Consider the following 72089-nt stretch of genomic DNA (forward strand, 5'->3'; position numbering starts at 1 on the left):
TATTAAAAACATTTTTTTTCGTTTTTAAAAATTGTACACCTTCAAACTATGGTTATTCTGTAGAAACATAACTTTCATGTTTCCAAGAACAAAAGGTAAAATAATTGCCTATGCATATTAAAATGAGTGGCACCCCCAGCGATTATAAAATGTTTTAAAAATTCTTCAAAGCAGAATTTGATTTAGGAGTTAAGTTTCTTCCCCCAGAAACTAATGTCTATTAATAGTACACTGACAAGGAAAATAAAATTCAGAATGATGCCGCGATCGACTAAACATGGGTTCAAAATCAGCCAATCTACAGCAATTGATGGGTTGCCGACCGGTGGTCGAAGAAATAATTATGACTTATTCAATTAAATGTATGTTAATAAAAACAGCAGAGTAAAATTTGCATTATTTTCTGGTGGTCATTATTTAGATGGTTATCTTTTCTGTTTCCTTTCGCCGCGATAAAAAATATCTTCTAATTCTTTATAGTTTTTTTTTCTGTTATTATTTAGTAGCGAATCACATCGTATTAAAAAAAAAAACACTGTTTTAGGTCATTCCGTGTTTCTTTTTTTTTTGAGAAGTAGCTACAAATTATTTGTATTTTTATACAAAAGAAACATGTGTACTTAGTTTGTACAAATTACGTTGGAAATTATACTTTGTATAAAGGGCATTAAAACAAAACCCGGTCACTAGTGTAAAGTAACGGTAACAATTTTTCTAACCCGAAAATAGTCGCCAAAACTATTGGCACATTTATACCGTAGCGACACTATGCGGTCGATTGCATCTTTGAAGAAGATAGTAGGCTGATGTTGGATCCAGGCCTGGACCCAGTCACACGCTTCGTCATCCGTTGTGAATAGAGGTCCATGAATAGCTTGTTTTAGAGTTCCAAAAACATGAAAATCACACGGTGAAAGTTCTGAACTGTACGGTGGATGTTTCAGCGTTTTCCAACAAAACTGCTGCAATGTCGCTTTCACTGCCATTCAAAGAGCATCTTTTTTGATCTATTCCAGAGCAGTTGAAAGACTCGGACTGTACTAATCGTACACAGCCTTCAGCCCTCAATACATTTCATGGTCTCCTAATCCATCCGCAGCTAAAAATATAATCAGTCCTCGTTGTTCCTACTTACTTCGCCTGCATGTTCCATAGTGGACAATAACTTGTGCGAACTCCTTCTTTTCAGCGAAAAGCAACACTGTCATTGTGCAGCATCAAACGATGCACATGCGTCAATCTCTTGAACAATATCTGGTGCCAGCATACATACAGTTACGTGGCGCCCCCTATATCTAATGTGAATTTAGACACACTGATAGGGCTTCATTTGAATGAACCTTATATAAAAAAGCCCAAAACAAGGTTCAAGGAAAAGTGACTTTGCACTTTCGGCATCTTATTCGAAATTTTTTATATTTTTTTTCCTTCCAATTTATAAGTAACAAAAAACTAATTTTTGGCAAAACACTTTCTTGGTTGAATTATGAGATATGTGACTTGTAAAATGAATGAGCGGTTCCTTTCAATAGTTCAAAAAATGCATCACCGGCAGTTAACTGGTGAAATAGCAGTATATTGTTTTGGAAATAAGTCATTCCTCTAAAAATCACAGGAAAAACACATTTATAATTCAACGTCACCCGTGAATGTCTCGGGATACGCAGTGAGAGGGTTAAAAGTAATTTTATTACCAATTAATACATGACCTCATGTCATTTTTTTTAAACTATAATATACATAGATTAACGATTTGAAGTAAATATGAATGTAGGAGTGTAATAGTGCGCATCAAACTGCAAAAGAAGTGCCAAAGAACATTGCATCAAAATTCATAATAAGTCTGAAATTAGCAAAAATATTGAGCTTTGTTTATAATCGAAAGAAAAAGAAAGGTTGAATGACTGATAACTGCATTTGTTTATTAATATAGTAGTAGACAAACCATATCGCAGCCGATGTGCGATCAGTGATAGAAATGGCCGAAAAAAAGGTATTTCGTCCCTAGACTTTGAAACAAAGGACATGCAGCCCAGAATTTAGTATTATCACTTCAACCTCACGAGTAAGATTAATTTTATTCAATGATTATTTGTGCTATTCTTTAAGATAAATTCAAATGTTTTGTCCAGGGGATATTTTTAATGCTGGCATCCACTCGGAAATGTGCTTTATTTTATTTGTCTATTTATTGTTACCTTTACTGTTTAATGTGCTATAAACACTTCCGTAGTTTTCCCTAATTAGGCATTTTATGTGTTTATAATACAATTAGAAGCATGAATTAAAAAAAAATAAGTCAAGTATTACGCAAAACGAAGAAATTTTCATTTTTTAAATTAAATTGCGAGTACTATTAATATCTTTATATGAATATTCGATCAGATGTCAGCTTTAGAAAATATTCATAGGCTAGAAAATTAATTTTACCTTGAAGAATAACAGAAGTAATTAAGGAATAAAATTTAATTCTTGAGTTTGAAGCGAAAATAATACAAGTAAATAAAGATAAAACAACTTGCAAACCTACTGATTTCATGATGTCATGACAACATCTTGATATTATCCTGTCTTATCAATGTGTATGCAGGATTACAAAAACAAGATCATCTTGCCTAGACCTTGATTTTATGCTGTCATGACAACATCTTGATATTATCCTGTCATATTAATACGTATGCAGGATTACAAAAGTAAGATCATCTTGCCTAAACCTTGATTTCATGCTGTCATGAACACATCCTGATATTATCGTGTCATATCAATACGTATACAGGATTACAAAAACAAGATCATCTTAGCTGTCATGACAACATCTTAAAATTATCCTGTCATAGCAATACGTATGCAGGATTACAAAAGTAGCCTATCTTGGTATTTTCCTGATATTATGCTGCATACACCTTGTCAGTCAAAATTGTGGCAGTCTGCTGACAGCATTAATGGAGTAACGTAACAATGAGGCAGAAGGATTTTTCTTATATGTCAACCTTTATGCAATATGGAGGCAAGATATTTTGCTTACTGGGATAAGCGTGTTCGAGTGTACAGTGTTGATCAAAATTATAAATACATACAGAAAATTAAACGTTATCTCTTCAGAAAGCATTACATTATCCCGTTTTTTACCCATAACAACGAACTTTCCGCACTCTCAACCCTTGGTCTCTTAGGAATTTTTTAAAGAGTAGGCCGTGACATTAGTTTCACATCATAAAACGTTTTTCTCTTTTTGTAAAACATTTTGAACAGTTCGAGAGCTGCATCGTAACATGAAATCCCGTCTAATATCTCATGATATTTGTTTTTTAGAGCATGTTCGTCTTATTATCATGTGTGTTTCACAAGTACAGAAACAGAAGATTTCCTAACAGTTCGTCTTTGTGGTCCTTATTTGCCAAGATTTTTGAGAAAACTCTAAATGAGCAATCTCGGTCTTATTAGATTTGTTGCTATGTGACGTACAATAAGTCATTAAGTCTTTCAATCAACCTCTTTCCTTTTCTCAAATTCTTTAAGTTTAGTACCTAGCGACATGATTAAAAGAGAATGTGATGTCCCCAATCACTTACTAAGCATTTATATCGTTACGTAGTGCAGTGCGCAGAACAAAAATCAAGCAAATTTTTCCATTTAGACAAATTCCAAGTACATAGATGCCTACATTCAAATTTAACTCTATGGATACGAAATTAATATATATTTCCAATAAAATAATTAAAATATATATATATATATATATATTTTACCATTAGCTTCCATTCATAAAATTTGCCTAACTTTCTGACTAAATGCACTCAAAATTTTGCTTTTTTTTCTTCTGTTTTTATATATTTCGCTATCACTGTATGTGTGCAGTCAGATGCAAATGCTTAGGACAGCTTCGTAGTTTTATCTGTGGCATCACGTGAGTCACATTTTTTCCATTTGAACGAAGTTTTCGCTTTTGAGGAAGAGCCTCAGTAACTTCACCTCAGGAAAAGGTATCGATGCGTAGGTCAGAAACATGTTCATTTCCCGAAGTTAGGGATCATCCTATCTAATTTGGGACACTTACCATTTAGACTTCTCTTTTACTGATCCAGCAATAGAAAATAACTTGGGACACCTATTATTGTTTCAAAGAAGTTGTTTTTCCAAATGAATAAATACAAATATCATTAGATAGAAATAACTTTGTCTTACTCACAGGATTTAGAATATACACTACCCGCTGAAGATATTGATTGTTTCCCCAGCAACCTTAATTCTTTTGACTGCAATGTTTCCACTTTTGCATTTACATTTGGAAGTAGAAACGTATTTCGTGAGCCCAAATTACTTTAATGAAGCTAATTCTTAGCTCTCTGTGTTGATCATTTCCCATCTTTTCATGCTCATTTTCATTTCTTCAATATTCGTGAAATTCACAGCAAATAAATTAGACTCATCTATACTTTGAGGCTCATTTTCAAGAGTACAACTAAAGTTTAATAATTTGGCAAAACTTGTTTATCGATATATTCCAAGTTTATACCAATAAAAAATTTTCTGTCCTGTAACGGTATGACACATTTATTGCTATCTAAATGGTGTGCATTTATTTTTTTTAAATCTATATTCTCAATATACAATTTGTGTAATTTATTTCCTCAAAAATGCCTTAGTACCATGCCGTTACCGTGTTCTGGTTTCAGATTGGCCTCACAATCTGGAAAATTTATGAATAAGAAAGTTGTTTTTCGTAATTTGACTGTTTTTTGTTAGACAGAATTCGTTAAGTCGCTCAATACCACTAACACAGTACCCCAACAGTGTTCTGGTTTGGGATTAGCTTCACAATCTCTTAAATTTATGAATAAATAAGATATTATTCATAAATTTGACTGCTTTTGTTAGACTGAATTTGTTAAGTGGATCAATGCCACTTAAGAATTTGTTATGGGCAGAAAAAAAAGGAACAAAATCACTAGTGCATAGCCGAGAAGAAGTATGACAATTTAAACTACATGAAGCTTAGTTAAAGCTACATGAAGCTAGCATGAATGCTGCTTAGTTAGCGTTGTTTACCAAAGTTATTTCCATACTTAAAACCCGCATATTTTGTCGAAATTTTCAATATAATTAAATTTCCCCATAAAACTGATGCGACAAAGTTTAGCTCCCATAGCCTCAAAAAGTAACTCTTCATTTATTCTGTAACTTCATTCTTTTCTTACTAGTGGAATATTGACATGTGTACCAGCTTTCAAAACTATATTCGGCAAAATGACGTTGGTTAGTGTACTGTCCAAAATTTGTGCACTTGTCTATAGAGAAAGAAGTGTAAAAAAGGTCTTAGGTGTAAAAACGGCACCTCTCCCTCTTGGCTAGGGGGAGGTACTGAAGACGGCAGGCGAGGACTGTATATTGTGCCATTCTCTGATTTAAGATAGCAGAGAATATTTGGAAACATTCCTTCACGTAGTATGGATGTAACGTTAATATTTATTCAAAATGCTGTTTTTCAGGAACTTTTAAGACATATGTGAAATAGTTTTCTTTTTATCCCTATGAAGAACAATTTCATAGTGATATCTTAAAAGCGACTTTTTAAGCTACTTTTGAAGCACGTCTTTAGTCACGCATGATTTTATGTCACATGTGACAGTGGCCATCTTTCTTAGGTGTAGTTGGTGTAAAAAAGGGCATCCATGTAAATGATGCCTATATAAGTATACCACCTCTTTTTTTAAACACCAAAAAAGTATTTCTCAAGCAATGCAACTTGCATGTTTCGTGATGGAATGTTCTCTGAAGATACACTCGAAGAGAGGTGTGGTTGAAATGTGTTCGGTGCACTTACATTGTGCCTGGAGCAGTTATGTGTGCGATTTCTGTGAATATTTTTTTCTCGTGTAATAAATCAATTCTCTACCATTTTGCATACTTTTGTCTAGTTTTTAAATAGTTTTTGGTGATCTTTATGAAGAGGACCCATTTTTTAAAAAAAATGTAAATTGTCGTTTTGCCTTCTAACGTTTAAGACATTTGTTATAGTTATAACTGTGGGACAAAAATCTAGAATTTTTTGGAATTGAAATCTTTAATTTAAAACACAAATGGTGGTGCCATATTTACAACTCTTCCTCTACCTGTTAGTGACATATTCGATAATTTTAAAATTCCAAAAATAATTGCAATTACTCCTTTAACTTCGCTTGTAAAATTTTATTTTATTTTATTTATTTTTTTTTTGTCCATATGCTTCATATTGAAAAATGAAAATAAACTATGCACGCAAACATGTTTACTTATTTTTTATAACTAAATGTGAGCAGAAAAAATTGCTCTGTCTAGATTTTAAGTGCATGAGATATTTCAAAACATCACAATCCATTATGTCATTGGTAAAACATAGTTTTTTCTATTCGAGCACTTAACAGTCCTATAAATGTCGTTTGGAGTGGCATACTCCTCTTTATGTTTAATAATGTCCATTGCAAATTTGTGAATGATGCTGCTGATATTTATGCGTGTTAGAAAAGACTGCATTAACTCAAATATTACATCTAGCGCAATAAAGTATGGCAATAAATTTTATATGTTAATCCTATGGTTGAGTTCCAATTTATGTGTTTTTGAAAGGAAAACACTCTTCGGTAATTTATGAAAATATATATCCTGAAAGCTTCGGTAAATTCTTAAAGAATTATATGACAGAGATTAGCTATGGTAAAAGAATTTTTTTTTTCACTAGAAAGCTAATGTAAGGTAAATGTGTTTATAATTATTTTAAAATTTGAAGTAAACGTTTAAGGTATTTTATTAGTTACATTAAGTGCGGAAGGAAATAGCAGTGTTTTGACATAACTTACCTTGCTGCTTTTTTAATTATTTTTTAGTAAAGGTAGCAAAATTTTTATTTTTAAAGCTATTTTTGTGGCTCATTTTTACTCATATTATAACAGATAAGGCAATTTGTAATTATCCTTAAAATGATTCAGTGGCCTGGTGGCGATGGCAGATCCCTTCCGCTTGTGCAACACTGTGATGGCCGAACGATTGAACGATTTATTTCATTAAAATATGAATGAGGTAAGTCGATTTATTTTTCCAATAAAGGTAATTGTCCTCAGGGTAAAATAAGAGTTATCTTCCGTTCTCTCTTCCTTTCTAAGAATAAACAAATTCGTTCAAAGTCAGACGGCATGTGTCCGGAGCCATACTATAACGTATTTTTTGGAAATTGCTTTTTATTTTTTAAATTTTTTATTCATTCATTTATTTATTTATTTCATTCTTTAATATTAGGAAAATTTGCTTCACACTGAGTAAAGCAATTCAGTGCTTTTTAAAAGTTTAAATACACTCTAGTTCGAACCAATAATATCATGTAAAAGTACTGAAGTAATGTAGAAAAATGATGCGGCTAAAAAACGATTAAAGTTATTCAACATAATCAAAGTATTAAGGAAAAAACATTTCCCGTACATTAGTGTAGATCGGGGCAAGTTTTCACGGATTTTTTTCAATGAATTATCTAATTTTTATGTTTTAACTTAGGAAATTTTAGACATGGCTGTTCTACGAAGCAGTTACTGGAGTCAAAATTGGTATATTCAGTTGTCGTTCAGTTTGTGTTTTTAGCCGTTAAAAAAATTATTTTTGAGTTCAAGTCAGTTGCGTAAATGTGCCCCGGACACGGGTCACGTTTACGCATATTTATTTTGACACCAAACGCGGTTATGTTAGTGTTTCGAACATAACGTCTTACCATCGTTAAAATAAATTTATTACAGACTGAATAGTGCATAAAGTAAAAGCTGAATAGGCATGAGGACAGCACTACATGATTGTAACCTATAAAATCCGAATCTGTAACTCAATTAAACATAAATGGTGATTTTCAAAACTAAAGAGCTTGAAACAAAAGGTTTGAAAGCGAAAAAAACATCAGGGCACGTTTGAAAGTAAGACACCGTCAGAACGTGCATCAAGGTGTTCTGATGTCAACGCGTAAACTTGGCCCGTCGCCATGTTTGGATTTATTTTTAACGTGAAAAAAAAAAAATATATTTCAGTTTATACATATACAATTCTCAAAAAAGGATAACATTCTACAAATGTTTATGTATTTGTTCTTTCTTAACTAAGATTATTCACTATTCACAACACTGATTTATTCACAATAAGCTTCAAAACGATCAACACAAAGTGGATAAGTTTAATAATAAAAGTGAACGGTCGCCTATTTTTTTCTTCCGCATTGCAATCACTTCTCATTCACAACAAGCCAATTCCGCTGCCAAAACACATCCTTAACAATTTAAAACTAACTTCACCCTATGGCTAAAAGTTTACACGTGATTCTACGAGGCGATAACAAGCCAAAAAAATAACCAACTATTCCTCAGACTACAAGCAGAAGAGAAATCTCATCGATCGTCAATAAAGCGCATGCGCTTTAAAAATCACACAAAGTCGTCACTCTATGTTCCTCCTTTATCTAATAGAGCGCCATCTGGACCAAGGAAAGTTTTTTCTTATTTTTTTCCCCTCTAAATAGTAAGAATAAACTGACCCCCAAGAAGAGCGTGTGGACGGAGGAAAAGGCCTGTCTCCGTGACGCTTTGCTTTCCCCCAGCTCTAGATCGACCCGCCAATCAACTGTTGCATCTGGCTGAGGTCCAAACTAAATCACTTTGCTCTTGATCTTCTTTTCATCTTGTTGCGTTTTAGCTTTCAAACACTGTTGCATTCACGATTAAGTGAGATGGGTTTGCTCCACATTGGCTGTTCATCCGATGTGAAAGATATGTTTTGCTGCATATGCTGTTGTTATGAATGAAGAATTATTATTAAAAAAAATACTTAGCCATGGGAAACAAATTATGGGAAATTTAGGATTTTCAGATTTCTGTCCCAAACATTTAATCAGTTTTAAAAAATATGCACAATAACGAATATATTTGTTACGATTCTGAAGTATGAACATATTTTTAAATCTTGCTATATTGGGGAGATATAAATGCTGAAATATTAGAACATATTAATATCGTAATGTGTCACTGCTTGAGAGAACTACAAGTAACTAGCAACGTTCAAAGTCTAATTTGAATATTAAAACAAATGCTTCATTATGTGTTTCTGTTATTTTTAATGTATTTCTTAATTGCACAATAGTTTCAATATTTTAAAGGAGCTTAAAAATTATGTAAGCAATTAGTTACATTATTTTTTTTTAAAACCAAAAATTACATACAGTCGAACCCGCTTAATGGAATAGCCATTTTGCCACGAAAAAGTATTCTAATAAGCTTGATATTCCTTTAACCGGGATCAAAATAACACTTTAATTGGTTTGGTACATTGAAAATGTATTATATTAAGCGGGATATTCCTTTCACCGATGTTCTAATAAGCGGGATCGACTGTATTTTGCTGCCTTCAAAAAGGTTAAAAATCAATGTCTTGTCAAAGTAAACTCAATCGCAAAAATATACTCTCATAAGAGGCAATCATTTTGACAACCTTCATACTTTTAACGGATAATTAACCACCAAGTGATTTGAAAGATGTGAAAGGCACATAATCAAGTGGGAGTGATATTTAATTGATGATTTAAAAGGTACGGACTCATACTTGCACTTTTTTTAGAAATGATGGTAAAAGCTGCTAATATAACAAAAAGTGGTAGATGAAAGATTATAATTGCTTGAAGACTTTTAAAAAGTATTTCCGAAACTGCTCGACTGGTAGGTTGTACACGATCTTCATTTCTGAGTATTTTTTTAATTTGGATAAATGACGATGAAACCAGCCATCTATACCAAAGTATACGCTTTATTAAAGAAAAAACAATTGAGGTCTGTCCCGCTTGGTAAAGCAAAATCAGAACCAGGCAGTAGCTTATCTGACAAACCTGTGCACAAGCATGTTTAAGTGCTGTTTCGGAGTTGCTTTAGTTGTGCGTCGTAGCTGGCTATAAAACGAACCACTAAAACCATATGTAACAAAAGCCCGTATTCAAAAATATGTTTCCAGCTTTTAACCACCAATTACCTCTAGAAATTTCAGTAAGGGCACTAGCAGCATTTTCGGGTAATCATAAGACACTATGCGGCCTTTTGGAGAAGTCATGTTGATTTTACATTTATACAAGACATGCGCCTACACTATAAATATATGTTTACCTATCTTTCTTGCAAGATAAAATTATCTCTTTTATCCCCATATCATGACAATGGAAATAGATGCATCTAATACGGATGTTTTCCCGCCTCAGATGATAACACCGCGATCTTGGTTCTACTACGTTAATGATAACATTTGAACAAATCTTCCTTTTCTACCCTACTTTGCTTGTGACTTAGTTTTTCAGATGCTCTAGTTTCATTTGTTTCTTCTCGTAGTTGCCTTCTGCAATTTACAATATGTGACAAAATAGATATTGTTATCGGAATATTGTTCTGTTTGCCAACTATCTGAAAGTGTACCTCAGTGGAAAATACGAAACATCTCGCTACTACTGTCAGGGGTTATTTTAAATTCAAATGCGCAGTTCAGGTTTTTTTCTAACATCACTCATTGTTCTACTTAACAATTTTAGTAAGGATTTTATATAGTTTGATATTCTTACAGTATATGTTAACGACCTTATCTCTAGATAATGGTATGGGAACCATCTCCTATTGCAGTATTTCTGAATAAGTTGAAAATACAACCTGATGAAGTTTGAAGCGATAAACAGAGATTTGTACTGCTTGCAAGATCTGAATGAATGTTGGGTATTGAATAGTTAGGTTAGTAATGACTGTAGACAAATGTGTATTTTTTTTTCATTTATTATGTTTTGAGTAATTAAGCTAAAAATTATTTCAACACTATAATTACAGCGGTCATGTTTCAGCGGTTTGACCCCTGAGAAGAATTCTGCATACTTCTGTACACAATATTATATACTTGTAAAAATTAGGTTAAAATAAACATATTTATAAAAGATGCAGTTTATTTAAGAGCATATAACAAATTATTCAAAAAGCTTAACATATCCTTTAACCAACGTTGTTTCAATTGCATTTCAAAAACCAGCGGTTAATGCTCCTTTTTATGTTCAAAAACATTATAAAAGCTTCATGTTCTTCAATGATATGTTTTAAGAGACATTTTTGAGTTTTTACTTTGTTTCAACGTCAATAAATGTACTTGCATTTCTTTTTTTCTCCAAAGGATCAAAATGAACCTACCCACCTCTTTAGGTATAACCTTTTAGTTTGGATTTAAAAAAATACAATTATCTCGAAAACTTTATATTCCCACACAACACAATGATTTAGGAAAAGTTAAGGAAGGTCTAAGCTTTTTTATGAAAATACAGAGGAGCAGTTAGCAAAATAAGTTAGGTTGGGGTCAAGACGACCCCTCCCGTAATTCTAGTGTTGAAGTAAGTACTACTTATTTAATGCCATATGTATTTCACAGATGCTTTTCTTTTACAATTCCTGTTTAAATTTCACTTTTTCTTTATCTTTTTTGTGAACCGAAAGAAAAAGTATTAAATTCAACTGTTAAAAAAAGAAGAAAAAAGTGACCATTTCTTTGGTTCCCTTAATGTGTAACAGCACCTTAAGCTTCCAAATTGTTGTACTTTTAATTTTACCAAAAGTCAATGAATTAGAACAGTAAAAAATGCTAAGAAATGCTTATTGAAATGACATTCTTAAAACAAATGAAACGATTTTGCTACAGTTAAAGAATGATGATTAATGATGCTTTTGTTGTGAAAATTCTTTTATAAAGAGTGTTTCGTTTTAACCAGCAAGACATCTATTTCCGCAACCATTACTCTTAGATGCATACAACCAATTGCAAAAATGTTCTAAATCAGATATAGTGTTAAGATATAGAAAGGTTAAAGCAAAAATAAAAAAGAGTCAGAAAATAAAAAAAATAACTTTTAATACAGGTCCTATGTCCCGTAACTAATATTAAGGAAAATATTCTTCATTGAAGAATAATTCCAACTCAAAAAGTTTGAAGTTAGAACGACTAATATTCACCGAGACCTGAAACGCAGCGTTTTGTGACTTACACCACTTTACACTCGCCGTCAATAACCCATTTTGAGGGGAAATATAGCGGTTAACAAGTGTTTAAAATTATATGTGTGTATTGAGTGTGGTTTTTCGAATTGTTTGAGGTTTTGCAGTGTGTTTTTGCGTATCATAGCATAACATTTCCATTTTTTTTTGAATAGCAATGAAAAGTATAAATACTTTGTTTCTTTTTTACTTTGACAACCTGTTATTCGTCTGAAAGGACGATAAGTTTCAATCGCATCTTCTAAATGCTCCCTTAAAAACTCTAAACTGGAATATCTCCTTGAATTTTGGTCGCACAAAAGTGAAGTTTTTTGTGTCAGTGATAGTTTTCTATGGAGATTATTTCTATAAAAATAAGTTAAAGGTCGTAGGCCCCATATAAAAAGTTAAATTTTGTATTTTTTTTAAATATTTTGTTTTGTTTGTTTTGCTTCAAACTTTCACAATCTGAACTACGCATCTGATTTTGAACATTTTTGCAATTGGAAGTATGCATATAAGACTAACGGTTGCGAAAATAGAGGTTTTTCAGGTTAAAACGGAACACCCTGTATAGTAAGGGAAACCTTTAGATGTATTTCGCATCCCCTATTTAATTTTCAAATAGCTCCAAAGTATTGCTAAATCTTTATTTGTTTGCTATTTTTTCTGCACACACTACCCCCCTCCCCCTCAAAAAAAAAAACATTTTTATTTAAAAAATGTAGTCTTACATGGATTTTTAGTTATTTTGCACGTATGGTACACTTACCATATTAACGTTAACTCTCCTAAAAGTACTTTGGGTAATACAAGAATAATTTATAAGTACTTGTTGGATACAACAGTAGCGAGCCCATGTTTCCTATTGTGCTGTCTTGGAATAGTATAATTCATAGGCCTGTGCTAAGGGCATTCAACGTTCACCAGTCTTAGTGCTCGACGCATTTTTCTTACGTCCTTGACTTTGAGGAAATAGTGATATAGTTTGTTTTTTACGGAAAATGGTGCACTTAACACTGTTGCGATTTTTAATATGCAAAGTATATGTTCATATTACAACCTAAGTGAGCCGGCTCTAGAAAGAATTGCTTATATTCTCAAAGTTTACATGTAGAAATATGTCTATATGCTAATATATTTCGACAATATGTTAGTCAATTTACTTATTAAATTGTTTTAAATCATAGTTTTTTAATAGATTCTTTTTAAAGGAGCAAACATTCAAGAACATATTTATAGTCTCCTGAATTTTATTTCTAGAGAAATAATTTAAATTTTTTTTAATTTTCACATTTTGATTTTGATGTTCAGTGTATAAAAGAATGTAAAGCATTTGCTATTGTACATAATACAAAATATGGGAACGAAATCTTTATCAGTCGACTCAGAAAAATATTCCCCATAAAAAAATTGCGCAAAAGCGAAGAGCTTTAATGTTTTGGTTTAAAAAACGCAATCAAAGATGGCCTTTCAATCTGATGGAAATATGACGCATTTACAACGACAAAATTCCGATATTTTTAACGTAAATAAAATTTTTGATAAAGCAATTTTTATTAATTCATTTATATTTTTAAAACGTAAAAAAATATTGTTTTTAAAAACCAATTTTAATTTATTGTTTTCATTTGAAAAAACGAAATGCACAAAAAATATTCTTCTCAGAATTTTATACGTTAAATGAGAACCAGTTTGGAAAAAAAATATGCACTGGAATTTTCCAATAAAAAAATTATTGAAGAAGTTAAATGAAATAGAAAGCCCCCTTTGAAAAGCTCAGTTATATTTTAGACAATCGTAATTAGTATGACGTCAGCGTCTGCACTTGATTCCTATAGACAGTGCTCAATTTCACAAAGCCTATTGAAGTGGAAAACAGTTTGTACGGCTTCAAAATTTTGCGAGAAAGAGAATCCATACGCCATACACATAGCCTAATAAAGGCGCTATTAAGTATTCATCTAATAGGCTGGAGAAATCGTTGAATTAGAGAAAACCGTATCACTTATCAGACAATTAAGGTAATTGCTCAAATATTCATGTGACCAGATTAATGTGCTTGAAGTTTGTGAAATGAGAAGTTTTCTCGCAATTAAAGGATTATTTGCGTTTCAAGAAAAAAGGATGGAAAAAAAACCCTTTACGAAAATACTTTGCATCAGTTTAAAAGCTAGCATCTCTTATTATTTTTTTTAAGTACAGTTGTCTGTTAATATGCTTATGTATTTTGTACTTCCGTTGGAAGGTAAAGCGCAAAAACTGCAAATATTTTATTTTTCCTTTTTTACATATTTGTTATCTATTGTACTTCAGCTTTATTGCACAAGCTTGCTTATTTGGCTTTCGCTGAAAAAAAACGCACGAAAATAACGTCAAATTACAACATCTCTTATTCGTTAGCATGTAATAATAAACGCGTTTTTTCAAAGATCTCGAAACCTCATTTCTGCCTTACCTTCCAATACAGACTATAAAATACAAATAAGGACAAATTTGGAGAGCATGAAATAAAAAAAAAATGAAACTAGAGCTCATGAGGCTGGCAGCGTCGTAATGTTGTTAATAGGATCTGCTTAGCCTTCAAAGTGATGCCTGCTTAAGTTTGCCTGAATTATAGGGATTCACCGTCCACTGATTGCCATCGGTCACCAGTGACCGGAAACTGCAAGCAGTTTCATTAATCGCAATCAATGCATTATTAATGCTTCCAATATAATTATTATACTAAAAAAGTATGCTTATCGTTAATAAAAAAAAATCAACTAGTTCCACTTGCAACCAGTGCTACAACCTTGCTTACCACTCTTGTTCATCAGTTCACCACATACTAACTACATCGACGGAGACCAGAAGGTGCGGGTTCTATGTATTATGAAGTATGCTAAGAATATCGATATATTCTGAGCATTAAATATTTTAGGCCTTGAAGATTTGGCCAGAATGAAAAGATGATATCGCAAAGCTTGGTAACTGTATGAAAATTTCAAGCGTTAAACGTTTACTTTCACTTTAAATGATTTTGCTGAATAAACACAATCATGTTATGCAGCAGATTTAGAAAATAATGTTACTCCATAATTATTAAAATCGACTGCAAACTAAAGCATTTGATCTTTTTCAGCCTCTCTGCTTGAAATTTTAAATGTTGACTATTAAATTTAGTCTTCAAAACTTTGGAGCAAAAGTTTTATTTGAAGTCTGCCTCAATGTTTGCACTTTACTTAATATAGTTAAACAATAAGAACTTCGTCATGTACACTAATAAAAATATAATGTGTAATTAATTGATGTGTACTGTGTTTACTTTCGAGAGTTTCGAGGGAGGGAGAGGGGAAGGCTGCTGCGTCCTGCATGTACTCACGCAAGAACTTTCCACATAAATGTGCTTTCTTTTTGAATTAAAATTTTGTTACTCGCCCTCCAATCACAATTATATTTCACATTTTAGCTGGATAGCACCGCGGACCTCCTGGCATGGAGTCGCGCACCCCCATGGGTCCGCGGACCAAAGTTTGGTAAACTCTGAACTAAATAATAGGATATTTAGGTCAGAAACATACGCTGTCTGAGGTGTTGTAAGAATATATTTGGGAGTATATTGGTAATTTAAAACTTTTCTTCAAATTCCACGTGCACTTCTCTCCATACTTGCTCTATATTGAACGGCAGTAGGATGTACATACCTTTTTTTTAACTGAATAAAGTATAGGGGGCACTGTAGGAATTGTTTTTCAACTATACGACCTGAGAAATTTCATATATGATAGGAGTATTCCATATAGTTCAGAGTTGCAAACGCCGAAGATATAAGGTGTGGATTGAAGCTTAACTTCAAAAACTTTGGACTCGTACTTGGATCCATGTACCTTTTGCTTTTTTTACGAGTATTACTAAAAAATATTTTTCGTTTACGTCTCTTTTCTTTATGGTGCTTCTGTGTACATCAACACGTTTAACTACGATAATATATATATATATATATATATATATATATATATATATATATATATATATATATATATATATATATATATATATATATATATATATACTAGCAAAAATGCCCGGCGTTGCCTGGGTCAGTAATAATTATGAGAAAAAATCGTTACTTGCTTTTGTTTTCTGGTTTAAGTGAAAGAATTTAAAACACATCTTTTTGACGTGATTAAAAATCGAGTTTCTTCCTTACCCATAAAAGTAAAATAGCAATAAGTATAAAGAACAAAATAGTATTGATTTAGAAACGAAAGCACTATATTTAAGCATATACAAACTTCCAAAACATGAAATTACTCTTCTCATGTTTAAAAAAATTAATCTGTTGATACTTTTTTTTTAACATGGAGTCTAAAACCTTCTCTGTATTGCTATTGAAGTTGCTCGTAATCCCCTTATACTTGCTTTATTATTTTGGGAAATTTCAATCATTGTGGGCTCTTGGTGCGATTTTACCGAATTTGTGGGAATCGTTTTGGGATACCTTCGATGATGCTCCCTCCTTCTTTCCTTACTTTGTAAAACGATATGATATTAATTTTCGTTACAAAGATATTATCGCCAGGTGCTGAGATACACTTTTGGTCACCATAAAATGGCGCTGAAGAGTTTCATCCAAAATGTTTCCAAAATAAGTAGTAAAATTTGGCGATTGTTTGAAATTGTGCAAAAAGGAAAATTAATGGAAGTTTTTGTGCTGTTTATGGATTTGCCTAATTTAGTTGCTGGATTATTTAACACACAGTAAAAAATGTTTTTTAAAGATTCTTTGATTGGCGATATTTTGTTTACATGGTGAAAGCTGAGAAACATTATGACGTAGTCTGCGGCTTCAAAAACAGCGACGTTGGAAAAAACTGCCAAATGCATCAGCTACGGAAATCTTTCTGCAAAACGTTTGGCGATTTGCTGGTTGATTGGATAATGAGTAAGTGTTCATTCAGCATAAATAATAATAAAAACCATTAATTACATTAAAGTTCTGTTTAAATGGAAAATGATCAGCCAAATCATATATTATTTGCCAATCTTGTGCAAAAATCTTACTTCAAGATTTGACTTGAGAAAAGCCTTGAACAGTCACGAAAAGCAAAGATAGTCAACAATACAACAATTGTCGCTCTCGACAGGGAGTTGAGATGATACACTAAATACTGTATTGAGTTTAGGAAAGCCTTCGAACATGGAACTAAAAAGCTCATAACTCGTTTTTTATTCTACTTAGAAATTTTGAATAGGTGCCATCTTCAGCAGAAAAATCAGAGCTTTCGATGGACATATAATGTAAATATGTGCAAGTATTTTTTCATCCCTATATTAGAGAATTTATACGAAAATTGTATTTTATTGCTCCCCTAAGGGGGTTTTGCCCCCCATAACGGGACGAAAACTACCCTTTGTGTTATTCTGATGCATAAGCAATATTATTGAAAAGTTTCATCAAAATCCGTTCAGTAGTTTTTGCGTGAAAGAGTAACAAACATCCATACATCCATACAGACAAACTTTCGCATATATAATAGTAGTAAGATATATATATATATATATATATATATATATATATATTCTAAAATCGCCAAACACAAAAGTCGGCAATTTCTAGAGCACCGCGATCGTAACTTGGAAATTACTGCATAATAACTTACTAGCGACATTTGAAGGTACAAATTAAACAACCACTTTGTTCAATCGAATTTGCATTGAATTTGCAAAATCGTTACCTGTCCACCAGCTAGACAGTGCGGTAAAACGAGTCGCATTATATTACTCATATTCATCTGCAGTTCACCAGCTATGCTACAGCAAGTGTGAAATGGACTTGTCACGGTTCGAATGAGTGAATTCAAATGTAATTAAAGCGCCGTTGCTAACCTTCTGGAAAATTTGAAAGATCAGTTAAACTTTTCCTGGCATAGTTACTAGGTTCCTGCTCTTGACGTGTTAGCCCTCATTTAAGTTTCACATTATACATGTGCAATTCGCATCAATGTCAGTGGACAGTCTTCCATGATATTCTACTTCATATTCGTATTATAAAGTGGAATCGTGTTTTAATTTATCTGGAGTGAAAATAGGTTCATTTACTTTAAAGTATATTTAAAGAAATTGAACCGATTTGTATAAACCGATTTTAAAGTGTAGTCAAATAATATTAATTTAAATTTCTGCAGAAATGCAGAATTGATTAAAAATAACACGTATAGGCCAATATGTCTTGAGTTTCACAAAAAGTGAAAATTTGAAATTTTTTTCACAATGAAATTGTACAGTGGCTAATGTTTATTTATTTATTTTTTTAATGTAGGTGATTCTTTAAGTAGCTGGTAATAGTTTAAAATGTAATTTTAATAATCAACAACGTAAACAAAGATACAATAAATTTTGTTGCAGCATTAGATGTATTGTTGAGTAGTATTTTACTTTAAAATGGAGAAAACAAAGTTATCTTTTTTTAAAAATAAAAATGCAAATTTTTTTTTGTTCGCCTTAAATTAGCGAAAGCAAATTTCTTTAAAACAGCATTTAAAAGGAAGCAAAAAAAGGGGGTTATTTTTCCACACCTTAGAGGTGCTTATTAAATAGGTCGTTGTCTTCATAATTCAACATATAGATCAAAGTATTTTTAATGCCATGGTTTCAAATACTACTTACTAGTCAGACTGCTATAACAAACTTTTGATCCCCGCAGTGTGTTGTGCTATAGTTTATTCATTGCTGTATTGATAGTTTTTGCAATCTACAAGCCTATTTAAATTTTTAGTGCCTAACTGCAACTGTTGTAAAATATATAATTGTTAATAGAAATTTTATTCTTGCAGCCGAATGAGTCACAGTGGTCATAACGGTACACAATACAGACTTCACTGTTATCTCGCTGTGATATCTTAGTGACATTTTTCTTGCGACTTCAGTACAACTACCCTACAGCAATTAATTTGCAAATAGTCACTTTGTCATATTTGAACAAAGTCGCATTTACGTCACTTTGTAACGGCGTGTGATATTGTTTTTTTTTTTTTTTCTTGATGCCTCTAAAAAGTTCGGTGAATTTATTAATGTCTCAAAACAACGAGTTAGGAGTGCGTTTTAGTGCAAATATACGAGTAAGTGATTGACAAGACGGCGCTAAGCAAGAAGCGGAAGAAACAAAGGTCTATTAGTCTGTAATGGGCAGTCGAACAGTGTATGTTTAAAAACGCAAGCATATTGAAATGGGGCAACGGATAAACGTCAAGTTATGCGATAGAATTTGACACAACTACCACATAAATGCATGCATTGTTGGTCGAGGCGTGCGGCACAGACGTTGTTAGCAAAAATGTGTGTACGATAAGTTTAAACGTTTTCGAGACGGAACGAAAAAGTGGACAATGACCTACGCTCAGGTCGACCCTCAACACGTGTTTGGTCAAAATTCGTGTAGCTTTTATCACACTTTTACCGTACTTGCCTGTAGACTTCTTTCTTTTCCCATGCCAGATAGGAGTTGTTTGTTGATATCTGATGACGTGTGATATTTGTATTTTTGACGTACCATTTCTCATTCTCGTACTATTTATTTTTGTTTTATATCTTCATTCATCGAACTTTTTAGGCAGCAGGTAGGGCAACGAGAAATTTTCAACAAAACTTTTTTTTTCTATGACCATATTGTTTTTTGTTTTAGAAATTTACAACATGTAAAAAATATCAATGTATTTTAAAATGAAATCGTGATTGAAACTGTTCTGTTTTTTTTCTGTTTTGACTGCAAATTTGTACCTTTAAAGAGTAAAACTTTTTTTCGGGGGGTGGGGGGCAAAGTAAAAAATATAGAATGAATGAGTGAATGAAAGAACGAATGACTAAAACTCTAATGAAAAAAAAAAAACTAAATAAAGAAAAATATCTAATCAATAAAAAAATAGAGAAAAGTAAATTCATTAATGAGGGAATTGAATTAACTAATGAATGAATACATAAGTGATTTAATTAATAATTCAATTAGTAAACGAGCGAATTATTTTACTTTTCCCCATTTACTTTACCCCATGTGAACCAAACAAATTGTGTTAAATTTTTAAACTCAAACCACACCTAATATTAACTAAATAAGTACAACATTAGACATTAGTCGATATCACTTAAAACTTATGATGATCACAAAACTAATCATTTTACTTTAACAAAATTTAGTTTTGATAAACCACAAAATAATACAATATGTGTATGAAATTATTGAAATGACTTGTGTCTACCTTGATCTTCAGAACTATCGTAGGTTCTTGGTCATTTTCTGTAAACGGGCCGAGGCGGAGAAGTAAATTGACGGATTATAACGAAGTTTCTGACACTAAAGAAGTAAAATGTTAACATAAATTTACAAATCATTTTAACGCCAATGATTCACTTTTGATGATCGATTTAATGACACTGTTGAATTCCCCCAATCAGAGATACATTAGTTAGAGATCACGTACATTCACTGATGCGCGGAAGCAATCTGACGGCACATGCAGTCTCATTAAAACAAGCAAGCTACCGGCAGATACATTAACAACTGCAAGCTATAGACATACTATTTTTGACTCATTTTTGTTTTATTAATTTATTAGATATTAAAATGCCACTGGTAGAGTGGGTAACACGGAATCACTGATAAAACGAAGGGTGGATAACAAAGACTCTTTTGTATTTATTGTTTTCTGGAATCAACTATATGTTTCAGAACGGAAATAAAGTATTGCTAAACAGGTGGCGTTGCAATCTGAAATTATATTTTTACCATTTCATTGCCGAGCCATTTCACGTTACCCTACATTATCTTACGTATATTTTAAAAACTCATATGATCTTAAGATTTAACTTTATCTTTTTTATAATAAAACATAGTCAAATCAAATACAATTCTTTATAATAAAAAATTCAGAGTAAAAATAATTTAGGAAATATTGAATAATACTTAAATTACTTCATTATAATATCCCAGTTATTATATACTTCCTTTTTTTCGAGGCACTCTTATCTTCACTAAGAGGACATCTGCCTCCAGCTCGGTTATTGTCTTTTTCAGACTGATGAATCAACAACAAGGACGAAACTGCAGTATCTGGATTGCATACCTGGGCTCTCGGTATATTGCATGTACTTCTGTTTTAGCCCTAGCTAAAGAGCGTAATTTGTTGCTTAATAATGTAAGAAAATATTAATAAATTCTTGCATGTTTTGCTCATACATTTTCTTACATTGTAAGTTAATTCTTTATAAGACAAAAAATAACAGATGACTGCCTTTTTAAGTAATTGCACATAAAAGTATTATTTAATCAGATTATATGATTTCCATTTTAAAAAATGAAACAAAGTGTATTTTGATCCTTTAATATCCCTTTTTTTTCAGTTGTAAGTGATCATTAGCAATTTTCGAAATTAACATTTTTTTTCTTTTTTAAATCTTTTCGTTTCTCAATACGTAATTTTTACATTCCAATGTTAAATTTTTACATGCCAATGATTTTCGCTTTTAATCCTGACTTTTTACTTTTCAAAGAAAAGTAAAAATTCTTTACATTTTAATTCTAAAAAACACCATCTTTATTAAAATGAAAAGAAAAAAAATATTATGAAAGACTATCAGATTGATTCTTTTGAATATTTTCCATAAATTTTAATTACTTCTCAGAAATTCGCTACATTTGCACAACTTGTTTTTATCGCAATTTTTCCTTACTTAAAGCTTTATATGAGGAATGAACCTCCAAACTTTACTGAAATAACTTTAATAAAACTTAACTTTTTTTAAATGAAAAACAAATACGGAAGTCTTCGTATAAATGTTTGCTTTAAGCTGGAGGCTGCGAGTTTTAGTTTTTTTTTCTTCTTTTGGAGATTTTTATTCACATTTAATGATGATGTTCAAAGTAATAAAAATAGTTATTTTGTATAGATATTGATATAACTTTGGATTTACTACGTGTAATGCTTTAAAACAAACGTTTTACTTTGCTGATACTTAACAAAACAAATACACTATGATTAGAGATATGGAAAGTTTTATTTTTGTTTAAAATGTGTTGAAAATATAAAATCAAAACAACTATTATCAAATTACTGAAGATCTTTATTTTTTTTTAATTCTTCACTAAAGTTCAATCAGTTGTTTATATTTTTATTAATTAATCTTTAATGTAATGGTATTGCTTGGTATAAAAAAAATTATACAAATACAAAACATTTGTACGGCTATTTATGTTAATCAGAAATGTTTAAAATCAACTCCTCATGTTTAAGCTATAAGTTTTCAATTTTGCAAAAAAAGAAATGCTGTCTTTTTACAAAAGCTTAAAATTAATAGCTATAAAACGAATAAAAATAAGGAGATGATTTTACACTAACTGCAAAGATTTTGTTTACAAAGAGGCATGGAGTAATTTTGTAGTTTTTAAGATTTTTAAAATTCACAAAAAAAAAAAAAACTATTTACATTGAAAATTGGAGTTGGAAAAAGTGCTTGTCCATAAAATACGCACAGAAATCGAAAATTTCGAAATAAGACATGACTGAACAAGAATCTTTCAAACGATATTTTACACTGAAAACAGTGAAAAAGGATTTGTCTGTTACCTTAAATGTCTTCTTGGCTCCTAAGGATTCATTTTTTGTTGGATCCTACGAATCCTCAAATTGAACTAATTCGAAATTTCAATCACATTTCTTCAGTTTAAAATATAAGGTTTAATTTTTTGACATTAAATGAATTTTCTGTATTTTTTGTAGAACTAAACCGCAAAAAGACCAGGGAGATATTTCAGTTTCGAAATTTGTTGAGTTGACATGTTATTTGTTTGTCTTCTCATACAAAATTTAGTTATTGGACGCACTGCCTTCATATTGTTTTATTTTATTTTATTTTATTTTATTTTTCGATATAGTTTTACTTTATATAATTCAAGGCGAGCTTTTGAGTCGCATTAGAATTCGATGCGTACAATCGATTTCTTTCGTCCTTTTATCGTACATTGTCAAAGTTTTGTGCTCTTTGACTTTGTACAGTACCTAAATCTTCAATGTATATCTGAAATATAAGTGGATACGATAAAACACTCAAACACTCGCATAAAATGTTTTATTTCTGACTGTAAAATGTAGTCGATATCAAAAAAAAAAAAAAAAAACTAACCGTATAGAATTGCAATTAAATTTAACATTTCCTGACTTTAAACAATTGTACTAGTAGCTATGTGTAGTTAAAGAATGCTATAGGAGTAAAAACTCAGTAATCCAACGTCATAAAGCACAAAAATTGCAAAATATAAGGAGCGAATAAGTCCATGGACTACGTAGGCTTTCAAAAATTGCAAGTGACAAAAGCTGTTGATACTTGCTTGTAATTCTGCTCTAGCTTTAGGCTATGTTTGCAAAACTGCTTTTGGAACTTCTGTAATAAATTAGGAAGGTGTCAAGCAGTTATATTATAACTACCTAAGTTTACTCTGCAGTTGGAGAAACACGACTGGTTTTAAACGGGAAGATTTCTGAGTTTTTCAGGAGGTTTCCATGATCATTTCAGGAAGGTTACTGAGTTTTAGCTAAAAACGTTCCTGATTTTTTTAAGATTTAATACTGGCAGAAATTGGGCACTTCAGCTGCCCATTATTTTTCAGGAACGTTTCTGAATCGTTTTTCCAGTGAAGATATAGGCAATTTGAATTTAGGACTCACGCTTCTGACTTAAAATGGAAGTACATCTTCATTACAAATTATATTGCAACAAAGGCTTGAAAACCATGTCTTTATTTTAATTTAAGGTAGGCGAACATCCTAAATATTTTTTCTTCAATATTTATTGCACCTTTTTAAAATTTCCTACGATTGGTTAATATCCCATAAATAACACGTTTTGACAACTTTTTTGTGTTGAAAGAAAAAATTTCAATAGCTTTTTTTTTTAAATCATTTTTTAGCAAAAATTTACCATTTTCTTAACACTTTCAGTGCATTCACTTTTCCATAATTAACAATAATATTTGTGTCTACTTCTTTCTTAGCTATCAGATAGTGATATGAAACTCCAACATGGAAATCATTGACTAAAAACAGATTTTATGGGTAAATGTTTGAAAAATTCACCAGAAAATGTAATTTTTCTCCCCTAAGTTTAATTGATCATATTTTTAGAATCACATATTGTATGTACATTAATCTTTCGAGGCTTATATCGCAGTAATTTGTTCAATTACCATTTTTGAAAAGTATCAAATCGGTCAACAAGCGAAAAGAAACACCATTCCGGATTTAAACTGTGACAGAGCCTTATCGACTACTATAACCAGACTTAGGGCAAATCACTTAAAGGGGTTGAAGTTTTCTGCTGACGGACAGCGTAGTTACACCAACTTTTGTCCTCATTGCCCAGATGACATCCCACTAGGGCCGTTTCCATGGACACTTTCGACCCCGGAAAAAAAACTTGCTTTTCACCTCATTCCGGTTATTAGCGGGTTTTATGTGGAATATTTCTACTCCTGCTAGCTTCTGGAGTAAAAGCGGTGTTTTTACCCGGAATACATTACGCGAAACAAGTTCGTCTACTAACCGCTAAGGATGCTGGGTAAAAACCGCTTTCTCTGGTACAATGGGAGAACCTCTTTTTACATGGAAACAGGGAATTTTTCAATCGGGTTTTTTGCGGAGCCAGAGCGGGTATTTACCGGGACGAAAAGTAAGTTGTGAACGCGGCTGCTGTCTCGTCAATACAACTTTAACTATCCAGCAATCCAGGCCAAACTTTTAAACATCGGTTTAGAAGACCCAGTAGACTTACTCTATACAGAAATGGCTGTCGAAGTTGCAATGGATGTCTAACGACAGCTTCGGAGCCATATAAATACACATTAGCATAGACATGACATCATCAGCTTCAAAACTTTATACAGTCGAACCCGCTTAATAGAATAGCCATTTTGCTACGAAAAAATATTCTAATAAGCGGGATATTCCATTAACCGGGATCAAAATAACACATTACATAGGTTTGGTACATTGAAAATATATTACGTTAAGCGGGATATTCGTTTAACCGATATTCTAATACGCGGGCTTGACTGTAGTTAATACTTTTTTCTCTAGAGCCATTGGCGGGAATAAAAACTTTGAAAATGTGGTTATGAGAAAATCAAGACATAAAAAGTAACTTGAAGTTATAGGCAGTGCATTTGAGTTTAGTAAATTTCTTCTAGTTTTCTCAATAACTCATTGATTAAAAAAATGCGGATTTAGAAAGAAGAGCACTGGGTCTCTGATTCACCGATGTATCATAGCTTTTAAAAATATATGTAAATGATTGAAAGTGTTCACATGTGCCCCCCTTTCCCCTAAATAATGCGTAGTTTGAATTCCGACAATCGAAATTTATTTCCATAAGAAACCTGTCTTCAATATTATAAAATTATCTTATCTCAAGAAAACAGGTACATATGTATCTAACTAATTAGAACTATTCGATTGCATGCGGTTTAAAACTCACTTTTTCATACAACTAAATTCCGCCTTTGCTCCCAAAAGCCAACATTAAACTTAACAAATTTAGCAGTTGTTAACGAAATTACGAATCAAACCTTCTCTTTTTCAGTTAAATAAAACTACTATTACACTTGTGATTATAATACAACTTTTCTTCAAGCTTAGCCGTCACATCAAAATGCGAAATATCCAACCAAATTGCTCTCTAAGCATAAATAACTCTTTGCAATATCCCAAGAGATCTTATTGGCAATGCCGTCTGCTTACGTAATTGTACGTTTGCGCAAATTAAATCGACTAGTCACGATTCTATCGTTCTCTAACTTGAGAGGAAGTAATTTTCTTTGTCGTACTTTGTTCGGAACAAAGCGTATACAGAGGGCATGGAACTTTCCGTTTTGTTTACATTCTCGACTCTCCTAATATCCCAAGAATAAGCAATTTTAATGCATATCATTTGGGAGGCTTGGCTTCAAACTTACCTTTTTCAGATTTAAAAAAAAATGGTTGATAGGGTAAAACTTAATTTGAAACTAATACTTTACAGTAACATTGGCAAATCTGCTTGAGGGATCTTTTTTCCATCAGAAGTTTTGAAGAGACTACAAGATAAGTTATTTTTTATTAAGCCTACCGATTCAAAATATAATTTGGCCTACAACATATGAGCCAGTGAGAAGCAAAGGGATGTAAGTATCAAAGTTGAAGATGTGGAAATAACCAGTACAAATGGTAAAAGATCCTGTGATCTGTTTTGGGGCCAAATATGGTATCTGGCCCCAAAACGGTTGGTTCTGCTATATGACATGATTTCTAAAAATATAGTAATAAAAATAATAATGAATGTGTACCTTATACCGTAACTTTAAAAGTGTTTTACTCAAAACTTGAAAATGGAACGTGAGTGAAAGTGAAATAGTTATTTTTTTTTTTTCAAATTAAACAAGTTAGAAATTTGTTCTGAAAATTATGCTAAATAAAGGAAGAACAATATATTTAATATTAAAACTATGATTGAAACAGTATTTATTATTTTTGGAAATAAAATTTGCACCTAAAAAATTAAAAATATTTCTTTTTTAAATGATGCAAAGTGAAAAAATAAATTATTTTTAATGAAATATTTTCTACTCGATTATCAATAATAACAAAAATATTTTTTCACTTACAACAGAATATTACGATATGAGCATTATTTTTTTTAATTGCTTGTATTATCATTTTATTTGATTTTCAGAGGTATTTTTTCTTAATTGGTAAATACTACATATATAGCTACATAGTTAAAATATTACTAGAAAAGTGATTCTAAAAGTATAGTAAATATTTTGCAATAATATCTTGCCCCGCTATTTAACTTTGCCCCATATTTTCCTACTTAATACGCATCGCAACGTTACTGGCGTTCAGTTTTCCAGTTTGAAAGTTTCAACTATTACTAAATTTGGAAGTAGACATATTCTACACACTGCAGTTATAAATAAACTAACGGAATTCTGAGGCAGGGTACTCCAGTTGTACTGAACGTATGACCTCTGGTTACATCGCGGTTTTGAATGGCCATACATGTTCGTTGTTATCCAAAAAGAGTGACTTTGAGAGATATTTTATGTCAAACTTATTTGGCCCAATTATACAAGTTTTCCTATATTATGTAAACTTTATATTCTTATGCAAGGTATCTATACTGATTATTCACATTCTAGAAGTGTAGCTTTGTTAAGTTATGCACTCCATTTCAACATTCAATGTTTCGAAGCAAGTACGTTTTTCTTTATAAATCCGAGGACTTTTTTCATGCAAAATACTTTTAAAAGGGCGAAAGAATGCACGGGTATGCAATAAAATATTTTCGATTCTCTAAAAATTTCCATATTTTCTTCAACTCCAAATAGAATACATCTTTTCCTGCAAACAGAACTTCATTTTTATCCGAGGGTTAGATTTAGCTGAAAATAAATGAGATCAATTGCGATATAAACAACAGAAAGTGTAGAAGCTTTGTGTACGTCAGATAGAAAAACCGTCTAGAACTTGTTAAATTCGAACAAGGATTACAGTTTTCAGACATGACTGAAAGTCGCTTGCTTCCAGCACATGAGTGGATTATTCAAAACGCATGTATTTACATTTTTCAATTTATTCTGTACAGTGAGTTTTCTTTTGCGAGAGAATGTTGCTTGGTTAAGTTTTTAGACGACTTGCTTAGCTGCATTTTACAGAGTTTCAATCATTTTTTTCCATTGTGAGTTGCGCGAGAAAGAGAAGATATAAGAATTTGGTTTCGACAAACTGACACAATTTAGACATAAATTTGTACGAAAATATCTTTCACGTCCATAAAAGTATCCTAACGAGTTCTCGTTGCTTTTTTTAAGAAAAAGAGACACATATTTTGCATGTATCAAACGCAGAAATGGTTAGAAGGTTTAAAATAAAAGGGGAAAAAATCTTTTTTTTGAAAGAATTCAAAATGAAAAGCTAACTTAAGGAAACTTATTAAATTTAATATATAACCTCAATTTAATTAAAGTAGTTCCCTGAAATGTGGTTGCTATGTTCAAATCCCAGTATAAATAATCACCTAAATATGGAAATGAATAAACAACAAAACCAAAAACATTCTTGTCGTAAATCCATTTCAGAAAGTTATAATTCCCCCGTACTGACAATCTTTCATCCGTCACCACTTAATCCTTCCTCTGTACTGACCCGTAACAACTTTTCATCCGCCACCACTTAAAAATCAGAGATGCCTTTCAAACAATGCAAAAAAAAAACAGCTTCTTAATTAGGAATTCTTGCAAGATATTAAGCTTAAAATGAAGGGGTCTGCCTACGTTCGCAGTATTTTGTTTGAAAAAAAATTAAATATTGACTAACTGTACAATTTTTTTTATTAAGAAGTTAAAAAAAAAGGAAAGCAAACACAAAATAATTGCTTTAATAACATTTTTTAAAGATCGGGCACTTTGAGAAAAAAAAAATGCTAATTTTACAGCTTACGATGAACACTCTGTACTCAGTTGAACTCAATATATTTAAAACTCCTTCCTAAAGCGAAAATGCAACAAAGAACAACTTACTAAAATGACTCTACGTAGTAAAATATATATTTCTCACTGGAATGAAATTTATTAAGACTAAAATTGTATTATGAATACGATGAATTGAATACCTTTTTCTGTTTAGTAGTATTTAAGTTAGTTATTTGACAATGGAAGGAATATTAATAAGGTTTATGTATAAAAAAATTAGTGGAAACAACTAAGTGCCATTTCTAACTATAAAATAACAGCCTGAAAAATCAATCACAAAAATTTAGAAACAAAATGAATTAAATATATTTCGACACAAAATTGTATCAGATCTTAGTGCGTAAGAAAGAAATAATGCAAAGTAGAAAAGCAGTTTATTTCTTAATTTCAAGAAAAACCACATGCTATTATAAAAAGTTGTGTTCTGAAATATTTCTTTTATTTTTCTTGAATATCCAGTGTACTAAATCATCAGAACATTATCTTAGTTAACTATATTTTCCTATAGACTAAATTTCTCCTCTAGTTTTTTGATATTTGAATGATGAACCAAGTCCAGTGTTTTAAACGAACGTACTTTAATTACAGTTTAACTACAGTCACGAGAACATATTACGGAGTAGATGATGCGTGTCAAGCATGTCCACACCCTTTTTTATGGCAGTAGAACCTCAAGCGTAAAAAATTTCTTCTTTGCTTTTTTTTTAATCGCTGTGCAAGATATATCTCTATTCTTAGCCGCATCATATTTTACTTTCAATCTATTAACCCAAAGTTAAAGTATGATTCACCACCATATTTAAGTAACTGAAAATTCTTCTGGCAAGATTAGTTATTAGTAACAAAGTATTTAAGTATGAACTTTGAACTCTGAAATAAATATACATTACGGTATTTATATATAAAATGGACAAATCTAAAACAACAATGAGAATATTATTGTGCCAATTTTTTCACTCTTGGAGCAAAAAATCTATATTTTATAAGAACAATTTTAAATTTGAATTAAAAATAGCATTTGTAACAGTTAAATCTAGTTTTTATCCTCTTGTGTTAATCAAAATTAGTCCTCGGATTTAATCATACGTTTAAAAACACACTTCAAAAGTTGAATCATAATTTGAAAAAAAATGTTTTAAGAATAATTTATGTAAATCTGCAAAGCAGGAAAAGGCAAAAGGTAAGAGAGAAAAATGTAACCAAAGATAAACATTCATGATTATTAATTATTATCTGATTTGGTGTATTTGACTGTTTTATGCTGAATTTTACCGTTATATAAAACACATATCAAGTGCATTTTTGTAAGGTAAAGTTTATATATATGTGTAATACAATTTTAAAATTGAAGCTTGCGGAAAGCTTTGCCGCATAGTGTTACAAAGATGACCCATGTGTTGAAATCTATTCAAAAATGCGAAGCAATACAAGCAACCGGTTTTTCCTTCTATGAGAATAACAGAATGTTAAATTAAAAGAAAAAAATGCAAGAAACTAAAAGGAAATAAATTGCATTAAATATTTCTTCTATCCTGTGGTGCCACTGCCTCACTTGTTAGTGAAAATAATTAAAAAATTGAGCGAAAAAAAAACATTGCGTACTGTTAAAAAATACTGTAATATATCGGACTACGGAAACATACCTTACTGCATTAGTTTACATCTTTTTTCCTTAAAGTGACCCACGTTGGGACCATGCATATAGTCACCATTTACTCATGGTGAAGTTATTAATCTTATAAGTTGACAAACGATTAATTGAATTAAAGTAAATGCGGTTAAAGTGAAAAAAAATAATCTTTCAGCAAACGTATATTAACTCAAAAATCGAAGAATTTAAGCACATGTAAATTTAAATATATTCTTGTCCGGAAATCAGTGGCTATTTCTCCTCAAAAGATAAAACATTGCATACAATGGTGACCGATCAAGGTAATTTCTCCAATTCTTACATTAGGACCACATGTTTATGTTTTGCAAGGCAGTACCACCCCTTCGTTATAAGCAATAAAATTACAATAGCTCAACTCTTTCGGGTCGTCTTCTTTTGGAACACTTGCCACGTTGGGCTCACCCCCCTGATATATTTCTACCATTATGAAGTAAATAAGTTACTCTGTAAAGAATACCTTTCATTTAGTATATTTCACTGCCTGAGGGATAAACATTATATATGTATATATATATATATATATAGTTTATCATATATTATTCTTTAAATTTTAAAATTGAAGTAATTCGAGCAATCTATTTGAACACAATTTTTAGAAAACAAAGTATATTTTAGAGAAAAGAAGCAATGCCATGAAGTATATTCATATACAAGTAAAATAGAAAAAAAAAAAAAAACATTAAAATAAGTCAGTCTGACCTACGAATCAACACTTGCATTAATAAATTTAATTTTAACCATTTAGGGCCTCTTTGATCTATTTTTTTTACTTTGAACCTACTTGTTTTAACAATGCTCTTGTCAAAATGAAGTTATATGCAATTAGTTATTTATAACACTAATGAAATAGCTCTTTGCTTGGTAAAAATATTTTAGTAGATAGGTTTTACAGCTTATTTTTACATTTTACGATTTTAAAAGCCAAATTTTACTTACAGGATGTAAATCATTCTCTCTTTAGCAGGAAATGTAATATCAGGAAATAAGTAAAGGTTAAAACATTCTATATTTTAGTGCTGAACTTGCTTATTTAAAATTAAATAATGCATATTTTCTAAAACCTGCTAGACGCTACTTATTATTTATTTCGAAACAAGAAGCATACGGTGATTTATGGGATAAATGAATAAAGCGGTTACTATATTCGTCATTTCGCGGAAATTTATATGTACTTTTTTTTTTTAAATTTGTGTTCGATGTGTTGCGAAACGTCAAAATATTTCGCTTTCAAATCACGTTTAGCTCTCCAAAAATTGGCGATAAATCTTCGGATAAAAATACAAGACGAATACATCAGAGCAACATTGTATTTCGACTCGTATTTATTTATTTATTCTGGCACGATCCTGTTCTAAACATTTAACGAGCGCGCGCTCAAAAGAGAACACGATCTCCGCTTTGTTACTTTCTGTTGCAAGAGAATATGTATCTAATACTGATACGAATAATTCGCGCCTCTTGGCGAAGTTCGGCGAAGCCACAACTGCTGCAGTTATTTATTTATTTATTTTTTCATTTTTCTTTGTTATAAAATTTCAATATGACGATATTTGTAAAGCTAATTTTCCATACATTTTTAAATTTTCAATCTATCATTTTTATTTGGACCACTTTAACACAAGTTCTGTCATTATTTTTCTCTGAGAACTAATGTTATGAACCAAGATGTTTCGATTATTTGTACTTGACAAATTGTTTTTTCACCATAACTTAAAATAATTCTTCTTAAGAGGTATTTTAAATTTAATACAATTTTTAAAAAAATAGTGCGATTCATCATTATGACTTCACTATGGTTATTTATGATTAATTTGAGCCAAATCGTTTAACATTTTGACACTTCAAATTTATTAGTTATAGGACTTGAAAAAAAAATAATAAAATAAATGCCGCACTCTCCCATTACGGTTTTGAAATAAGTCTTAAATTTACACAAAAAATATAAAAAGTTGAAAATGTTGTGCATGTGTACAAAGCAAATTTCATCATTCTGCAGTTTTTGAATTTGTTAAATATGCTCTTAGTACATTTTAATAAAATGTGAATAAAATAAATATTATAGTACTGTGAAAGCTAAATGAGGATATGTAAACAATTAGATTATTATTCTGCATGAAAGTTTTCATACTTTTACTATTTTTTTTTCTGTATCTCATCAGGTGGTTCAATATTTCTCCAAATATCCGGACAGCTCCCAATCAGGCTAAAAAATACGTTTCAAATGGATTAAATTATTATTGTGTCTGATTTTTGTACAACTATAAATTAGTTTAGGAAGGTTTTTTTGAGTTTTATTTTAAGCAATACAATTAAGCTAACAAAATATCTTTGGGATAGTTCAAGAGAAATTAGGGCTCAAAAAGGCCTTAGTTTTTCAATAATTTTCTTCTATCTTGTGTTTTTTTACCAAAAATCTTCTAGTATTTTTACTCTAACGCTTCTTTTATGATACAAGCAAAAAAAAAAAAAAAAAAAAATAACAATAATAATTAATAATAATAATAACTTAGAGGGGTCCTTAAATACCATTTAACATCTTTATATTTATAATTAAGACAACTACAACTTCAATATTTGTTCTGGTGCCAAAAACAAGTTATTTTGTTCGAGTTTAAATTCATAAACTAAAAAGTTCTAGTCTCAATTTTCTTGCAGAAAAGTAAATAATACATCGTACATTTACTTTTGATTTACTAAACTATGACTTTAATTTAATTTGGTATCTAGAATATCATTGCTCTTGAGCATATCGATATTTCAAGTGTTTGGTTTGTGAAAAAATAAACATTCTTTCGTAAAGATATTTTATTAGATTTTCTTGTAATACGTTGAACTACTCTCTGCGGACAACGGTTTTCGTTAAATTTTTGTTTTACCAGATCTTCTTCAAAATCTCTTGGGCATTTTGTTTTTCTTTAAGGAATAAAATTTAGTAATGCTATTGCACTCGCTTTGTTTATTTTGCCAAAATGAGACAGCATTTCATTTTGTTGTTTCTCCATGTTCAAAAAAGCGTATTTTGATTCTTCATAGAAAGTGTTTTTGTTATTTAATAACATCTACATAAACTTATTTTGTCAATAATAAATATATAAATAAACAACTTTGAGTTGTTCTGATGAGAATATTTCACTAAAATGAGCAGACAAATGCCAGTTGAATATTGTATATTTTACGAAAGGAATATTTTGTGAAAGTGTTTGTGAGGTGAATCTTTACCATCAGCTTTTAAATGACATATTGCCTTTTTACGTGCTTCGTAATGTAGGTTGGCAGGTTTAAAATAAAATAAAAAAGTAAAATTCCTAACGCATTTCGCTTAGAACATGATATTTGCTATTTATGCAAATGAACTTATGTATCATTAATATTCGTCATTCTAAGAAAATTTCGAAACGTCATACATTGGTTTCATACAATGTTCTCTGATTTCATAGGTTTTTATCAATTTCTTTGTAAATTCAAATATATTTGTCAAAAAATAACCCGAATTGCTCTAAGTTGAACGAAAGCAGACTTCTCATTGATGTGAAAAATATTTTTAGCTACCAGTTTAAAGATTTTTAAGTTATTTATTAAATGAATTACCTTCATTTTGACTACGGTCCGTCCAGATAGAATATTATTTCATTAGGAGCAAAATATAAGCCTATGGATTCTGTACCTTTGAAAGAATTGCAGGCAAGTAAGATGCTTGGTACTTACCCGCAATTCTGTGTTAGCTTTGGCCACTATTGTAAAAATGCTTTAGGTACTATCTTGGTAAATCAGGAGGTGCCAAGATACTATTTTATACCTACTTTAGTTTTTTCTGAATGTTTCTAACTTCTTCCAGAGACATGACAGATAATCACTGGGAAGAATTTTTGAATTCTTTAGAATGGTTGCAGGATAATTTTATGAAGGTTACTGACTTTTAGCAGGAAACGTTTATGTTTTTTCAAGATATGTTACATGCAGAAATTGGGTACATTAGCTACCCATTGTTGTGAAGTACAGTTTCTGAATTGTTTTCATAGTGTTACACCACTATAAACCTTTAAAAATAACACATCATAAAAGTAGTGTGACAATTGGACAGCTAAAAGCTAAATAATCAAGCATAACACAATCCAAGACTCACCTACAGTATGAAAAAAATCTGCCTGTTTACTACAATAGTCCCAGGAAACTGGGATTTCATTAACGTTCACCATGTAGTTCCTTCTTCAGTAACGTTACTTAAGAAAAAGCTGTATTTTGAAAAGTTACAGCTTTTGCTTAAGTAACGTTTTTAAAGAATTAGCAGTACCGTCAAGAGAAAAGTTTATAGACTCCCACTTTCCTTTTCATTTTTTAGTAAACGATCTTCTTTACAGTGTTGATAAAAATGCCTATGTGACGTACGGATCATCATGACGTGGACGACTGTCCGGGTCGGGATTTGAACCACGGACCTTTGTGATGCTAACCCAGTGCTTTAACAACTGAACCAAAACATTCGCGAGAATCGGTGGCAAAGTTAGGTTAAGTGTTCTCTGACGTACGCTGCAACCTTCATGAAAAGTTCTTCTTCGTGAAATATGTATTATACTGATTTATTTTTTACAATAAATAAATTATCGTATATATTTTTTTAAACATAATTTCTAATGAAATTGTACGTGTATTAAATGCTTAAAAAAGTGATGACTAAATCATTTATGGTCAGTTAGGGTAAAACGAAAATAGGATAAACAAAAACAAACTGTATCACCGTATTTGTGGTAGTTCTTGAAACTAAACTGCGGGTGAGTGCAGATTTGGAAGACATTCGGAGAGTGCCACGTGTTTCTTAAATATTGTGTTTGTGTCATCGTTACTTAAAGGTGATACTGCCGAAAAAGTGGTGTTTTTTAGTTTAAGGATCTTACATTTTCTATTCCAGTACGTCTGCAAGTGCAAAGTAATTGGTTTCAAATAGTTTTGTTTGTCTTATGGAAGACTACTAGAATCACTTATTTAATTTTTCCACGTTCCCAGAGAAGCAATTCTGGTTTTTCTATGCACTCCATGAATAAAAAAAACTACGATTATAATTTACTTTAATTTTGGACGATCAAATTTTCATAGATAAAGTTACTTTTGCATTTATTTTACATACATTTTGCCTATAGTTAACAATGTTTTGCGTATTTTCTTTTTAAATAATACATTATGAAATGTTTAGGAATTTATATGTCGCGTGCGACATAAGGGCACATATTGATTATTGCTGGTACAGAACTTTTTAAGTTCCTAAACTACTTGTGTACATTGTAGTTTTCCATTTATATCAACCGCAGGGGAACACAAATCAGTTTCTTTTTATATGCTAGTTTCTGGGCGAAATGTAAACAAATTGGGGAAAATATAAACATGATTACATTCACTATTAAACATTCATGAAGTCAAATTTTTCGTACTGTACTCAAAGTCTTCTACCCAATGCACGAATTTGTATCTATTAACTAATCTAAAAGAAAGGGAAGTATTTAAAGTAGAAGCACTGAAATTATGTTTCCCTTTATCGTACTTGACCCTTCCTGTTTGCCACAAAAATTAAAACGATAAAACCAGCTATATTAAGTCATAAAGTTGCAAAAAAAAGACACATTTTCGGGTTATAAAACATCAATGTCATAGATGTGTTTGAACTTCTGCCGTTAAGCAGAATTTATAAAACAATATTTAAAAAAAAATAATTATTCCACAAATAAATATAAATAATAATTAGATGGATTAAATATTTTTTGTACTTTGTGTACACATAAAAAGTTGTCTATGTTGTATCCATAAAAGAAGGTAATACATAAAAGCAAGTGTTTAATTCGCTATACTTTTGAATTTCGAAGATATAATGCATTCCTCGCTTCTTAAAGACCTGGAAACTGACAAAATGTGTTGCATTGATATAGTTTTATAATTTTCGCGAAAAAAGGGTTTGCAATGTTTTGACAAGCTTGTGTTTAATGCCTTTTGTTGCAAATTTATTAAAATCAATATATTAGCTTATTTTCAACATATATGGCAAGAGAGATTTGGTTATTAAGTGTGAATATCAGGATGGCTGATCTAAACTTCAGAAAGAACGAGATGTTTTTTAACTTAAAGAGTTATCAATTATTTACAGGATAAAAACTACGGCGCTTTATTGATGGGTTGATCTAGATCTTTCGTAACATTTTATTCGTTACTGTAATTAGAAGCATACATTGTATTTAATTAAATAAATAAGGGAAAATGCATTTTTATGCAGTAAGTATGGCACATATCCAAATGAAATGGTAACAGAGAAAATTGAAAAAACAAAATAGTTTTTAAAAAGAAAAGACAATTTAAACTACATATTTTATTTAGTAACTCAATTAGTAACAATGATATTTTTTCTCAGGTTCCGTTACACAAGGTGATAATTTATTTCTTCAAAAATCTCTAACAGCGTTTCTTGATGGGGCTCAGGGGAAGACGTGAATCTAAGCTTTCTGTTATGCTAACCACAAATGAAATAATGACGTCTTTGGGCCCTAGCCAAGGGAGAAAGTGTTATTACTTGCATGTAATCCATTTTCAAACTCGATTTATTTTGATTTGCAGAAGATAAATTTCGAATCATTTGTATCATACGAGAATATATGAAAAAGCGAAACATGAGACCATCACTTTGATTGAAAAAGGATTTTTTTTAATCATGTTTTTATCTTTGAGGTATAACTATTTCATGAACACATTACTTCACGGAAGTGTTTAATCTTATCCTGGTAAGATAAGAAATAAATGTGTTTTTTTTCTTCTATTTTTTACTGAGTTTTTAACATTTTCAATTGATTAAATTTAATTACATTTTTCATTTAGATTTTATGTTCTATGACATTGCGAATTAAGAATTCAATTTATTTATGTAATATTTACATATTTCTTGAAATTAAATTAGTTTTTTTAAAAATTAATAACATATGTAGCTTTTGAAATAGTGGACGATGAAATGAAAATGTTTCATGATTTACATGCAAATGCATTTTTAATATTTTGTCAAAAATGATCTAAACCAGGTTGTGTGCAGTAAAAAATAAAGAAACAAAATTAATTATAAAATATATTATTTATGTAGGGAATAATGAAATCGTTTATTTCAAAATCCAGTCAAACGACAAAATTGCTAGTTGTAGGAAAACATTTATATCACCATAAAAAACTTTAATTATTCTCAAGTAATGGAAGTACTAGCCCTACTTACTAACCAAATTTTCAGAGCAAGGAGACAGTTTATATTAATGTGGTGACAGCTTCTTTGTTTTAGCAGATGATGGTGTATTTTTATCACTGTCTTCTAAAAAACATATTTTAAACTAACTAAAAGGCTACATTTAATTATTGCAAATCGGTATATGAACATTTATGTAAATTTATGCCAATGTTTATAATTCTTAATTACATATAAAATTATTATTTTTTAAAATTAGTTTTAAGGAAGATGACGGGCACTTGTGAATAAAACATGTAGGGGCACATGTGAACAGTTCTCGTAGCCTTCCTGCAATACAAATATTACTTAAGCTTAATATAAGTGTTAAAAGAGATGTAAAGATGTATAATTTTTATTTTGCTGAAATCAGTTTGTAAATTTATTGTTAGTTATTATTACATAATTATTAATTATTTATTTTATATATTTTTATTTTTTATAATTCTTTAATTACTAAATAGTTGGCCAAAAATATAACGATATATAATACTTGCAAGGAAAATAAAGACAAACATTTTCCTTCAACTAAAAACTAAATTTAAGAATAATTTTTAAATTTATCATCATATTCTGTATGAAGCTTAAACGCACTATATAACAAGAATAAACTTTACATGATAAAGTATTCTTTGTATTAATTAGTCTTATAAGATTTTTTTCTTGTCGATTCAGTTCTATGAAACTTGAAAAGTTGAGAGTGAGCAGAGTTATAAAAATCGGAAAAATAATTTCTCAATGACAGTTACTATGCAAGTCAAACTGACACAGTATAGGTTACAAACACTTGAATGTAATTGGTATATACGCATATGCTTCATTATAACGAGGTTTTCGTTGAAATATGATGATCGTCCTCCTGTTTCAATCGTGTTCACATGTGCGTCAAACTTGTTCACATGTACCCTCCTACAATGGCACATGTAAGCAATTACAGACATTTTTATAAAAGTCCATAAAGTAAAGATTTTTTTTTTAATCTATAAAAAATCCATGGCACAAAGAAAAGACTATTCAATCATGTGGACCCCTTCTCTGTGAGAAATTGAAAATATTTTTTGAGAAAATAAAAATAAAAAAAATGTCCACATGTGCTCCCTTTTCCCCTATGCTGCAAACTATTAAAAAACTATATAATTACATATATATATATATATATATATATACAATTTTAGGTGCTTTTTTTGAAATAAAACACACAGCTGCCGCTCTTAGGACATAGCATATGTGGAAAAACATGCTTTTTTTTTCTTTGTAAAAACTAACACTAAAGAAGAGAGGGAAAAAAAAAAACACACACACACACAAAATAAATATTTTTAAAAATATATTGAATTTTTTTAGAATTATTTCATAAAGCACACAAGTAAAGTCATTTCAATACTAAAAAAGTTTTAACTTGCGGTTCTAAATAATTTGCAGAATAATAAAAATATATTAATGAAAGACCAATTTTAGTTCAACTTTTTCTACCGCGACGGTAAATCACCCTATAACAAATTTCAATGGTTTATTTTGTTAGCTAAGCTGCTTTGTTTGGATAGCTGATAAATCGAAGTTCCGTATTGCTCACTTAAAACCGTTTACCCGCCAATGTTCCAAAAATGGAACATCATATTTAACTGAAAATTTTCCCAAGAAATAACGTTAAAATAAACAAGTTTTTTTAAACACAGTTTAGTCTTATTTCAAAGTATTTTTTGATTTACTGCTTGATTTTTTATATATTTTCAATTATTTATTGCGATTTTTCAAAGATGAGTGTTTTTTTAGCTTTTTGCAACTTTTTCGTATAAAATTTACCAAAAATTGGATTTTTCAGAAAATGCGATGATATTTATTATAGTTGTGAAAAATATTTCAATGTATGATTTTAAAATGCTTGTAGAAATGTACAATGATATTTCCAAAAGGTGTACCCCTTCAAAATAGCATGTTCCAATTTTGGAACATTGGCGTTTTTAGGGAGTCAAATTTCCAAGAAGTAAATCGTTCGACTTCAAAGGGGAAATTTCATTTTTCGTTATATATGTTTCTTTTTTCATCTCATTTTGAATGTACTCTGATATATATGTTGGCAAAATCAAGTAAGTTTATATTTTGAAAGGATATGACGTTTCCTTAGTAAAGAAAATAATAACAGTCTGCTGTTTGACGGACTATATGGTTCCGAATCCACACCTTCTCGGACAGCTGCATTGTGACCTGATAATAAAAAATAATATTAGTGAGCCTTTTATTCTTCATATTTTAAATGCAGTTCAATAATTCGCTAATTTTGTTTTCGAGCGAAACGAAATTCTGTTTCACGTATATCAACTGTTCATAAATGTTAAAAAATGTCTACAAGATTTCTTACTGTTGAACAAGCTTTGGCTTATTTAGAGACATTGTCAGATTCGGATTTGTCAGATGTAGATATATGCCAATTACCCCCTGATGAACCAGGCAATATCACTGAGGAAGAAGACATTCTAGAAGACGAGTTACAACCTATTACATCAATTGATGTTTGTGGACAGGTGGACATTTTTTCCGCCAACTCTCGTGAAAATTTAACAAATAAATCGAAGGAAGAACAGAGTCTGAAATCATTAGATAATAAAAGTAAAAAGCGAATGAAAACGGAAAAAAAAGAAAAAGTTGAAATTATCAGGAAATAAAAGTAGAAATAGAATGAAAATGGATTTAACTTGGGAGGAGAAAGCTAATTTTCAGAAACTGATTTCGTCAGAAAGTATTGAACCGCTTCGACACGCATTTCCGAATATAGTGGATTTATCTCCAATTGATTTATTTTTTAAAATTTTACCTTTGCAGTACGTTGAACACTTAGCAAATATGACAAACTTGTATGCATTGCAAAAAGGAGAATCAATAGATGTTGACAGAGATGAAATCCTACATTTTTTTGGTTTGCTGCTATTGAGTGGGTACCATTCCGTTCCTTCTGAAGATATGTATTGGAGCAGTGCAGAAGATACATCTGTGCCAATTGTACCAACAGTTATGCCTTGAAATCGTTTTCGAAAAATAAAAAACAACTTTCATTTGATGGACAACCATGAATTAAAACAAAATGACAAACATGGAAAAGTATACCCTATTTATGAAGAATTGTGTAAAAATCTTCAACAATTTGGTGTATTTCATGAAAAATTGAGCATAGATGAATCTATGGTTCCCTACTGCGGTCGGCATTCATGTAAAATGTTTATTAGAGGAAAACCAATAAGATTCGGCTTCAAAATTTGGATGCTGTGCTCTTCAAGTGGATACCCATATTCCATGGAGATTTATTTATTCAGGCAAAAAAGAAGGATCCCCTGATGTGCAATTAGGATCCAGAGTTGTAAATGATCTATTATCAGTTTTGACTGACACGTCTAAGCATGAAGTATACTTTGATAACTTTTTTACATCATATGACTTAATTTTTCAGCTATCAAAAAAAGGTGTACGAGCAACAGGAACAATTTGTGAAATCCGAACTGGTCATTGTCCACTGAAATCCAAAAAGCCCTTTCTAAAGAAGATCGAGGAAATTTTGACTATCGATCTGATGGATCAGTGTACATGTGCAGCTGGAATGATAATGCAGTGGTTACAGTAGCATCTAATTGTTATACACATGGGCCACTTGCATCTGTAAAACGTTACTCAAATGAGCAGAAATGCAAGATAGATGTGCCACAACCTCATCTTATCAAGAGATACAATGAAAGAATGGGGGGTGTGGACGTCTTGGATAAACTTTTAGGGAGCTACAGACCTCATTTGAGGAGTAAAAAATGGTGGTGGAATCTTTTTAGTAATGCTCTGAATATTGCAGTTGTAGCTAGTTGGTTACTTCATTGTGAGTTACACGAAGTCAAGATGAAGCATTTAGAGTTCCGAAGAGAAATAACAACTCATCTCCTAAGAAGAAAAGTACGAGTGGAAAGTCATCTAGGGCCTCGTTGTCATTTACATAAACAATCAAGAATGTCTGACGGACATTATATTGTATCTGCATCCCAAGGACGTTGTGCGGTGTGCAAAAAAAAAAAAAAAAAAAGAATACGACTAAGAAATGTTTCCATTGCGACAAACGACTTCACCAGCAATGCTTCCTTTCATATCATGGGCATCAGATATTTCTGTATTGGATTTTCTGAATTCTGGTATGTACATAAATGCAATTAAAAATATTATTTTTTCCGTAATAAAGTATGCTAAGGTAAAAACCCCATTCAAAACCTCTTAGTTTAAAAAAATTCTCTGAAAAAAAAAACTTCATGAAAAGCGCCAATGTTCCAAAAATGGAACACACTGAAAAACATAGTAAAAATTTTTTTTCTTGAAATTTTATTTTATTTCTGTATTTACTAGACATAAATAGACATAATTTCAAAAAATTACTCAAATTTGATCTTCCGAAAATAGTTCGGCGGTTAAACGGTTAAAAACATCAATGTTAACAAACATTATACAGTGAAAAAAAAATAAAAAACTTTTCGCATAACTTATCTCACTTAAAAGAATTGCAATTTAATAGTTTGTTACAGGCGTGCAAACAATACGGCTAAGTTGCTCAAAAATTAGCTTCGACTAAAAAGAAGTAAGCTGTTATCCTTCAAAATGTCCTTAGAAACTACGAAAAATGTTAGTTCTTGAACTTCATTGCAAAACTAGACTGCATTCACGGGAAAGATAGTCTAGAGGTAAACAGATAAATTCCTTTTTTTGGCGAAGTCAATTGCGTGATTGGATGGAACAAGAGCAAATTGGTGCCAAGCAGACGGCGAAACGTTTTTTTTTTTTTTTTTCCTTTTTTATTTCAGCGAAATTTCAAAATGTGACATAGTGGCCAATATTTTCCGCGAACCGAGTATACTTAGACGGGAATTATTTATACCAGGTATTATAAATAGCTGGACATTTTTGTCTGCTTAAAGTATCTCACCTTGAGAAAATTAAGTAAAGGTCCGCCATTAGCATTAAAGTAACAAAAACAACGTTAAAAAAAGCACAAATTTGCCAATAACAGCAGACACGTGTTTCGGCGTTACATGGAACGTTTTTTTCAATGCAAAAAGCAATGAGCTTATGGATGAAAAGACATCCGACAAAAGCCAAGAGCAGATAAGCATGCAGTTAAAAGATAAAAATAGCGGATTAGCCAAACACCAATGAGAAAATTATAAACAGATCAGGAACCAATAGGAATGCAAGCAAAGGCCAAGAGCTTTCTCTTAGGTACGGAACCCAGAAAGGAAGAATGCAATTGGACAAAGATTAAGCCGAAGCTTAAACAAAAAGAAAATGTCGGTAACTGTGAACCGCAAGAAAGGAAAAGCCGAATGGAAGAAAAAAACACCACGAAATAAAATGGACAGAAACAAAAATATTCGAAAAAAGGAAAAATAAAGATAAATAGAAGAAAATGGGAGGGGGGATGTCAACAAGACAAAAAGTATAAATAACCAAACGAAGATAGATAAAAATGAATGGGAAAAAAATGGATGGAAAAAGGACAGTATTAAAGATATGGGAGCCAATTGTTGGAAAAATATGGAACTGCTTCAAGATCATTAACTAAGTTAGAACTGTTCCTCAACATATGAAAAGATTCCCAAAAGTCAAGATCTGATGAATTGGGGCATTTTTGGATAATCTGAAAAGAGTTAAAATCTCCATACTTTTCCAACATTTGGCTCCCATATCTCTAATACTGTCCTTTTCCTATCCCTTTTTTCCCCATTCATTTTTATCTATCTTCCTTTGTTTATTTATACTTTTTTGTCCTGTTGACAAAAAAGTATAAAAAGTGATCCCCCCCCCCCCATTTTCTTCTATTTATCTTTATTTTTCCTTTTTTCGAATATTTTTGTTTCTGTTTATTTTATTTCGTGGTGTTTTTTTTTCCTTCCATTCAGCTTTTCCTTTCTTGCGGTTCACGGTTACCTACATTTTCTTTTTCTTTTTGTTTCAGCTTTGGCTTAATCTTTGTCCAATTGAATTCTTTCTTTCTGGGTTCTGTGCCTAAGAGAAAGCTCTTGGCCTTTGCTTGCATTCCTATTGGTTCCTGATCGGTTTATAATTTTCTCATTGGTGTTTGGCTAATCCACTATTTTTATCTTTTAGGCTGCATGCTTATCTGCTCTTGACTTTTGTCGGATGTCTTTTCATCCATAAGCTTATTACTTTTTGCATTGAAAAAGGCGTTCCCTGTAACGCCGAAACACGTGTCTGCTGTTATTGGCAAATTTGTGCTTTTTTTAACGTTGTTTTTCTTACTTTACTGTTCTGCACAAAGGTATATGTTGATCGGCCATTAGCATGTTGTTTCGAATTTTTGTACTGCTAAATGACTCAAAGATAATGTACTACGGTAAAGTGACGTTAATCTTGAGTACTGATTACGGACAATTCGATGTTTCTCACTCTGTTCTTGTAGTAGTATTTTTAAAGACGTACTTTTTGCAGATATTAAAAATCTCTAATAGCTCAATACATTCTTGTACATAGAGTATAAAATCATAGTTGTTGTTACAGAGTATAGTATAAACATAGTTTTAAAAGAATGCTTGTGTTGCGTGGAAACATCTAAAGAAAAAATTCATTGGTAGTTTAGAAAAATGTTTCAATAAACTCCTTACTCTAATTTGAACTACAATTCCTTAATTTCTACGAAACAATAAGTAAGTAGTTAGAGTTATTTTTAACTTATCAATAGTTTAAAAATGATTTGAAGTTCCTGGATTATCTTCGTAACAGTAGCGCACGTAAATCACTGACACATCTTTGAAAATCGTAGTTTAATTGCCATCATGATTCGCTAAGAGTATGCCTTTAAAAAATTCTGGAAATGCCAACATTGTTATGATTAGAGTGTAGTTGATATTGAGAAAATAAACTCCTATTGGCATGTTTAGACAAGATCTTTAAACATTTTTAAAGAAATTTTGCAATGAGCACCTCTGCTTGCTATGAATATCCTTGTATCCCCTTAAATATTCAAGTTTACCCCTAAATTGACGACCCTAGCCCATTTTAAAGTATTAAATATTTTCATTCACACTTCTTATAAAATATCGTAGAACATTTTGAGAATATGTTAAGGCTATGGCATAGACCATTTATAAAGTTTTTCAGCATTGCAGAGATATATAAATAACTGAGAAAACTTACTCAACTCTTCTTCTGAAATTGAAAGCACTTAAACTTTTAGTCGCGGTTCACAATAAAGATAAAAAAATTTCTCACAATCTGGCTGTAATCTTTACCAAGTTTTGCAAATTAGACTACCGAAGTCCTAAAGGAGTGATATGCTTTTAAAAGTATTCGGAAGTTATAGACATTCTACGATTTAACTTAAATATAAAATAGTGTTGAATAACTGAAAGTAAAAAACATTTTCTCCCCCAAGACTGACGACTATTTTGTCCCTGAACAGCTTATAGTAGACAATTCACTCACTAAAAATATGACAAAAACAACATTTTACTGTCTTAAACCTATAAGTAACACTTTAATTGCTATGTAAAATTATAAATTTACTCTGTTCATTCTCAGGCCATATGTTGATTGAATCCAAATAAACATGCTAATAAATGCTAATAAAATGCTAACACATGTAAAGCAACTTTTTTTAAAAAACTATATTTCTATTTTCCATATAATAATACAGAGAGCTGAACGAAAGATAAAAAAGATGTTTTTGTTTCATTCAAGTCTAAAACTATGTTCTTCCTACCAGAAAGCAATGGAGTTGTTTACGTTTCTTTGTACTCTTCGTATCACGTTTTGGACTTTCTACAACTTGTCATTCTTTCCGCAAGTCTCAAAAAGGCACGTTACACAAAGTCGTCAGCAAAGGACATTTATCACAAAACTCTTGCTTTTTGATTTGAATTTCTGAGACAGAATTCCAAAATTGCTCTGTGGTAAATTGAAATGCATTTTACAAAATATAGAAAAACAGTAAAATTTCCACGTTTTCTGTCGAAAACAAGATGTTTTTTCTTTCTCATAAATACTATAATATGTATTAGGAGTTGCGATGTACAAAAATATCACATCCCGTAAATATTTATCCGCAAACAAGACTATTATAAATTTAAGCATCTTTATATATGCTTATCTTTACTAATCTTTATACTTATAATTGTATCTTTGACCAAAAGAGAAAAAAATTGGAATAATACATGAGAAGTGTTTTCATTAAAAAAAGACTTGAGTTTTCTCTTCAAAGCAATTGAGAAAAGATGATAACGGTATTATGAAAAACATACGAACTAAGCATTGAACATTAGATTCGACCATCTTCCAATCTTCTTTAGTTTGAATGGTTGTACATAAGTTATAAACAAATGATAATCCTAAACCAAAACAAAAAAATGGATATTTTTTAATCCTAATTATTTATTATGAATATTAATTGCTCAATGATTTTATTAACACTGCACAAAGATTTTGCAGTAGTAAATGTGCTTCAGATTGCAGAATAGTTCTGCAATCTGAAGCAGAATAAGTCTGCAAACCTGCATTGGAAGTCTATGCTATTAAATATGTGCGTGTCTGTCTGTAAATGTGTCTGTAACCCTCTCTCCTCCGGATTGGCTATGTCTACCGGGTCGATACTAATACTATTGAATACAGGACATTCAGGAAAAGCCTTTCAACCCTGATTCACCCCTCTGAAGTTTAAGGGGCCGAAAACCCAGGCCTGAGCATGTTCTGAGGACGTTCTCACCCTTGGATCCGTAAAAGCATCACAACAATAAATTAAAACAGTTACAGATGGCATTGAGCCACCGCAGGTGGCGAAGGGGGATCGGAGAGCGAAGCGAGCAGTGGGCGAGGTACCCTTGTTCTTCACTAATTTTGTTATTTATCATTTTTCGATCCTTACAGGTTTGTGTAAACCACAGCATGACGAGGGTTGACGGTCTGTTCTCATTGAAAAATATGATAGTGTGTTGCGTTTGTTAATACTGACGCTACAGATTGAATTAACTATTTTAGTTTTTTATAATGTAGTGAGATATGGTTTCCCTATAACGAGGTTTGACTGTATATTTGCACTGCACAAAAAGTTTTAAATGAATTTTTTAAGCATTTTTAAAGCGAAGAAACCAATTATTTCACACTTAAAAATTTTTTGTCGCTTGTAATAAGTTTTAATCGCATCTAAAGGTATATAATGTCACTAATAAGTTTCGAAAAAAAATATTTACACTTAAGAAATCTTTGAAGTTACGCTAATGTATTTAAAATGTACTGAAAACATGTACCGGTACATAATTAATTCTTAATATAGAGGGAAAAAAAAACTTGGTCGAAACATGGATGTTTTTTTCTTATTTTAAATTTGATATTTTCTTTCAAGCATAAAAAAAATATACGGCATGCATTTTCAAGATAACACATGTCTGAAAAAAATCATATTTTAAAAACAAACTTAAAAGTAGTTCTTAATTTGTATGAAGCTAAATTGTTTTGCTCTAGCGGTTTCTCTTTTCATGCAATAATTAAATTAAAATGTGATAGTATATACAGACCCTTTTTTCTTACGTCATTTTCATTTAGAAGTAATTACAGTTTAAATCTTTTTACTTGAAAGAAAAGTTTTATATATCAGAGAAAATACTAAGCAGATATCACGCAAAGAACACTCCAGCTGAAAGGAAATGAGAAAAAAAAAGTATTTGTTCATTTCAAACGTCAGTCCTCAGGAGCTTGTTTTTATTTATTTTACATAGAAGCGTGACATATTCTTCTTAATCTTGTTCGGAGAGTGTTGCTTCATCCATTTTGGGATACATAAAAGCCATCTTTTCCTGCGAAGGAGTTCTTTTTCTAATAGAGAGAATACTATTCTTAATTTAGTACGCATATTGGGTTTTTATGCATGTCTTGCTTTAAATGTATGGTTAAACAAGATGTTCCTCTTTAATTGTTTTAAACAATTGTTTTCGTTTGAACTAAAATCTGAATGTTAAGGAAAATCCAACTAAGATTACACAGTTGGCTCTCTATTTAACGACTTTCTCTATTTAAAGACGACTTTTCACAATCCCGGATGCTCCACTAGTTTAAGAAGCATTCTATTTAAGGACGAATTCTACTTAAGGACGATTTTTTGTGGTCCCTAGAAAGTCGTTAAATAGAGAGCCAACTGTTTATACTAACACTAGAATTAAAGTTGTCTCTCTGTATAACGAAGCTCGAATTAACTACTTTCTCTATTAAAAGACGACTTTTCACGGTCCCGGATGATCCACTGTATTTTTAGAAACATTCTATTTAAGGACGAATTCTACTAAAAGACCTTTTCTTGTGGTCCCTTGAAAGTCCTTAAATAGAGAGACAACTGTACTTGAGTTGTCATTTTGACGCCAAGCCAACTTTTTTTGCTGACTACTATTCTGTATTTTCATAAAAAGCTTAATCCTTCCTTGAATTTTCCTACATCATCGTGCTGATAGAACTGTTAACTCTGATAGTAGCTGCTGTATAGCATGATTTAAAAAAAAAAGCATTGAAAGTATACCAAGAATCCGAAGTTTAAACGCGTTTTACTCAAAGCTTAAAAACATTCACTTACATCACTTTGCTTCTCACTGCTTAAAATGTCACTACAGAAAAAACGAGCTGATGTGTGCATCACATGACTTCCTTTTACTCCAATTTAATGTCATTTCCCCATTATTGGCAAATTCAATGTGATTCAATTGTTTACTCTCTAAATATCACCAACATTAGCCAAATTGAGACCAAATTTAAAATTTAAAAAAATTGCCAAATTTGTCGCCAAGTTGGTGATAAAATTTGGCGATCAAAAGACTGGTGATATATCGCCAAGTGTGCGACAAATTATAACACCACTTGAGTTTACATCGAAATTAACAATGATTTCCCCCAAAAAAGGGGCAAAACACCCCCTTAGGAACATCCGAATGCAACCAAAAGGGAAGGTGCACAACTACACCCCACTAGGAGTCTACGTATTAAATTTCAATTTTCTAGGACGTACCGTTTTTGAGTTATGCGAGATGCATACACACACACACACACACGCACGTACGCACATGCATACGTACATACGGACGTCACGAGAAAATTCGTTGTAATTAACTCGGGGGTCGTCAAAATGGATATTTTGGGTGTCTGTACGTTCCTTGGCATATATCCACGTGTGATCGGATCGAAAAAAAAACTCAACATTAATTCGGGGGGTGAGAAAAATGGAAATTAAGGCCGATTTTTGAGTGAAAAATTTTTCGCAAATACAATACTTCCTTTTTTGTAAAAGGAAGTAAAAATCGTTTTGACTATCCGTTTGATTTAAGTAATTTTGTTTTCTTAAAAAATGAATAGGATTATCTTTCTTCGAAGGGACACTGCTGGTTTTACTTATAGCATAAATTTGCTTATTTTTTGAAAAATTATTCTAGGTACTCTTTACTCAATTTCATTTTAATAAATATATTTATCTATTGCACATAAAATACTTGTAAAAACAAAACAAAAAAAATAATAATAAACTACTTAATTTCAAGAAATTATTTTACAACAATTCAAAGTGACAATATATTTTAAAACTATCATTTAAAGTCATTATCAAATATTTAATTTACATGCATCACAAAAAATTCCAATAATATCTTAGAATATTATAACAAAAAAAATCGTCGCCAAGTTGGCGAAAAAACTTGGCGACCAAAAGCTTGGCGATACGTCACCAAGTGTTTACCAAATTATAACACCACTTAAGTTTGCATTGATATTAACAGTGATTTCCCCCCAAAAAGGTGCAAAAGACCCCCTTAGGAACATCCGAAAGCAACCAAAAGGGGAGGTGCACAACTAGACCCCACTACGAGTCTATGTACCAAATTTCAACTTTCTAGGACATACCATTTTTGAGTTATGCGAGATACATACGCAGATACGCACATACGCACATACGCACATACACACATACGCACATACATACAGACGTCACGAGAAAAGTCGTTGTAATTACCTCGGTGATGGTCAAAATGGATATTTCGCGTGTCTATACATTCTTAGGCACTTTTCCGCATGTGGTCGAATCGAAAAAAAAACTCAACATTCATTTGGGGGTGAGCAAAATGGAAATTAAGGGCGATTTTTGAGTGAAAATTTTTTCGCGAATACAATACTTCCTTTTTTGTAAAAGGAAGTAAAAAGTGTTTCAATGCATTTTCCAGTTTTGTTTAAGTCACTTAGGGTACTATTTTGATACTCTGTGTCTCTCTTAAGTTGTTAGCGTACTTAAGTATTGCAATGTGAAGACAGTATTTTTTTTATCATCAGCTGTAAAACCGTAAAACATTCCTTGTGGTCAAAGTATTATCACTATATTATGTTATACCTATAACGTGACATTTTGAAAATCTGCTAGTATTATTTTATTTCAGAAACAATTTAGTGCCAAATGCACAGTTGCTTTCACACAGGATTTTATTCAATTAACTCTTCATACACACTGTATTCACTGAGAAACGATATTGATAGATAATCTTGTTTAGTAGCACAAATTCACATTGGAAAATTTTATGCTCATTTTACTTTCCGTTTCCTAAAGACTGTATCTTATCCTTTTACCTGAACTAACTTAGCCTTTAAGTCTCAAATTGAAGACGGATTTTGTTTAAAGGGCTGATTAAGTTTATAATGAAAGCGGTAAAAGTTTAAAAAATCAAGTAAGGCACTAATTAAATTGCGAAAATAAGTTCATACACACAGTACTGGATACAATTTTGTTAAGACTTATGGAATTTTTGGGATCTTATAAGAATTAGTCTTACTAAAGTTAGTTTCCCTAATTACCAGAAGAAATTGCTTTGTTATTTTAAGACATAATTCTCTCATTAGCTTCAAATTGAATGCTAACAATTGAAATTAGTTTTGTGTTGTTCATTACATTAATTGTTTTTAGCTTTAAATATAATTATTTTATGCTTAAGATTTGTTAAAACGATAAAAAAGATTAACAAAATCAGTAGTGTTTAAAAAGCTAAAGATGGAAAACAAATGAATATATATATATATATATATATATATATATATATATATATATATATATATATATATATATATATATATATAGATATAGATATAGATATATATATATACTAGCAGCCTACCTCCAACAACGGATGTTCTGCTTGCTTTGTAGATTATAATTTTTATGCATCAATCTATAATTTTTCAATCGGGTTCATGTGATTGATGCCTTGAAAGAGTTTTTGCTTAAGTTTTTCGTAAGTTAAAATATATGAACATTTTTTTTTTTTGTGATGAGAATGAAGGTATTGAAAAATATTTAATATTTTATTTGATCTTTGTGATGGGCTAATGCATCAAAAAACATAGCAAGAATAAACAAAAATTGGTAAATAGCAAAAAAAAAATCACATATGTAGCTGATATATTTACTCCAGTTTTCACATCAATCAGATAAAAAAAAATCTGAAAATTACTGGTCAGAGGTTTAAAAGTTTAAAAGTTCTTTAATTAAAATCTGTACAAATCAAAAAATTGTTTCAAATGAACTTTAAAATTTGTCATCGCCATATTGTCTGACGAACCTATCAAACCGAACCCTCCACTCAGTTTTAGGATCTTTTCTAAGATATCTCTGGAATGGCAGCAAAGTTCACTTTTTCTGAGCATTTCCTTAATTTCGGCAAGTAAGGTTACTTGAGTTAGCTGAAATATCACAGGAAAAATGTTGCAGACAAAAATGTGTTTTACAATGTTCTTTCGATTGCTACACATGTCATCTTTTCGTTATTACATAACGTGTGAGGTTCAATAGGTACGCGTTTAAATCCTTTTGTTTAAACAAAAAAAAAAACTTTTTCAGTGTTTTTAACTTTTTTTTTCAAATAATTTGTAGTCAAATAAAAAATAGAAAAAAAAGAATAAAAATAAATAAATGAAAAAAAAAAGAGAGAAAAGAAATAAGTAAACTTACGGGAAAACGTTGACGGAAAAATAAGGGAACAAAACATGAAGTTGCTCTTTTTGTTTACTTTAGCATTAAAACTCAGAAAAGAACCCTAAAACAAAATGCTATGAAAAAGGTTATAAAAGAAAATAAAAACACATAAGAAAGGCTCTAAAAAAAGGGAAAATATACTTATTTTCCTTTTTGCTTTGAAATGATTGTTGCAATCGCAGAAAATATATTTGTTGAGTGCCACATGCATTTTGAATGAATTGCTTCCAGCAGCCTATCGAGCATTATAACCTGAGAAAGGTCATAGTGTACAGCTTTGCCCCTATTGGTTAAAGATAGTGGCACAACTCATTGATTTAAATTGTTCAACAGTTCTATCGAAACATAATTATTAGTTGATTAAGAGCAGACTTTTAGTTGATCTTCAAATTAATATCAATGATTTCCATTGAAGAATAACATGTTCTGAAAAATTAAAATAAAATAAAAAAATAACCATGTAGACATATTGATTAATGGCAAATCTGATCCCTGATCTATTTATTCTTCTTACTAAGCTTAAATTATCGTGGAATTTTTATAGGGAAGCAATATTGTAGGAGATATCTCTTATATTAAGCATCAGTGTAAATAATTTATTACATAAGATTTTTTAAGACTTAGTTTTTTTAACAAAGTACAGACGGACCCCGATTTAACGAACCTCTATTTAACAAATTTCGCGTTTTAGAGAATTTTTCTTTTTCTCCGACTAAAATGCCGGCAAAACCCCCTATTTACCGAATATTAAACCCCGAATTAACGAATTATTTTAGAAGCCGAAAACTTTTTTTTTTTTTTTTTTAACTTGAGTTCGGAAATATTGGATTGTTTTCCAAATAACTTGATGAAAAATTACTTTTCTTGAAATCAGCAATGTTTGATAGCCGGATGGGCAACCAATGAATAGCCTTTCTGTTGCAGAAATCGAAAATGAAAATCTCATTAAACAATTACTTTTGCTTTACATGGAATGGAAACTGTAAAAACATATCTCATGCAGTAGGCTGTAAATGACACACTATTTTCTTAGCTCCATAAAATCGAAAGATAACTATTTAGATTCAAGCATCAAGAAAATTGTCAAAATTAAGTACTCAGTGCAACAAAATTTCAAATCAACTAGTGTGTAACAAGTCGCGGAATCTTGAATAAAAAGTGTACTATTTCTAATTATGGATATTTTTGCGCAGTTGCTTATTGGGGCAACTGCACAAGTTGCCTCAATAAGCAACTGCATAAAGTGCAGTGTAATAAAGTAACTTTTTAAAAAGCGTACCCCGAAATTACGAATAACCCCAATTTAACGTAAAAAAAATCGGTACCAATGAATTCGTTAAATCGGGGTCTGACTATATTGAATTCCTCCATAGGGAAGTAGAGCAACCAAACGTTTTATCCGTCAATTGTGACTGCTTTATCTCAGGAATTAAGGGATGGAATCAACGATAATCGGTTCATAGGTAGAACCTAGGGGGTACAGGTGCTGATTAAATTTTGGGGATATTAGTTCAAAAAGGGGCTGGAAACAAAAAGTTTTTTTTAGGTTACTCGTTGTTGCTATACATCAAGAACTAATTCTACGTTTTCGATGGAATTATGGAATAAATGTGAAACTACGCGGAAAAGGGAGCTTATTCAATTTCGGTGCCAATCGCTTCGAGGTAGCTGGTTTTTTTTTTCATCGTTTGGTTGGAATAGAAATAACTTTATTAATACAACAATGTGAAAAATAATTCACATTAAAAAATTTTCCCTTCGTCAACAAAGCCTTTCAAGCGATTTAATTGATTTCAAATGATCGGGAAAATCTTAATCATTTAAAAGCTCCTTGATTCTGCTTTTGAAGGGACATTTCTATAATTGAAAAATTAGTAAGATCGTCAAAGTCTGGAACGAGTAATTTGATTTTGGTAAACCTGTTGTTTTATAGTAACCCTTGCAGATACATATTTCCTTAGAGTCTGTCTACGCATGTAAAATGAAAACGCTCCTAGAGCAAAACATTGGTGCCAAAAGGGTAACTTCAATTGTTTGAGAGCATCAATGTCAGAATTATCGAAATATTCCTGCTTTTGAATTATAGAATAGCAAACTTTTGCAGTAGCGATATTTAGAGTGGTAATAGTTTTGATTAAAGTATTCATAACGCATATATAGAAAAAAGTTTCGTGATAGCCACAACATACTATTTTTTAGCATAATCTATTGAAAATGTTCAATTAACATCATCAGATGTTTAAAAAACGTTTTAAAGCAAATAATACATATTTTTTCGAATTTATTTCTGATTAAACAAAAAAAAAGGGGGGGGGTAAAGGATTTTCAAAAATGTATGAACAAGAAATGAAAAAAAAAAGTAAATATATTTTTTTACTAACTTTTGGACATGCTTAGCGTTTAATATTTAAAAACATGCGATCGAAAATCAGAAAACATTAAGCGAAAAAAAAGCTCTACCACATGACACAATAACTAATAAAAAATAATTTTGAATGTTTTGTTTGCTTATTACCTTCTCTCTTAATTAAGGAAATCAAAACAAGCAATGATAATTTAATGTTTTGTAGCAATTTTGAAGCAACTATAATGTAAGCTTAAGCTATTTTATTTTTTTTATTTTTTTCTTCTCATTTTACTGAGCAAACTTCTAAAGTTATTTTTCTCATGACGTGTGGAGTTAAATATTAATATATAAATAGAACATGAATAATTCTCAAGGCATAAGTTATCAATAAACAGAAAGGTCTCACGGTTTATTTTAAAAACACTGATGCCCAATATTGTTTTTTTTTTTTTTTTTCATTTCAAAATCATCGACTATAATTTTAATTAATGAAGCTTTTTCAGCACTGATACATAAAAAAGTCACAATTTTAAGTGTGGCACATTTGAAAGAAATTCTCATGACAACGCAAAACAAATGAAGCATACAAAAGCAGCAAGTACAGAAATTTCACATCATTTATTACAGGCCGATGATAAAGCAGTTTAAAAATGAAAGATGTGAATCAATACAAATAAACTCAAAGAATCCATAAATCTCTGAATTAAAATGAGAGCTGTCTCATCAACATTCCTTCAGAAATGAGTTTATAATTGCGTTTTATGTATTTTTATGTCACGAAGAATTTATGTACCAGTGCAAGGATTTCAGCTACGTTTTGATTAATGCTTCAATCGGAAAAAATAAATTCAATGATAGTTGTTACTCATGACATATGGATAAATGCACACATTAAGTTAAGCTCCAAAAGAATAAATATAACAGTTTTAGCTTTATAATTATTAGAAACTTACGAGCGAAATACGTATGAATTGAATTTAATACATTTGTGACTGAATACTAATCCATCTTATTATTATTATTATTATTTTTTTTTGGAGTTCTGTTTTTTTTTTTTTTAAATCATTTTAATAACTACCGTTCGGTTGTTGATGTAAAATATTGTGAAGTGCTAAAAAGCAGTGAAATGGGGGGGGGGGGCAAAAGTTGTGTTGTATATATACATCTCAAAATTTAGATTAACCTTAGTTTGGTGTTTTAAAAAGTAAACCGTTTATCAGCTTTTAAATGTGGGTACACCTAAGCTTCTCCAATATTTTATCAAATTTCGCAAGCGAGGCATAGCTTTGAAGATCATTTTCACCGCTTTTGGCGAAAAATAAAGATGCAATTCACAGTTTGGTTGTTTTCTCGAAATAATCGTTTTATTTATTCTTGATTTGCCGTCGCTAATTCCATTGTATCCCAAAATGGAGACCCGTTGAAACAGTTGGCTTGAAAGTGGTGCTAATAATACAAAGGATATCAGTTCGATTCCTTAACTGCTGAAAAAATACATTTTTAAAGACTTATCTTCGACGGCAGAACTTTGATAAAAATTTCCATGTCTATATAACCTACTCTCATTGCAGGTTTTAGAGCTGCAGTTCGGTTTTTGTTAAAATTAATAAACAAAACAATAACTTTAACATTGTAAATTGCAGTAGGGTTGGTTGGAGGTAAGTGGGACCATTTTTGAGAATAGTTCGTTATTGAAACCTTATACAAAAGTTTTGAAACAAAAAAAAAAAAAAAACTTGTTGTCCTATTTTATGTTGGACATTATTAATAAACAAAAATTCATCATTATTTTCTAAAATAATGCTTTAAATATTCTTAACGATTATATTTTTTAAAAAACCGGATTGTTATCCCACTTACCCCATAGTGGGTCACCCCTTTTTTATTTAAATTTAAATGAAGCATATTTACAAAAGGGGTGTGAGGGGTCTTACATGATAAAATACGTAAATTTTTAGTCTGTATTATATTTTTGTAAATGCATACATTTATGAGATATTTACTGTATTTTAAATATGTATCATAGAAAATTTAAAATTGAAAAACAAAACAATTTCAATTGTGAAATTTCTTGAAAGCCTAAAGGTATATATTTTACTTTCACATATAAAAGTGTGTTTAATGAACGTAGTACAGTTGATTAAGATCAATTTGAGTAAATTGGCCAAAACTATAAGTTGGAAAAGAAATTGGAAACACTAAATGACTGCGTTTATGTAAAGTTGGCTAAAAAAGAACCAATATCGCTTCAACCTCAGTAATTATTTCAACATCATCTGCAGTATGCCAATTAAAAGTGTCACCATTTCCATTCGTTCTTGCAAATTGAACAGTATTTTGAATTTGTATTATCAAGTTACAACATTTGGCCTTCTGAAATCGAAATCTTAATGATATTCTTTCATGTATGTTTCACAAATACATAATCAGCAGCTTTAGCAGTTTTCGTAGCTTAACTATCAAGTCCTACTAAGTCATCATAGTTGTCTTGTATTTCACTAATACAAATATTTAGTGAGAGTTGATTTTGAAGTCCCCATTATTATAGGGGAACCCACTTACCCCATTGTGAAGGGAACCACTTACCCCTTATAGCAAAAATTTACGGGGTACGTGGAAGCCCTTCTCTTAAATACTTATTAATATTATTTTATACAAAAATTCTTGATGTTGTATGAACTTTAAGTTAAACTATATGTGAAAAGTTAATTGTCATAACAAAATAATAAAACTAACATGGAAAAACTTCTTTGAAAGATGCCGCATGAACTAGCATTTTTTTTTTTTTTTGACTGATTACTATGACCTAGAAAAAAAATTTGTGCAAAACCATTCACTGTGATGAAATTAAACATGATCAGTGCAAAAAAATTTGAATACTTAATCCATCTTGCAGTTTTAGGGGGGTGACCCTCTTACCCCAGTGACCTACTTCCACCAACCAACATTATATATGTATTTTAAATATTCCAACAAAAAAGTGGCATCTATTTTGATTTATTTTGTTTCGTCACTACGCATTGCTTTAGTTTCCAGAATCTTGTGGTGAAGGCCCATTAGCGCAATCGGTAAGAGTTCTGCCAATAACAGATCAAGATCGATCCTCTGCCATAGGCCAGAAAATGCAGTTTTTGAATGGCTAATGTGCTTCAGCTAAATTCTGATTTAAAATTTTTTTGAATATGTAATCTTTACCCATTGGAGGAAGGCTTCATTCCACATTGTGTTGTTGAATTGAAATCAGAAAAAAATGTCATTTAGAGGTGTGAATAGCTTATATATATTATTTCTCAAATGTGTTTTTTGTGGATATGTCTTAAAACGTATTTAATACTTCATCAAGGTTTGAAAGAAAGACTAATTTTAAGTTTGGAAGAAACATATTAATATTTTTTTTCCTTCTGAAATTTTCTTATTAATTTGTATTATAGTTTAAGCACCACGTACTTTGTTAAAAGTGTTAATTCTAATCTTAGTTACGTTTTTTTGTTATACTTCATTTCACAAAATATTACTTTATTAGCCACGGAGTTGTTAACAAGCAGAAAATTTTCTTGTCTCCTTTGCACTTAAAAAGATTTTTGCATTGCTATCAGTGCAAAATATACAAGCAATGTACAAAAGTCACATTTTTGCAGTTAAAAAAAAAAAAAAAAACATCACAAATTAAAAAAAAAAATTTTGAACTCTTTTTGTCAAGCACGTGCTTAATTAAATGTAAAATATTCCTGAAAAGTAGAGAGCATTACATGAACAGCTTCGTTTACGTGAAACATGCACTGCATCTCGATCACATGATACAAAATTAAATCATGTCATTGGGTGGGCGATTTTTTTCAAAACCTATTACCTCTATGTTACGATTTCGGTTCCAAAGTAAGAAGCTCGCAAGGAACTGCTGAACAAAATGTTTATTTTAACTATTTTAACTCTGAGGTATGGAAAATATTGGAGCGGTAAAAATTATTCCTAACAAAGCAAAATTAAATGTTTATCCCAATTCTTGACTTGCGCGAAAAAAGATAATGAAACTGAAATTCGAATCATTTTGAAATATTTTCACTATAATGTGAGCCCATTTTCACGTCTGCAGTTTGTGTGGGACAAGCTATTACTGTCAGTTTGGAAGTAGAATTGTGCACGAAAGGTCACCTGTTCCATATTGTTCTGTTGAAAGCTTCCGTGTGTGCTAATGACGACTGATGCATGTTAACTATGTTGTGGGTTCAAATCCCACCTTTAAGGTTCTTTTAAACAATTAAAACATTTGAGAGCGCTGGCTAATAGGTAGTTTGGCACGTAGAATGGAATAAAAACATTAAAATGTTGATGAACGAGCTTTCATTGTGCGGTGTAAATTTGAAGTGACAACTCTAAAAACACTTTCAGTGCTTTTGTTTCAACAAAAGTCGCATCATGTCTCTGAAGAAGGTTAGTATGTTGCCTTTTGGGCTTTTTAATGCAAGTAGTAAAATAAACATTAACTGAAAGAAGGTGCGTTTATAGATTTTTTGAATACAACGTAACTTTTTTGAGAGCGGAATTTTCGCATAATTTCTTAACAGCATGCTTTGTTTTTTTGGTCGACGACAAATTGTGAGGCTTGGTATCAGCTGCTTAGATGTTACTTTTAAAAACGGGAAATAATAACAATAATGATAATAAAGTGAAATCGCGTTACAACGAACTCCAAAGGACCGTAAATTTTGTGCGTTGTAACAAGAATTTTGTTGTAATGGAACTCAAACAATGTGATCGCATTTAAATCGGTGATGAAAATGTATTTCGTTAAACCGGATGTTATGTTGTATCGGTATTCGTTGTATCGAGATTTGACCGAACAAATTTTGTTCAAGCTGACCATAAAAAAATGGTAAATTTTTAATCCTCAAGTATGATCTTTTTTTTTTTAATTACCTTGATCTTGTAATAGTGCACTAGAAATAATGGCCGTTATTTTTAATTATACAAACGGAAAGCCACTATGGAAAGCGTTATTAGGATAAGGTGGGTGTAAATTCTGGTGGGTCAAAAAAAATCCTAGAATATAGCGTCAAAAATATTGTTTTAATAAGCTTATTTTCGGCAAGGACATTAACTATAGCAATTTATCTTTAATTATTTTTTTTTAAAGGACATTAATAGCAACTACTTAATTCAAATTTCACATTAATTAAATCAATCTATCGTAACACTTAGTCCCGTATCTGGGATACTCTGTTACAGGGTAAGGAGCACAATTTTACAATATAAAAATAATAAAAATAACAGAAAAATGTAAACATTTCTATCATATATTATTTTCTTTATAATATTCTTCGGGAACGTACGGACATCTGTCTGCCGTTTGGTCTTTTTCGTGGTAACATTTACAAGGGAATGTACAATTTTAATACGCTACAACGCCATATCGGGTTCAAAGTAGAAATGATCTTGTCGTCCACTTCTACGTAAATAGCTAACGTTGAATTTATTATCCTTAATGTTTGTCCGTAATTTGTCAGTACAGTGTCACACAATGCCCCGGGGAGGCAAACCGAAAAGAAAGTTCAATCAAGTCTTTTAGGTTATGTTTACAAAAAACTACTACGCTCGGAAATAAGTTAACAACTTTAAAATTATTTTCTTGTCATTTGATCGCAAAAAAATATCTATTTTTTTTTTTACACGGTACAAACTGCGGCATATACAAGTGCTTAAAAACAGCTGCTTGATAGGCTAACAAACATTTATACCAAATCATAAAAACTAAAGACAGACATACACTATGTCACCAAAAGTATTGGAACAATTTCGTAAATTCACATTTTTATAGATTTTTCGAGAAACAAGAGGCCAATTGATCTGTAACGTTTGTCAAGTAAAAAGCTTGCTCTAGCTGTCATTTTCCAAAAACATTTATTTTGCCCATGCATTTAGAGGATCAGCAACCCATTAAGAAAAACAAAAATGGATTTTGATCATCATTCATCGTAAATAGTTCAGAATAAGGTGTAAATTTCAGAAATTATTTCGCTACAGATTAGTTCGTTGCAATGTAGTTAACACAATTATTTTGCATACTTTCGAGAAAGTATTAATAAACATTTCTTTCAAAACTTCTAATTTTATTTGAAGGTTTCGGGCTCATAACACGCAAAGTTTTCCATTAAAACTTAAAAAACTTTCAGAAATTTTGACAGCAAGAAAAATAAATCAATATCATGAGAAGTGTAACACTAAAATTTGAAATTAAAACAATGAAAATATAATTTAATATGAACGATTCATTCAATACCTACTTTTACTGCGCATGCACGAAATATAGCAATTTATAACTTTCATAATTTAAATCCCAACTACATTAGACGAAGAATCGTAAAGGGGTCGTTCGCAAATTTGCAACATTTTCCTAGATTTGTTCAGTGTGATTCATGATAAAAACAGAATATTTGCCAAAGATCCCGCACGATTCGTCGACTGTCTAAGAGTTATTCCAATTTGGCTCATTAGATCGCTGATAATTGTTCTGAATTTTTATGAAATTAAACTGGAATTTTATTATGAGTTGAGGAACCTAGTTGGGTTTTAAACTATGAAAGATATAAATTGCTATCTTTCGTGCATGCGCAGTGAAAAATTAATTGCCTTAAACTTTCATATTTCATCAAATTTTCAACGTTTTAGTATTTTACTTCTCTCGCACGCTGTCAAGTTTTCTGAAAATTTGGTAAATTTTGATGCAAAACTTCGCGTGTTATAATCCAAAAACGTTTAAATAAAATTAGCAGTTTTGATAGAAATGCTTTTATCTTCGTGAATATCAGTGTTCCTTTTTCGAAAGCATGTCAAACAATTGTACATCCTATTTTCTGAAATTTACTGCTTATTCTCAGCTATTTACAATGAATGATGAATTAAAAAAAAGAAAATAATAAAATAAATATTTTTGTTTTCCTCAGTTTGTTTTTTATTCCCAAAATGCATGGGTGATATACTTTTTATTGGAAAATGACAGCTGGGGCATGCCTTTTTTTTGGAGGGGGGGACACAAGTTACAAAGCAACTGGTCTCTTATTTCTCGAAAAATCCTTAAAAATTCGAATTTTTGAAAATTATGCAAATTTTTTGATGGTATAATGTAAGTGCATTGTAACATTGTACCCCGGGTAAGAATGCCCCACCTGAACCTATTGAAGGAACAGCATATTTTTTTAATTGTAACTAGCGTTATCAATCAAAACGTATAGTTGATCATTCGAGAAATAATGTACCCCATGTTATATGATTTCAAGTATTACAACCGTTAGATACATAAAAGGATTTCTTTTGTTATAGAGCCATGCACTATACTATGTATTGAACGAATTTTCATATTAATATGCAGTAAACGCTGCGTTTCATTGCTTGAATGCCGAACGTAAGTTCTAAAATATTAAAAACATTTCGCAATAAATAACTTTTAATCAACGAACTGCGCTTCTTCATAATGACAAATTGTATTTTTAATAGCTTAATATTTTATAAAGCCCTAACTAATTACTCAAAGTTAGTTTCCAATTACCACTCCTGCAGTTAAATGTTGATTATCACGTCGACCCGGATGGAAGTTTCCTCCCCGATTTGTCAAGGAATTAAAATCGATGTTATCTAATGAAATCAATGGTTACGCCGCTGATACATCGTATCTTAGACATCACTTTGCAGTTTAAAGCTGCGTGGCTTTTAAATTCTAATTAACGTATTCAGCGAAATTGTTGCTGGAAATATTTTGAGAACTTTCTATTTTAGTTCGTTTGCGTTTCTTTTTGTTAAAATTTCTTCAGTTATCGTGTAATCGTATTTGTTTTTGTATCCTTAATTTGAATTATTGAAGATTTGTTTTAATTTATATACGTAGAGGTCCGTATTATGTTCAGCTTCCTACAGTCATTGAGTCGAAAAGAATAAATAAATAAAAATAATAATAACAATAATATTTTTCTGGATTCTAGTACGGAGATCATTCTGTATTAGCTCCTAGCCATTGTAGCTGATGGGGGTAGTAAAAATACAGACAATCAGTCAAAATGCACTATTGATTGAATCCCCATTTTGCTTTCAATGCTGGTCTGAGAAACATTAAACGCTAGCTAAAACACAAAATATTCACTAAAATTTAACTTGCAACAGGGAGAGAAAAGTCTCCTCAAAGCCTTTTTTCAGGTTGGTCTCTCTAGGAGCTCTAAAAAGACTGAAAATTGGAGTGTACCTAGAAGGACTGCAGGGGGGCAATGTGATAATCTTCTAATTTTTTGAGAAATTTCTTTTAAAATTTCTTTTTAAGCAAGTCCACATGCTAAGTGCCTCTTATCTTGTGACTAAATAGAATAAGAATGCATAATATTGTTAAGCGATATTATTTCAACACACCAAAATGCCAGTTTTTCTTTCAAACCGCAACGGCAATTGTTTATCTGGTGAGCGGTCTGTAGTGTTTTTAGGATTTGTCATCCGAATTGACTGCAAATATGTTAAGATGGAGGTGAAACAAGAGTAAATAACATTTATTCATACTACAACGAGCGAGAAGAAGGAATAATTTATTCTATTTTAATGCAAAATACCTTAAGAACCTTCCTCCGTTTTACTAGCCACACGGTTTAATATTTACGCAGTTATAAGGCTAGCTGTATAATTAGTTACATTACGAGAAGTTAGAAAGCTCCAGTGCTTAAGTTAGCGATTAAATAGTGCTAGAGCTATCGGTATCTTCTTTCCGTTCTCTGGATAGACATGACCTTCTAAAAGCACATATTCGTCCTTTTGGACTTGAGGATTCTCCTAACTGAATTTGTATGACTAAGGGGGTGGCATGAATGACTGACAACTCTGGAACTTATTTGCCATCTGGGATAAGCCACAGCAACGCAAATGTCCTTGATCCGTTTTACAACGCGACCGTGGCGAATAAAATACTTCCAACTTGCGTAGAAAGTAAATTCAAACCAAATAACGTCAACAAGTGCTCTAAAACATGGTTGGCCTGCCCCGAAGTCCATACTGCAGGTTTATTGGACGAATCTGGATTATATGATCTGGATAGGTGCATCAGAAACATGCATGTTTGGATCAGAAACATGAACAGTGATAAAAGAGGGAATTCAATTTAGTTGGAATAATATTGGATCCGAAGTTTTGGATAAACTAACCGATATTTCATTTGTGTGTCGGTGATTGCTTCTAAAGTTACTAATTTGATTAGGGGAAGGTTTAAAACAAAAATTATGATGTTCATGCTTAATTATGTTGTGAAATATGTTTTGATGCTTAAACTAAATATTATGTTTTTATTAGACTTAATGTCCTTGTTTATGTCTTGCAAAAAATGTTATATGTGGGCTTTTCCACAAGAAAAAAGGTATATCCTTTCCTGCACTTAACGGTTCATATATTTCAATAAAAATTGATAATTTTAAAGGGTAATGACGAATTGTTTTGCTTAAGAAATCACAAATGAGTTTGTAATTTGTTAGGTAGAAAAGAAAAAATCATCATTATTTTAAAGTATTATTTTTAATGAAACATATGAGGCGTTACGTGCGCGACAAAATGACCGTTTTTCGTGGAGTGGCCCATATACATTAGTATTATTTCTTTTGGTGACTTTACAATTTTTCCATGACGACGCTTGTTTTGTCAGTTATATAATTCGAAATATTGCTTGGAAATGCTTCAAAACTACTGCCAATAAACTTAACTCCTGAAATGTACGATACCAAAATAGCAAATGGATATATTTACACTTCGCCTATGAAATAATTTTCCAACTTTGTATAAACACCTGAACTTAAAATTTTAAGCAAAAAGTGTATCTACTGCTGTCCGAAAAAATAAATGTACAAATGCGTCAGCATTCATGAAATCAAAGTATTTCGGGCTTAACTTCTAGGCTTTCAGAAAATATTTCTGCTTCTATGCTTCTATTTATACTCCACTCGAAACGAAACTTTAAAGCTTTTCATTAAAGGATATAAACTATTTTATTTTTGTGTTTTTTCAATATAGGGTAAATGAGTAGTTATGGGCATAGTTAAGGTTTTTTTTTTTTTTTTTTTTTTTTTTTTTTTTTTTTTTTTTTTAAATTTGGTTTAATGTGTTGAACTGTGATGTTGTCGTCAAATCTAGTTCATTAAAAAAAACTGATTCCTACGGTGTTAGAACTTTGAGATTTTATTTTTATAGCTGTGAAATTTTGGATAATGTTCAGCTAAGATTTATACGGTTTTTGACATAAACTGGAATACACTGTTATTATCACACTCACTAAGCTGTGGGAAAATTAAAAACTAGTAATGATCATGCTAACTGAATTCAATTATTTTCAGGAAATATATAAAGATGAGGATTAAACAGCAACAAAACATTTATTTTTCAAAGCAAAAATTTAGCTTTAATTTGAAATTTAAAAAGTCGAAATCGAATAACCGAAAAAACGCCTCGAAGTAAAAAGACCCTGTGCACGAAATAAATTTTGTATCAAATTTCATAACATTGAAAAATGATCAAACGATGTGGTCGACTGTATGGGAAAAAAACAAATATAAAAACAAGTTTCGTAATTTATTATTTTAGAAAAGATTTAAAACATTTTAAATGCGTGGTTGAGCGCTACAATGATCCGTATGGTAAATCACTTGTTGATTTTCTTTGCTATTTTTAATGCATGCTTTCTCATTTCTGCAATTCTATGAGAATTACAATGAAAATAAAAACTTAATATTTTTTAGAAATAGAAGAGTTTTGAACAATAGTTAAAAGGTGCTAGAACATAAAATTTAAGTACTGAGTAGAAGTCCAAACGTTGTATCGAAACGCTAAGAAAAATACAAGTTGGTGATTTTGAGATTGTGTTAAATATCGTCATAAGTGAGTTTTACCTGAAATACATAGGTATTTAATAGAAGTTTGCAGTGCATGTATGGATCAGAATAAATGGAAAAAAAAGCACAAATTTTGGGAGCACTGCTTTAAAAAATTAAAACAATTACGTGAGAACGTATAGAAAATCGATTAGGTATTTGCAATAGAGTCGAACTCGCTTATAACGAGCGCGAAGAAACCACAATATTTGCTCGTTATAAACGAGTGCTTGGAAAAAAAATCATAGTTATGTTTATATTTCTGTAAAGTACCAAACAAGTTGGTAATTTGCTTTGAACTGTTTTATTGTCTCTTTTTTTGTTGTTTTTGAGGTACGTGTAGGCTGAAATACATGGTCATTTGCGTCCGATGCTTTAAAAATAGTTTGAAGTTTTTCTGCACTTTAGAAGTCATGGAGTAAATCAAGAGCTGTTGTTTTCAAGATTTAGGTCTTATTTATAACTTTTGACTGTTATAAATAAGGCCTAAATGATTTACCTTTATATCAAACTGTTTATGGATTTTTTTCCAAAAGTAGGATAATCTGTTCTGAGGTGAAAATCAGCATTCATTTTACGAAATACAAATCTTTTGCTCGCTTTAAGCGGTGTTTGTTCGTTAAAAGCAAGTTATGTTCGCAAAGACTTAACAATGTGCCAACCAAATCTGTTTGATTTCCTCGCTAAATCCGAGTTCTCGTTAAATCAGGGCTCGTTATAAGGGAGTTCGACTGTAATACTAATCATTTAAAGTACATTCTGAATTTTTCGCTAAATACGTCAATTTTCTAATTTTCTTTTAAAATAACCAAAAATCTTGAAATAGTAATTTTGTTGCTACTGAGTTAAAATGTGAAAATGCAATGCAAGCAGTTAAGGAAAAAGAAACACAATGTTGAGAAAAGTAATAAAATAAAAACCCCAAAGCAGGAAGTTAGTGTAGTTTCCTGTAACAAACAGATCCACTCTCCTAATGCAAATGGAATTTTTGTCTTTCTTTCCCTCGTAATCGAAGATGTAAAATGATTCCGTGAGTAAGATTGTCAGGCACCTCTGCTGGCTCAAAAATCAGAAATGCAACATTCTTTTTAATGAGATATTTCCGAACAGCGGCCATTGCCGGAACCAGCTGTAATGATGCGGGAAGTGGCGCCATTAGCGGAAGTCGCGACTGAGCATGCGCACACGAAATTCATTTCATTAAAAGTAGCGTTCCTAACATATTCATTAATGGACATTAGATCAACAGGGCTTAAGGAAAAGATAAAAGAGTGGCTGGAGTATTTCAATGGAAGCTTTATTTTATGCGTCGTTTTAGTTTTCCCGTTCCTTTTTTTTAAAGTAATGAAATGTATCTCTTTCTCTTAGATGGATGATGAGGAGAAAAAATAGAGTACGACAAGAAATACTTTGAATAATACAAAATAGTCGAAAATAATTTAAGGAACATTTAAGAAATGCAATTTAAGATTTTAGCTTTTTCAACTGGATTTTATTTTCTGGGTTTTAACTGGGGTTAAACTAAAAGTCAGTTTTATCTTAATGTCCCTAAAGATTGGAAATAGTTTTGATGATAAAAAATATAAAAACATATTCTTGACTATAGAGTTATCGTAAATACAAAAAAAAAAAAAAAAAAAAAAAAAAAAAAACGAGATAGAACAAAATGTATTATTATTTTCTTCTCAAGTTTGATGGAGGAAGGAGGAAAACTAGTTCATAAAAAAAGAAAAAAATAAGAACTTTTAGTTTTATATTTAGTACATCAGTTTTTAAACTATTGTTTTCACTATTGTTCTTAAATTTGATTAAATTTATCATATAAGATAGATCATATTAATATATTATATAACATGAGACTTAAACTGTTTATTTCGTTACTTTCTCAACATCTTCTGAGTCAAGTGTATAAAGTTTCATTCGTGAAAATGACCAAAAACCATAGGCAATTCTATTCTATAAAGTTATCTGCAACAAAGGTTTTGTTTTTATCACTTTTTTTTCTTGTTCCGAAATGAGAAGAAATAGAAATGTTTTGAAAAAAATAACAATCTGCTGCTTTCAATGTCAAAACAAGACAAGAATTATTTTTCCTAACACATAGCTGACTTTTATCATACACTATTTTCGACTGAATATAATCTTTGGAAAAAAAGGTAATTTTATTAATAAACTACTCAACATGTTCAAAGTATTGTGCAATATGTTGACATTCCAGAGTCAATAACTGTAAAACCTTTCTTCTTTCATAACACAACACAGCAATATTTTTGCTGCTCGATTTCTATTTCAAGTTTTTGGACGACATACCTGTCATGCCCAAATAAAAAAATAACGTTTTTCAAGTGTTACGTCATAAGTTCACCTTCGACACTTCATAGATCTATTTTTATCGGCTATGAGATTTTGTTGAGTGTTTACTCGACGAACCACATCTAAAACCTTTACATGTCTTGTGAAAAGCTGACATTTTTGATTCATAAAGAGAAATTCTTGGGAATGTAGTTATTAATTTTTTTGTCATATTGATATTTTTTGCCTTTTGGTTTCATAAATAGAGCTTTTATTTTGACGCATATAAGGAGGTATGCCATAACTATCTATATTATATGTTATTATACAATTTCTACGAAGACTTTTCGTCTTGACCAAAATACGTTAAAGGAGTAATTTTTTCAGCATTTCATTAGAAATTTTCTTAACAATAAAGTTGTCATTTTACTAATAATTAGAATGACTAAACATGAAACATCATCAGTCAATAGTACAGAAAATAACAACATGTAACTAAGTTTTGTTCGCTGTGACTAAAAAGATGCATTTTGAGGTAGATGTGTGCTTAATATAAGTAGTATGATGCAATTTAGAGCCTTATACTGTCTAACGCCTTTTACGGGGTCTTTAGAAGCAGTTCATTAGCTTGAATGTATTTTCCTCTATTTTTAACAACTTTTCTAAAACTAATACCAAAAACAAAAGGGTTATTTTCGTAGTTTTAAATGGTGCCGCAAAGGCTGTATATTTCACCATTTTTATACTACATATAAATTTGTTTTTCTTTACATTTAGCAGAAAAAGATAATGTAAAATTTTAATTATCATAACTTTAAAAAAAAATACTATAAAACCTTTCAAGAGGGAACAGGAGAGGAATCGGAAATGTTGTCCCTAAAATAGAGGTGACACTTCTTCGGAGACATTTACGACTTACATACAGTAAATAGTGTATCATCGTTATGCAGTTCAATGGAAAATTACTTTGATATTTAAGCGCAAATATTGAACGCATTTTATGTATACTAAATTTTAAAAAAATGAAATTTCATTCAGCATAGGAGAGGGTGGCCCAAAGTGGGTAGGCTTCCGAAGAACGCTCGAAAAATGTAGTTTTTGGATTTTTATCGCAACAATTTCGGCTTTATTTCCTAGCAGGGTTCTCAAACTTCAAAATAAAAAGTGATTTTTGTATTATTTCAGACACAATATTTATTTGTTATCAAACTTAACCAACATTTGAAAAACCCACTTTGCCCTGCCAGGGAGCCCAAAGCGGCTAAGCTTAACCAATTGTGATTTGGTACGTTTGCCAATCAAATATGAAGTTATAAATGATTAAAAAAATGACTAGCTACCTGTCATTATTGAAAAAATATGTAAAACAGTTGTACTTATCCAATTTAAAGTCGGCACATCTGTTTATAAAGCATAAATAAATAACTGATTAAATAAATAGACTAATTGCCATCCTAAAAAATAGCTTTTTAAAATTATACTTATCCTATGGAAATTGAAAATGTAAGTCAGCACACGAGTCAAGAAGTTATAAATAAATACATGATCAAATCCCATAACCGCTTTGCCCGAAGGCACGTTTTTTCATTTCAGTATTTTTAACCTTAAATTTAAAAAAGAAACAAACGAAATGACTATCGTAGTTTGTAGATGCATGGTGTCAGAATAACGTAATATTATTGACAATCCAAAAAAATAAGCTGGTCTTTGACTAATCACAAGTTACAAAACTTCATTTTTTGGAAATGTATATACATATATTTTTTATTTTTTATTTTAAGCCTGGTTGAGCCACGCCGCTTCATTTCTGCTTGGATGGGTCTGATTAAAACTCGGGAGTGTTTATGTAAACACGGCATACGTATGCATCGCCGCTTACACACCAAGGAGGGGGGGGGGGGCATATGAAGGCCAACCAGCTTTGGGCCATGCACTCTCCCCTAAATTTGTTTTAGTTAAAAATGTAAATGTCAGCAAAAATTTACTAATGAAAAGTACTTATAACGATTTATTTAAAATAATCTGTTACAAAGGTTTGTTTTGCTACACGTAGATTAAAAGCATTTTTCTGTATATGTATATTTAACTCGTTTATCAGTCAAAGTTCTTTACTATCACCATTTATCAACGGAAATGTTTTTCAGCTACAGTAGTAGCAAAAATCATAAGGACAAAAGAAAAATCCCAAAAATCTTAACTGTATTTGGGAGGACTGATATGCAAATTTAGTACTTGAAAGTAATGGTAAAAGGAACATTTTCAATAACTTTTATTGTAAATACATAGGAGTTTCGTATTCATAGAATAAAGTTTGAAATTAGACATTCCTGTAATTTGGACAAAATTGTAAGAATTAGATTCGTTGTCTCTAAAAAGCACAATTTGCTTGTTTTTTGTTCTGCACACTGCATCACATAGCGGTACAAATGCGATTGAGGTAAGCGATTGGGGACGTCACATTCTATTTTTAGTCATGGCGCTAGGTACGACTAAAAATAGAATGTGAATAAATAATTTGAGAAAAGAAAAATGGTTGATCAAAAATCATCAGGACTTACTATTCATCAAATAACAACAGATCTGACTAAACAGCGATTGGTCATTTAGAGTTTTCTTACAAATCTCTGCAAATAAGTGCCACAAAGACAAACAGGTAGGAAATCTTCCGTTCTGTACGTTTCAAACACATAATAAGACCAGCTTGATTCAAAAAACAAACATCATGAGATATTAGATGGAAATTCAAGTTACAATGCAATATAAATTATATAAAATCAAACTGCGATTTAAAATAACTCATAAAGCATTTATTTTTCATGTTCAATTCAAACATAAACTAATTAAGTATTCAGTAAGTTACCGTCCTATAGCCAGGGCTAAGGCAGAAATACTGAAATACACCGCCTGCTCAGTCAATTAAAGCCGAGGACTGCAGTTTCGTGCTTGTTTTCACTCATCAGCCCGGCATAGGAAGGTAATGAGCTGGAGGTGTGAAACCTCTTAAGGAAGCCAAGAGTGCCAAACAAACTGGTAGCTACTACGAGTTGAACCGAACCATTGCTTCGGTCACTCGTCTGGTAAGCGCTAATTCTGTATTAGCTACCAGTTTTTTTGGCACTCTTGGCTTCCTTAAGAAGTTTTCCACCTAAAACTCATTCACTTCCCATGCCGGGCTGATGAGTGCTCTAATAAGCACGAAACTGCAGTCTTTGGCTGGAATTGACTGAGCTGGCGGTGTATTTCATGTAATTAAGAATGATTACTTTCTTTTTAAATTGAATGCTCAAGAAAGTTTTGAAATAGTTTGGCTCTCTGTTTAACGACTTTCAAGGAGCCACAAAAAATCGTCCTTAAGTAGAAAGCGTCCTTAAATAGAATTACGAGGGCTGTTTTTTTTTTTCAACTTCCGATCGTGCCGCTAGACGGCAGGGCGAGTGGCATCGGCCAGTAATGCGCGGCAGTCGACTGCGCACCTCTCCCACTACAACCTCACTCGTTTTCGGGCGTCCGACGCCATTACCAGTTTATATAGCGACACATAAACATGGCTACCATGGTAGAATCTCCCGCCAAGTGTGAGATTCACCGTAGAATGAAACGAGTCTACGGTGAAAGCTTTATGAGTGACAGTGCAGTGCGTGATTGGTGCAGGAAATTTAAGGATGGACGAGGTGACATTCATGATGTGGGGGGGGGGGGGGGGGGCAAGGAAGAAAGTCGGTCGCAAATGAAGACCTCGATGATAAAGTTCACCAAACTGTAAGAAGCAATCGGAGGTTAACGATTACGGACCTATCAGATCAGTTTACTGAGATTTCAAGGTCAGCCCTATACACTATCGCAACTGACAAGTCAGGCTACAAAACAACGCCGTGTAAACCCATCTCAAATCAACACTGGCGGCAAACTTTTATGAAGAAGGTATTTAGAAACTTGTACCCAGGTATGAAAAATGCCTCAATTTAAATGGCGATTATGTTGAAAAGTAACTAATAATGTACCTAACTTTTGATAATAAATTTATTTAATTACTCTCACTAGTTTTATTTTTATACCACATCGGAAGTTGATAAGAAAAAGAGCCCTCGTATGTATTTTAAAACTATAGTACATTGTCTGGGACCGTGGAAAGCCGACTTTAAATAGAGAAAGTCGTTAAATAGAGCGTTGTTAAACAGAGAGCGAACTACATCTTTCGCTTAAATTTACACAAAACTATAATGCAGAATATAATTCTGCTCAATAATGACCAGTCAATTCATTACATTACGAATGATAACTATGTCAGAAAATGTAGAACAACCAATTAAAAAAATGCGTTACTTAATCAGGTTTCTGCAATTCATCTTATTGCTGTATCTTGTTAATGATGTTATTGAAATCTTATTTTTAACGGAATAAAACTGTTAGAGAATTTCCTTTTTCTTTTCGTTCTAAAAATATGACATCTTGTTTTTGTAGCGTCTGATCAAAACTACTAGAAAAACATGTGCTAAAATTATTTTTGTCTTTTAACGACGAGATAGGAGAGAAAATATAATTATAAAGTTCACTCTCGTGTAAAAATAATTGTAAAAAATGGGCTAATTTTCAAATTAAATTTTGAGGATTCGTCCTTGCGTGTAAAAGTCTGGTTCATTTTTAAAATATTATCTCTAGTTAGGAACGCCTCTTCCGCGCCGTTTAAAATGCCATTTATAGCTTTTTGATTGAACTTTGAATTTTCTTCCAATTTCGGAAGCTTGTTATAGAGTGAAATGGAATTTTTCACTATAAATTAATTAAACTGCATGATAAAAAAAAATCTCGTAACATGTTCAGAAGTTTTTTCTTCTTAAAACTTCTTTGGGTATGCGCCGTGGTAGTACGCCACCGCAATTAACGGATTAAAAATAGGAAACAAAAATCTCATAGGGGAAAAAAAGAGAAGAAAAAAAAAAGTCCTCACTTTTTTTAGAGAGCTTAAGAAAGCTCTTTTCATGTGATTCGATAGGGATAAATTTTATTTCCCACTAGTTTAAAAGTGATTGCGACTAGAGTAATTAAAATTTTTAGCTTGCAAT

This window comes from Uloborus diversus, chromosome 10 (assembly GCF_026930045.1).
Source record: "Uloborus diversus isolate 005 chromosome 10, Udiv.v.3.1, whole genome shotgun sequence".
NCBI lineage: Eukaryota > Metazoa > Arthropoda > Arachnida > Araneae > Uloboridae > Uloborus > Uloborus diversus.